At 43.4% G+C, this 72,089-nt stretch overlaps 1 protein-coding gene across 1 annotated transcript; it reads right to left on the reverse strand.

The window, feature by feature from the left end:
* Positions 1–2,566: 2,566 nt before the first annotated feature.
* On the reverse strand, positions 2,567–58,541 carry LOC121184955 (voltage-dependent N-type calcium channel subunit alpha-1B-like). The gene is given in 38 exon segments (XM_041042888.1): positions 2,567–3,216; positions 4,284–4,492; positions 6,548–6,776; positions 7,852–7,890; positions 10,738–10,857; positions 11,218–11,332; positions 14,082–14,263; positions 14,872–14,993; positions 17,371–17,478; positions 18,230–18,335; positions 21,520–21,616; positions 21,853–21,980; positions 22,542–22,692; positions 24,346–24,437; positions 24,595–24,660; positions 24,888–25,004; positions 26,893–26,898; positions 27,499–27,582; positions 27,667–27,777; positions 28,277–28,441; positions 28,648–28,849; positions 30,601–30,738; positions 30,880–31,040; positions 32,417–32,513; positions 42,754–42,860; positions 45,002–45,061; positions 45,190–45,319; positions 45,949–46,069; positions 47,173–47,366; positions 48,410–49,167; positions 54,520–54,630; positions 55,741–55,808; positions 55,979–56,096; positions 56,198–56,270; positions 57,324–57,455; positions 57,541–57,653; positions 57,825–57,937; positions 58,481–58,541. Coding segments are annotated over 38 exon segments (5,559 nt in total). The 3' UTR covers positions 2,567–2,661.
* Between the last annotated feature and the right edge of the window lie 13,548 nt (positions 58,542–72,089).

A 72,089-nucleotide genomic window follows, 5' to 3' on the forward strand; every position in this document is an offset into this window, starting at 1 on the left:
AGTATCTGTTGTCAGATAGTTTAAACTTAAATAGAGATAAATGGTCTCAGCTACAAAATCCAGCATTCAGTAATATATTGCTTAGCAGATAATATACAAATAATCAATCTATTTTACCATTTTCTACTAATAACAAATGATATAAGACGATCATCAACAGATGTCACTCAAAATGCAAATTTGGAATGAAACTGATAATTAAACTTAACAAAAGGAAAGTAAAGTATGCCTGAGCAAAAAATGTATATGTATATAAAAGGTACATTTTGTTTTTAAAACGTTTACTGATATTATTTGCAGTCCTAGTACAATAACTTTTGTTATTGTGTGCAATCCCTTCCTCTAAAAGTTTCTCTTTGCATTTCATTGTCCACCAAAAAGCCAAGCAGATTCACAGAATGACATCTTTGAGTATACTTTTTTTTTTTTTTTCTTCAGTGTGAACACTCCACTGTGCATTCAACAAACCTGCTTAGAGTTAGTATGTGGTATGGAACTGGGACAGTGAATGATGCAGTTGTGTTGTGGTTTGTTTTCTGTTGATGTGGGTGGAGATGTTAGTCACTCCAGCTCCTTCACCGGCTCTAGAGAAAGAAAACTTTTTCATTCTGACACCAAAGCCTGATCTTTAATATGAATGAGTTAGATTGCTGTAACATTTCCTGCTGTCAGACTCCATGGTACAGTAAGTGCTGGAAATATCTTGGCATGACAGGATACAGGATCAGTTTTTTTTTTCTTTTTTTTTTGCCAGTTATACATGAGAGTATGAAAAAAATAAATAATTAAAGGAAGAAACAGCACGAAACAACAAACTGGATCCAGATATGTAAAATGTATCCACCAAAGCTGATGCTTACCAACGTTAATTTGAATCCACATACACATACACAGCGCCTGGTTTGACCCAAATACCCATCAAGAGTCAGACTACGTTACCCTTTGCTACTTTGGGTCCCAAATCAGACAATGCAGACTCTGTCACACCTCCCCACCACTCAGTCCCATCAGACCTCAGCTGACCAACGCACTCAGCAGCTCAAATAAGACGGGAGCTCACACTGGGACACCCTTTCAAAAAACAAATAAATAAATAAATCGAAAAGAAACTCTACACGGTGGTCATAGCAGGTAGCTGGCCAGGTCTACCATCTAAACATGCACAATGTGTTACTGGCATTAACGTAGCTGGACAAATATATTTATGCAGTTTTCATAGTGTTTCCACAACGTTTTTCATGGTTTATCAAAAACAAGAAAAATAATCAACTTTCATAAGGTCATTTTTTGATTCCTGTCGTTTAAGCGTACTGTAGGTATCGTTTCTCTCCTTGCAGATAAGGCTTTCTGTACAACATGTTTTCCAGCAGAGCTACATACAGAATGAACCAAACACCTACTCCAAGTGTGGATGCATTAGAAAACAGTTGACATTGCATCTTTTTCTACAGTATATCTAAAAGGATAGGCACTTTGTCTTAAAACATCGCAAAGAAGTCTGTAAGAAACATTAGACCTGAAACGATGGCAAACCAGAAGCAGTTCACGTAAAACACACTGTGGTCTTTTTTTTTTTTTTTAACGTCATACAAAAAAAAAAAAAAAAGACAAAGAAAAGAAAACATCTACAAGGACATTTTAATAGAAAACAAATCAGTCAGTCAGGTACTTCTCACTACCACGGGCTGCTTCTCTCTTCAAGTTTGCAAGAAACATTTAACAGGTAAACAATCACCGCTGCCTGCGTGACAGCACTTCATCTGTTCGACTGACACAAAGGGAATGTCATAAAGGATTAGGCATAATCATAGAAGGGTAGAGTCCTAAACTAAAGAACATCACAGCTATTTGTACAGTGTCATAATGTCTTTGAGGTTTTCCAACGTTTTAAACTATCATTTCACTGAACTACTGAGCTGCTTTTTGTCCTGCTTCTATGACGTGCAGTGCCATCACTTTCTTTTGAAACTGCCATACTGACTCTCAAACGCACTTTCAGCTACTGTTTGATCCAATAACTGACTTCACGTACAGCTTAAAAATTAAACGGTCTGTTAGACTTTATGTTGCCCTGTTGGGTGTAATAATAATGTGGAAGAAGCAAGAGCGGCTGATAAAGAGAGCACGACTCATCTTGAGTCTGAAAAAAAACCTGATTTTGCATATGTGCCTCATCGAGATTTGACGGTACACAGAGTGGAGCGCTGTTAAACTCGTTTTATCATGTAGATCTTTGCAAAAGTAATTTTCCCTGGTAAACAGATAGTTAGAATCTAACTTTAAAGCAGCACTAATCAATATTTTTATACTCGTGTATAGTCTGTGTTTCTGATGTAATGCAGTTTGAGGGTCGATATGGTGGTGTCAACAAAACACTGGTCAAAGCAAATCAAGGATAGCTACGGTAAGATATCTGATGTTGGCAAAAAGTCTACTTCATAACGCTATGTGCCCTTACAATTTGTTGTTCACATTCAAATATTACCCACTTCAAGTGTTCTCCCTGTTTAGATGTTCTCCCTAAACTTAGCTCTCGAAGTTAGGATTAAAATACAGCATTAAACACACACAGTGACAATGTAAACTAAAGCCTTCAAAGAAGATGATAAAACTCATCACAGTTCCTCAAAAATGCATTAAAAAGGTTGGTTTAAAGCCATGCTAGCACCATTCGTCCTCCTCTGCCTCCTGGTAATACCTGGGTGCCCTGACGCCAGAGCCTGGGCTGGTGTTGCCCCCGTAGCTGAAGTGGTACCCATTGGGCACCCCAAGGTTCTGCTGTGGAGCCGGAAGCAGGGCTCCCATCATGCGAGGCAGTGCGGTCCAAGATGAGCGTCCGGCACGGGGGCTGGGCGACAGTGACGCCACATCCTGGAAGACGTCTAGCTGGTCCCGGAGGCTGCCGTAGGGGCTGCCCAGGGCATCGCCATGGCCCCGGCCCAAGAAGGGCTCGGAGCTGATACGAGTGACAGGGCAGGGGAAGTGGCGGGAGCCGCTGTGCCGGAGGGCGTTGTGCTCCGACAGGCCGCGGCTCAGCCGGCCAGGACTCAGAGAGGCCTGGCTGGACACAAAGTGCACGGGGGAAGAATTGGCAGTCTTGTAGGCCACCCCTGGCCGTGGGGTGAGGGGGGTCTGGGGGAGCTGCCGACGTCCGCGGCTTGGCGTGCTAGAACTGGAACTCAGTGCCACTGGGCTGCCTTTAACCCAACCACTGCCCTAGATGAAAATTGAACAAGCAATTTGAAATGAGAGAACGATGAGCAAAATATATAAGAGAGGAAAGGTAAAGGGAAGGAAACAGGGACAGGGCCACCAGAGGGAGGAGAGGAGAGGAAAGGAAAGACATCAAAATGTGATATGTGATGACACAGAACAAGTGAGGGACAGAACAAAGACAGGATGAAAGAACAAACACTAACGGAAATGTAACGACAGACAGACAAAATGGATGGAAAATGATGAAAAGAGAAAGTGGGAAAAGAAGTGAAAGGCCATGAGAGGCTGCACTGAAGGCAGACAGAGGAGAAAGCAGTAATACGAGCATGCAGAGGGATCATCAGCCTTCAGTTTCCCTGCTTCTTCTCACTTTTTCCTGAACTGCCTCTCCTACACTCAACACGCTACCTGCACCATGCTGGTCTAAGGCCACGCTGCTGCGTCAGTCATCATCAACATGCAGATGTATAGCAGACTGACAACGAGCTTGTATTAAGAAACACATCTGGTCAAAGCAGTTCACCTCTAGGACACATTTATGATGGAACTGATCCATTTACACACAGAGGCCTCTGAGGCCTCTAGTTTCACAGAGGTAAAACTACTATGAAGTGGAAAGGTGGTGTGTGTCTTAATGGAGCTGCTCTTTAAGCTGGTTTACTTAAGCTGAAATCTCACATGGGTCATTAATATTCACAACAAAACGTACACACTGCAACATGTTTTGAAGGGGACCCTACCACACACCAACAAACAAACACACACACCCACATGCCGTGTGTTAGCAATACAACATAGGCTGTGCCTGTGTAGCGGCTGGCCAGTTCACTACATGGACATCTGCAGCCTGCAGGTAGATTTTAGCTGGTCTGGAGGTGGATGAACTGTAACAGTCACACTTCACACATCAGATATAACAGCATTAGTTTTAATCAGCCATCAAAACTGCTGTGAAAAGTATAAAGTATCATTTTGAGCAATGGCTGAAACCACAGACCCTTTAGAAATCCTCTTCACCTGGTCTTAAGTCTCATCTGGCCCTACTCTACACGCCTGTGCCCTCCCACCTGCTTGTTGCTGGTTTCCTGCCCCTCGCTGGGGGAGGCGGCGCAGCTAGCGGTGGCAGATTTGGTGTGGCAGTGTTCCCGGCTGCAGAAGCGGTCGCAGGAGTAGTAGCGCTGCTTGTCCGCTGAGGAGTGGTGGTGTTTCCTCTCGTGGGAGCGTCCGCGGTCGTGGGCTCGCTCTCTGGAGGCAGCTGGGTCAGACCCTGGCTCTCCTGGTGCAACCGGGGATTAGGAAAATATTACAGGGTGAAAGTGTACGTTTCTCTATTCTAGATAAAATCTAGATAAAAAGTTTTTGATGGATTTACTTTGGTTCTGGAGTGCCTGTCTACTTGTCATGGCATTTATTTCTGTTCAGTAAGAAATAAGAAGTTATTATTCTCAGCAGATATTTGTCACAGTAGGAAAAGCACAGGTTTCACTACTAACATGAACGATGGCTCTGTTCTGTTCCAGTGTCCCACTAAATCATGACAGTGTACCAGTATGGACAATACCAGGACCCTGAAACTGAAGCAGCTACATGGAATTCAGCCATTGTGCATTTGATCATTCACACACGTGCTTTTCCTGAGGTCACATGTCAAAATGAAAATGCAGCTGTGTGCTCTTGCAGGTGACGCAGGTGTATATTTGGGAAATCACTTACAAGACTGAGGCCCTGTTCAGACCTGGTATTAGCAAGAGTCTCAGGTGATCCGATCACAAGTGGACAGCTCTAAGTACAGGTGTGAATGCACCCAAGACACATTGAGATCCAATCAGTCAGACCATGTTTGGAGGCCACATTTGGTCTCATTCTTTTAGCGTTGCGTATATGAATGTGTCCTGTATGTAATCATTCATGTTCTCAAATCTCATAAGCTAACTTTGTCCACAACGTCTGAAATTTTCAAAAAAATTTGTCTGGAACATGCCAAGGAACAGATCCAGTCTGTAAAAACAACAACAGTCCATGTTCTTACTTTTTCAGATGTTCGTCCACCCTCACAAGAACAAAATTCTTTGTAAATACTTAAAATCTAATATAAAAAGAACCTAAAATGATAGAATACCAGATAAGAGGATCTTCACACTGTCTACACTCAGTGAGCAGCTGGTCCTTTGGACACTCTGTCCTCAGCTGAAGCAGAGAACTCTGCAGCAGCCTTAAGACAGACTGACTGTTTTCCGTTCTCCACAGCTTCACCCTGCAGAGCAGCTACCTATTAATCAATGGGTCGTGGGGTCATGTCTTTCAGTCTCTGTGTGTCTGGAGCTGCCGTCTCACAGTCAGACCCAGAGAGACCACTGCTGATCTCTATCACAGCTGAGACCCTGCAGGGTCTCCACTCCTTCTTTAACACCCTTACACATTTTTATAGATGGCTTATTACATGTGATCACATGTCGCGTTGAATTTCATTTCTGAAACGCACCATAAACTGTGACTGTTAACAAAGGTTTAAACCAAAATGTACATTGCAGCAAACTGCACTGTGTAGTCAAAGTCAAGGACACTTATATAAAATGATTCATTTTGTCCAAAGGAAACATTTTGGGGAAATACACTTATTAACTTTCTGGCAGAGAGATGACAAGATTAATACCACTCTCATATCTATTCATTAAATTTAGAGCCACAGCCAGCAGCCGGTTAGCTTAGCATTAATACTGGAAAGAGCTAGCCTGGCTCTGTCCATAGGGGACAAACTCTGTCTCCCACCACTAAATAACATCTCCTTTACTTAACCTGTATAAAATCTTAAAAATGACAATTTACTGTTTGATGGGGATCATGTGCTGGACACTTGTTGCTTAGTAGTTGCCAGGCAACCAGCAGAGGCTCTCCACCAAAATGAGAGGGAGTGAATTTCCCAAAAAAGATCTTTGATAAAGTCTCTCAGGACTGACAACTGTTTCTCAACAACAAACAATAATGTAGGATTTGTCCAAGTATATTTGAATTCAGTACTAAATGCAGTATAACAGTTTATCAGCCCTGCTCACCTGTATAGTTACTTTACTATTTGACATTTTAGCATTTTCTTTTTTTATTGTATTTTAAGACTGGACTTTGGTTACAGGGCAGCCAGTGTGACTGTCCACTGACATTATTTCTGTTTCTTTTGTTTCTTCTATTTTGTAACAACTGAACGATCAGCCACAACATTAAAACCAGTTACTGAGGAGACAGTCCTGAGGGTGTTTTGGAAGAAATATCCAACAAATGCGACTTTTGAATACACAGTGTGTTTGTGTGTTTGTGTGTGTGTGTGCTGACTAACCAGCAGAGGCTGGAGGTTGTCCACCTAGAGGTGTATCCAAAGACCTCTGCCTCTTCTCTCTGTCTTTATCCCTGTCTCTGCGGTGGTGGCAGCGGTGGTGGTGGTGATGGTGGTGGGGCCGCTCCTGGCTGGGTTTCTCCAGGGTGTAGTCCCTCAGGTTGACCTCCTGGGGTCGCTGTGGGGCCGCAGTGGAGGCTGAGCGCCTCATGGGACTGGCATCAGGGACAGACTGAAGGGGGGATAGAGGGACAGAGAGGGTCACTGAGCACTTGTAGTTTTCATATAGCTCCAGTTTATTAAGACTACACCTGATTCTTCTGAGTGCTCATTTGTTGACTCACTTACTGAACCCTCTGACACGCTCCACTGAGCAGGATCTGACTGTTCCCACTGCAGATGGTATGAATCCACATTAAAACACCAGAATTTTATTCACGATACCACGTGATTAAAGACAATTAAGGCGTGAAATGATGTGAAAATATACATAAGGTTTTAAACAAATTGACTGTGCTGCCATATAGAAGAGTAAAGCTTTTAATAGCTTTATATAAGGACTGCAGCAGTGGGAACACCTGGTGCTCCTGCACCTACAGCTCTGACTTAACCACATTTCCACTGTACCGCTGAAGAATAAAGGAGCAGGTGTTTCATCCAAAGTGGAAGTTCCTTCATTAGCTAAAACAGACTCCCTTTGTTTACAAGGACTCGTTAGGAAACCATCTGAACTTGTTAATGTGTGATGAGATATATATACTGCACATACACATATAACATGTTTTTTAAGCTAAATAATAAGGAATTTGACATTAGATCCTCAACCAGAATTACATACCTGGTCAGAAATGTCGTAGGTAAGACTTAGATAAGAGTTCTGCTGGAGCAGTAACTCATGACCTCAGGGTTTCAAAGATCCAGACTACAGCCCTGTCTGGATCCTATGTATTTTTGTGTCATGTTAGTAGACACACAGAATCAACTACATCAACAATGACAAGACCTATACAAATAGCTTAACATACGCTGGTAACAACAGATGAAGTGGCAAAAATGTCCTCTCAAATCCTGCCACTGGGGGGCGTCAAAGTTGGAAGTTTTCACATGCCACACAGACGGGCTTTAACGCTACGGGGCCATACACGATTCAGGCTCATGATCCAGAATAATAGTGATTCTGGTTGTATGCTGGTGTTGGTCCATGTGAGTCCATGTGATCATCTGACATCACCATCTCAATACAATACACTCAATACAGAAACCATAAACAGGTATATACTGTAGGCTGTGTGACAGCGTGTACGTACAGGTAGATGGATCCCTGGAGAGTGTCGTGAGTGGCCCCGCTGTTTCACAGGAGAGGAAGCAGAAAAAAAAAAGAACAGCAGAGAAAGAGAGGAGGGACATTAAGCAACATCAGCAGCAGCTACAGTTTTGTTCTGATGAAAGCGATCAAATCTTTCACTGACAGCCAACTTCTGTGCAGTTCTTATGTCATTAAAGTCGTTTTGTTTGTAGAAAAATGACACAATCCTGTTGAAAACTGATGCTTTACAGTTATTTAGGACAGAGGGGGGTAGTGGCAAGTATTACTGTCTGTCTTTTGTGATAGCAAGTGGTTTAGTTACTTTACATATTTACATCTGGCATGTAAAATATGTAAAGTAACTAAAAAATCATGGAGAAAAAACAAATAGGTATCAAGCTGCATGACACAGAAACACTCAGGTACCTCAACACTGTATTTCAGTCAGCTACTTTACTGAACCATGTGCTGTTCTGTGATGTCTGCTGCAGGTTTCATCAGCTGCCAGAGAGAAAAAAAAAAAAAATAACACACTGCACAGGATGAAACACAGACATTTTTCTGTGGGTTTCTGTCCAGTGCTCACTCTGTCTGCTTCTTTCAGCACATCCTGGACTCTGCCTCCGTGACTCTGTCAGATAACTCGGAGAACATACCAGTATCGATTCCCTCTGTTCTTGCCTGCCAGGCTTGTTATTTGGAGAGAAGCCGACCGGAGCATATCCTACAGATTAAAATGAGGGTTCGGCACATACTGTATTAAAAGGTGATGAAACTGCAAAAATCAGGATTGAATGTCCAGTATCACCTGGATTAGAGGAACAGAGAGTGGGGCTTTGCTTTCTCAGCGACCTCACTGTGAACAGACAGGCCAGACTGACTGAGTCACTCAGGTTTCCCATGTCACCACAGCACAAAGAAGGATCTTAAAGAGCAGAACACGTCTTAACACATGTCACCTCCTGATCCTCAGCTCAAATTAAGCAAAAGAAATGCAATAGCAAGAATGACAGATAAACTCCTGCAACTGAGGAGCGGAGGCCCCAGAGTTCAGACTGCACGGTACAGTTCCCAGCACACTCCAGCAGCCGCAGGCAACTTCCAAAAGGCCAGCATTAATTGAATTGGCTAAAGGATTTCCTGCCCTCTGTTCCAAAAGGTGAGAAAAATAAGACAGCAAGTCAACAAGGCAACCTCCCGCCCCTGTTCTTTACATCCTTTCATTATTACTCTAGATTCTCTCACTTCTACAGTAACCCAATTACCGTCTTCCTCTCCCATGCATCTTGTGCCCAAAGCCATTTGGAGCCACTACCATCTTTTCAGTTGGCAGCAGGAGAAAAACAATAGTGGACAAACAGCTGGCGACCGGCCAGGATCTAATCAGATTACTGTAGACTTCTCCTCTGCAGCGAAAGTAGGATCAACAACAGCTCTTTCCAAATGGGCTGTGAGAGGAATGCACTTTAAATGCATGAATCGATCAATATCAACATCACTCAGGAAATGAGGGGCTTATTATATTTCTTAGGTTCTAGTGAAAGATTCATTTAGAGTTTTTCAGCCTTAACCGGATGAATAGTGAGTCCATGCTTCCATGCTGTTACAGAAGAAACGTTCTATGTGATGGTTCACTACACTGTTACAAAAAAAGCACTGACTGACTGTTGTTCTGGGTTATTTTCAGTAATGTAAGCACAGCACACTTTTCCTTCACTCACTGAAAATGTAGAGCTATGATATGATGTGTTTAACAGCCCTCTCGCTAAAGAAAGAAAGTTCCAAACACTCTGGTGGTGTTAGAAGTTAACAGAAAGTTGTAGGTGTGGTACAGTGTTTCTTCAGTCAACAAAAACTGTGACAAAAAAAAGCAAATCGATTGACAACACTTTTTAAAAAGACAAACAAAGCAATAAACTGAAAAAAGTGATCTTTTCAACAAAAACTATGAGGAATTTTATTACAGATTCTGTCTACAAATAAAACTGTGGGAGCAGATGAATGGACAAATGAACTAATCTATCAGTCATCATTCAATAAGCCATAACTGGCATTTCCCTTTGGAAATTAGCTTCAGCTTTATACACATGAACAGTACATCGGACACTGCTTCTGCAACTGAACCTGTTCCTAACAAATAAACTAAATACACTTAAAGACATAAATACATAATGAAGAACACATGAAGCTGCTGCAGACACTCCTGTGTAATAAAGATGTGTAATATAACAGAAATATCACAATTGTACAGACTAAATGAATCTTTAGTCCCATTTAAAATTAGATAAAACATCTGAGGAAAAGGACGAGAAAAAAAAGGATTGAGTGCTGGATTTAAGCAGGATGTTAAACATTTAAAACTTACTGCAGCTTTTCTCTAAAGGTATATTACTGCAAAAATGTTATCTGGCCGGCTTAAGTTGCTCATCTGAAGCTAAACCCAGACACTGAACAGTGCTTTAGTGAATATGTGAGTGAATCCAGCCTCTGCTCTGCAGACGAGAGGACAGGAGTGACTGGGCGACTCTGTTCAAGCAGCCAGAGTCTGGGAACGACAGGTGGATTTACTGAGGAGAGTCGATCTGTTGTATCACTGCAGAGCAGGATGACATGAGCACTGTGTGTGTGAGCCATTACATTCTGCTATGAAGAGGCACAGTGTTTTCTCTCCTAATCTCCCAACAGGCTAGAAAAACACAACATCAGAATTAAAAATGCAGAACAAAGATCTGACTAAAACTCTATAAAGATCTTTAGTTTTAGTTATTGACTGAAACAACTAAGATGTGACTATAAATAATATGCATCCTTGTCAGATGACTAAGACTAAAACTGAGTCTAATTCAGGTTTGAAATGAACACAGATGTGGAGCAGATGAGATGTTACCTGCAGCTCAGCAGTAAGGCGAGGCATAGAAGCAGCTCTGCCCTGGTTCTCCAGACCCGTGCCAGGGACTGGGATCGTACTGCTGGCACTGGTCTCCATCCTCCTCATCTCCACTGACTCCTGGACACACACACACACACAAACACAAGGCCATTAGCATCACTGGTGTGTGTAGGGGTAGGGTGGACTGAGAGTTACTTTTCCTCTTTACTTCTCCTTAAGCAGCAGATGTTAAACAGCCTGAACCCTGTGCTGATCAATGTTACTGTAATGTTCACACAAACTCTGAATCCTGCAAACTGCTGCACTTACACACAGGTAGGCTGGACTTAATATAATGACTCACTCAGTTAATTTACTATAGTGTACATTTCCACAGTACTAATTGCATCAGTACAACAACTAAGTCCTGTCACATTCAACAGGAGCAGATCAGAACATGTGTACAGGTTCACATACACACCACGTGTTGGACGGTACCTGAATGACGGCAGTGTCTGGTGTGTCCTCTGACGGGCCCCTGGATATGGTTCTCTTAGCCATTTTCTCCATCACCAAGGAAGGTGATGGCTTGATGTTGTGATCATGACCTGGCCTGTGTGTTATATCAGTCACAGCTCAGCATAATAATAATAATAATAATAATAATAATCATCATCATCATCATCATCATACAGTGTAAATCAGGTTACAGAGTAACAGGTTAACATTTTCACACTTAGAGCTGTATTCATTCAGTGTGTGAGCACAGTTCAGTGGTTTGAGTGAAACCTTTAATTGGATTTGAACCATCTATATAGCTATTATCCAATATTTGATACACACGGTTCTGTGAATATTATTTTGAATGAAAATGTGAGTGAAACAGTAAAAGCAAACCCACTCTTTGTTTAAGAAGCTCCTCTAGCATGGTAGGTTTTTCTGAGACCATGTTACATTGTGTTGTATCATTATTACATTATTACATTATCTTTTATATTCTCCGTAATGTAGAATATTCTCGGACACAAATACCAAGTGGCCTAATGACCCACGTTACCTCAACCACTCTCACTGGTTGTGTCCAACATCCCCTCCTTGTTTACTCACTCATTGTTCTCCATGTAGCAGACACTCAGATACTACTACTGCATACTACTTTTTGGTTTCATTGTGGGGAAAAATACATTTTATTTATAAAGCACTTTTCAAAACATAGTTACAAAGTGCTTTACTTAACAACAATAAGATAAGTAACATAAAATCTGATAATCTAGTGCATAGGGGGAGAGCAGCCAAAGCATGAACATCCCCACAGAGATTAAAGGCCTGGGACTCACCACCAGTCAGTCAGACCTGAAGCTTTTCAGATGAGAGGTGAAACGTCTCAGAGAATCTAAAGCAGCTGCTTCTGACTTAGCTCTCTTCCCCCGTTATACAGTACGCTCATTTATTTCTCTGAATGAAAAACACGTGAGCACTGCCAGAGAGAAAATACATAGAGTACAGCAGACAAACTTGGATTCACATCCCCTGCAGTAAACCTTCTCATCTGAGCAGACGTAAGATCAGGGTGGAAAAATTAGCCTGAGCTGCTGGTTAAGAGCAGATCTGCTTCTCTCTCAAGGTTCAGTGGCCTTTAACACTCAGACTGATTTAAAGTTCAGAGTAGGAGTTACCCATCAACTCAACACTAAACACTGTGTGGATGAGTCATGAATTATCTGACAGTGTAGATTATAATCCTAAAGTAATCATGAGTCATTGACTTTGTACAGTGGCCCCTAAGGACAAAGCACATACAAATACAAAAAAAAAACAAAAACGCTCCAGATATGAAAACACAGACAAAAGTGAAAACACAAACACTCAGGGAAACACGCTACAAATCCAGAAATGTGACAAATACAACAACACATGCAACACAGATCTGCTGCACCAGGAGTGCTCTGGAGTGATGGGCTTGATTTGGATAAGCAGCGACAGATTTATTTGCTTATGTCAATAACCTAACCCTTTACTAAAGTGGGATATTTTTTCCAGGAGAGGAAGTAACCATTTAGATTTCAAACATGCGGTCAGTTTATCCAAGTAATGTCCGTGTGATCTGACATTTTCAGACATTCGAGGAAAGGCCTTCTGGGTGAGACTAGCAAGACAGTCAGTGTCCTGTCTTATCTCTGCAAGTCCTCTGGTAATTTACAGCTGGCTCTGTTGTCCATAGCTTTTTGAAATACAATTGAATTCCTTTAGGATGATAAAATGTGGCCTCAGATTTAAATATAATATTTGTTGATGTCAGTTTATCTGAAGGTAAAGCTGAATACATAATAAATACATGTGTTATTTGGCAGTTTAACAACATCTCTGTGGACTTTGGGGTTTTTATACAAACAAAATGAATAGAGGCAGTGTTTTCACTCATGGATGTCCTTTGTTCATAGGGGCCACAGTTACTGGAGAAGAGAATTTTACTGAGCCTTTACTGAGAGGTATCACAGTGGTCTCAGTGCAGCGGCCCTGACACGTACTGTAACAGGTTTAAGGAGGTGCACATTAGCTGCCTCTATGTAGCTAAGGAGTCTAAGCACAGCCGAGCAGAGAAGCATCAATCTGCATGTAGCACCCATCATACTTTCAAAAAGATCCAGTGGTAAATTGAACCTTACACCTGACCATGTACTTATGCTATATACTCCTGGTACACCAGGTTAAAGCAGTTGCAGGTTACAGTAGGTGCATAGTACCTTGTCTTAACTGTCAGTCTTGACACAGTAAATGTGAACGTAGGTTTTAGTTTTTATGTAGTAAATCCAGCTTAAATGTGTTGTATTCCTGTGCTAAATTACATCATACTGTTTGGTCTCCATGTGATAAACCTGATCTTAGATTTTTGTCTTGGTGTATTAAACACAAGACAAAAATCTACTTCAGTTCTCAGCCTCTGTAGATCAGGCACAAACAGTGCAGAGAGGATTTACAAGAGCCACGTGTCAGGATGGAGCAGCAGAAATATATATATATATATATGCATTAAATATAGAATTTGCTGGACCTGCACCCCCCCCCCCCCCCCCCCCCCCCTCGATGGCTGCAGTTTTTGTGTCTTTCCCATGAACATGCTTATCATTATGTCATCTGAATACACTCAGACTGTGACCCAAAAGTAAATATGTCCCTCAGTCTTTACATTTATATGGTAAATAAGAAGTTAATTTTCAGCCTGGATGCAGTATTCTACACCAAAATCTAGTATTAATCTAAACGCTGGTACTTGGTTTGTACTCTGGATGCAGTGAACCCAACTGTAGGTTTTAAAATTCATGTGGAAAATGAAGTTTTAGTTCCTGAAGCGTTGAACTTACAGCGTGCCTCCATTGTTGAGGGAGTTGGAGCTAGGTCTGGTCTGTGGCTGGGACTTGACATTGGATTTGGGCTGGGACTGAAGCATGCTGGGAGGCTCCACACTGTTTAACATCATAGGCAGGCCTTTCTCCTGCATGTGAGTCAGAGGCAGCAATGGCTTAAACAGAGCCCCGACCTTGCACTGTGGAGGAGAGATGGATGGCAACATGCTGAAGACATTCAGAGGCAGCAGGCAGAATATTGTCGGACCCAGATCTGACAGCGGGGGGCTCAGTGCCACCCAGATGTAGAGACTGGGGCCAGAATATTCATTTCTCGCAGTCATGCTTGTATGTAGCACTGTACAACTGTGTGCGTCTGTGTGAGTGTTTGTGTATGCAGAAACAAACGTACACCTGTACAGTAGATGTGCAAGGTTGCAAATAACTACCGACCAGCAGCCAAACGCAGATTCATCTTTGGCTGTGGCTTGTGAGTGCGCCTTCAATGCAAACTGGATCAATAGTAATAGGTAACCGATCACTGGGTGCTTTTACAGTGGAAATATTAAATTGGGGAAGCAGCTGATTGATTTTGTCATCCACCGCTGAACGGCTGGTGGATACAAAAGCATCTTCTTTGCATGTGTGTATGCATGCAGGCATACCGTCAAAGTGTGGGTCAGTGTGTGTGCATACACAGTGTAAGTGGGCGCATGCATACGGGTTTGCACTACTGCATCCAATGTGGGTGTGCTTCAGTGCATGTGTGTGTGTGTAGCTGCGGGTACGTGTGGTGTGCATGTTGTACCTGGGAGCCTGACGCGTTCTGCTGCTGCTGCTGCTGCAGCTGTAGCCTCCTCGCTCGATTCTGCTTGTAGTAGTCGAAGATCATCAGGGCTGCGTAAACCTTCCCTACCGTCAGTTCATTGGCTGGTGAGGAGAGAGATGAGAGAAGAAATGATGTGAGGAAGGAGGACAGTACAGGAAAGAAAGGAGGGAGCGGAGGAGGAAATTCTGCTGACTCATTCATCCCTCCCTCCTCAATTCATCTCTATTTGCCTGCTCGTCTCCCTAATGGTTTAGTTTTAAGAAAAGAAACTTCTTAATGAGTGTGATTTAATGAATTCACAGCAGGTAATTAAAATAGATTTTTAATGTAAACAAAAAGAGCATCATGAAAGAGCTGACTGAAAATGCCTCTGTGTAGATAGGTGGTGAACACTTCTTACCAACAGGTGGCAGCAAAAGCAAAGCTCACAGCTGCACAGGAAGGTTCGTCTTTTAATGCACTCATGTGGAGGGACACATGCACAGGTACTCACTCACTGCACTGACCAAACTGTACTTTATCAAACCCTTTACTTTCACCTGTACTCTTAATTTAAACTTAATTTACCAGAATTATCAACATGGTACTAAACATATTATTTATCTAATGCTCATCATCTGTAAGCAGCAGAATTTCTTTCCTGCTCCACTTTTGTTTTCTTTTTCTTTCCACTTCATACAGTCAGTTTACAGGTGTTGTGGTGTACTACCACATAATGTAAAAGAGGTTGTATAAAGCTTTTTGTGTCTCCAGCTGTGTGAAGTCTGATTAATGTCCTCAAGTGATGTCACGTGAGTCTACAAGTTAGCATAACACACCCAAACCCTCCAACCCAGCAGTCAGCAGTCAAATTGTCTTGTGGGTAATGAAAATATCAGGTTTTAACAACGAGTTTTTGCATTGAGATGAACTCTAGTAAACCTGGGCCTGGTGTCTGTGGTGTGTAGGTTTCTGAAAGGACGTGGGTCTTTGGCTCTGAGTGCAACCCAGGAGAGCTGATTTGGCAGTGACATGGTACAAGACACAAAACAGGCTTGTGTTTAAGAATTTGTAACTTCTTAGTCAGTAAACAAATGGCAAACAATTGACAAAAAGAATCTGTGGCATCACTTGGAGTAAGAAACTTTAAGCTGTGTCCAAAATCCTTTCCTCACTCACTCCTCTGTAAATAAAAGACACTTGTAGTTGCTTTTTCAGTCGTGAGAGGCAACCTGAGATTTTGGACACTTGATAATCATCATCATTTTGTCATCACTGACAGTTCCCACACAGCGTTTTGTCGTTTTGGACGTTTTGGTTGGACAATCGCTGATGTTGATCTCATAAGGAGAAATCAGTCAATCATCAGTGGTCTTCCAGGATTAATCCATTATTTTGGGCAGTGGAAGGGACAGACTACCAGTGAAAGCATTCACTACCTAATGGAGACTTATTTTATTCAACGTTCACTGTACATTTACTGAACATTTACCCAAAGTAACTGACACGTTAACTAATCCCAGCTTATCATTTTTACTATTTTTACTAGCTCATTCAGGTTAATAAGGCTGCCAGCTAGAGTGCACTCAGAACACTGTGGCTGATTTAGTTAATCTTGAGCTCATGTGCAGATTTTTTTTTTCCCTGAGACCAACTGAGTGGTTGAAGAGTAGGTACATTTTCAGGCAGCCAAGATTTTTTTTGGTTGACTGCATCTCTCCTCTACAGTAAACAGGGAGTGATTTTAGACTCAGCTCTGGAATTTGTTCTGATGTTTGTTCTGAAACTTAATAAAGTTTTTCTAATTCTGATTAGTGCTGTACTGGATCTAATTTGTCTGAACATATGGAAAGTAAATCTCAGGAACATGCTTAAGCTTTCAGAGCAACCGATTAAAGAAAAGCTGAGTGAGAGTTTGCAGTGAGTTACAGCAGAGCAGAGACCACCTGCTGGAACAATACATCATGACTTCAACTCTCTATTGTATCTTGGCATCTCTGGGTTGGCTTCAGCCCTGAAGAGTGGAGACTGTCACAGTCATTTGATATGAAATATATATATAAAAAAAAAAAAAAACATGAAAAAAATGTATAGGCGTGAGTATTTTTTTCCTGATTATCCATCAGGGGCTCTGACTGATGGTGAAGAGGACAAATCCAAAGCACGTCGTGCAGAATAAAAACATCCACAACGCCTCATTACATACTGTCACCATGGTAATAACCCTGAGACATCCAGGCTAATTACTTAATGATGAACTGTCCTTTATGAATGTGAGAAAAAAGATTAGATAAGGTGTGAAAAGTTACAGTTGAACTTTCACATAAAGACAGTTTTGTTTAATTAGTAAGTTAGTGCTCAGTGAAGAAAAGACATCATTTGTAGAGAAGTAAATGTCTCCCCAGATATAATTTATGTTACTCTACATTACAGAGAACGTCTTTTTAGGAGATCCAGATATTTAGGTGACTGTGATGGTGCTGATGGTGAAATGCTTACGTTTATGTGGCGTCACCAACAGGTCCATGGTCTTTTGTGAGAGGTTGGGCCACACTGTGGACAACTCCTTCTTTAACTCAGCGTCAGATAATCGCTGGGCTACCATACCTAAAAATCCAAAGAGAGAGAGAAAGAGAGAGAGACAGACCTTTAACCCCCTTTATCAAAACACATAGTTGTGAAGGAATTGTTCCTGAGACGAGGCATGAAGAGAAGTCAGTAAAAAAAAAAGCTGAGGCTTCAGAGGCAGTGAAGCCAGGAGAGAGAATCCAGCAGACACACCCAGCACAGCACAAAGACGTGTAATGAGCCCAAATGGGAGATTTGCAGCTCTGAGAACAATAAATAGCAGCTGGTTCTTGCACACATCTGTCACTGTGGTTGGGACTGGCTGGCTGCTAAAGGTGGCATTTCACATAACATCGCAGTGAGGCGCATTTTGGAGTTTGAGACATTTTAAGTCATTTGTTTTTTGCTATGACTTTATCAGTTATTTGGGAACATTTTAGGTGAACTGCAAAAAAACGGCATATTTAATAAAGTAGTTTAACTGGTGACTAACTATATATTCAACCTAAATAATATGAACATCATATTTACTTAGTTTAGTTCATCAGACATTAGAAGAAGACTGACTGTTCAGTCCACAGTCCATTGGTCTGAAATGAAGCTGTCAGGCTCCCATGGCTTCAAGAATACAGTTAATCAGTAATCACTCCTAAAGTACAATAGATTGGCTCCAAGCTACGTTTCTCACCTGCTACACCCTTAAGTACAGGGGTTTACACGCCATAGAGAATGCCTTTACATATGTCTATTCTACTCATTTTTATTATCTTCTGTGTTGCGTTTCTCTGACCTGAGGCCAGTTTGATCTCCAGGGCGGTGCGGATCAGGGCCATCAGGGTGGAGGTGAAGTGGACGGTGTTGTCATCAGCGATGGGCATGTTCATTTTGACGAGACGCTGAGAAGAGGAGACAAGTGGTGACAGACTGACATTAGACCACCACAACCAAGTTCTAACAAACAGCCCAGTCAGAACATACAGTCCACCCAGAGAAATCAATCTGTGTGCTGCTGTGATCAAATACCCTCCATGGATTCATTCTCTGAGCATAAAGGCGCTTTGCTAAGTTTTGTTTCATGTTTGAACTATGGCCGTATTGACAGAATGTTACTGTGACTCAGTTCAGCACACAAAAAGCCTTCTCTACAAGTACGTACAGAGGAGACAAACTGGACATTCACATTCACTGCTACTGGCTACAGTATGAAATACGCTGCAAGTCAAAGTGCACTGGTGCAAGACTGACATCGACCGAAAAAAAAGGTGAGAGAAGGCATGTAACGCATAACCATGAAGGTGCCTCGGCAGTCGCAGGAGCTCGACTCTGTGGTTGCCATCCTAACAATCGTCAACTTGGAGTTGAGGAGGTTGAGTGTGTGAGCTAACAATAAAAAAAAGTGTCCATTCCACCAAGCTTGGGCAGCCGTAGCAGGAAGACTTGGTTCATATAGGACTGATAGCAAGCACTAAGATGCATCAGAATGATGTGGGATTGTTGCTGAAAGAGTTGAGCTCCCCTGAACACAAAAAGCATTCATATACATGTGCTCTCAGTGGCAGTGCAGAGAGTAAGAAAGACCAGAGTCAGAATGAGACGGAGATGGAGAGCTGAGGGGCAAACACACACACACACACGCATACACACACCTTCACATATACACTATACAACCATGTTAATTTGCATATGATCACACACACACCCACACATACGTACACACAACCACAGGCTGCACAACCAGTTAGAGAGAAAGCAATACTGGCAACTAGAAACTAAAGACTAAATAACTGAGATCATAGATTGTACTTAAAGACAATCTTAACCAGGTCTTATCTGCAAAGCTTTTTTACAGCATACGTGAAAAATTGTGGATATGGATCATTGGGTCCGTGTGGACTTAATACAACCTCCACCTGGTAACAACATGCAACCTGTATCTGGCTTTGTTATCTCATCATGGGCCTTTGCCTTTACACCTGGTATCATCATCTGGATTCAGCTTGTGAGTAGATCTCAACACACATTATAAGGTACTCAGAGCTGGTAGGCTTTTTAATAAACACAATGGATCTGTTCAAGAGACTCATTTTCATCTACACCTGTTACAAAAGAAACAGCTGTAAGATGATGAACAGTCCAGTGAGCTTAAACTGGAATGAAATGGGTATATACATAATACGTGTATGGAAGGCAGCCCTGCTAACTAGGCTGATGTTACTGATCATAGCCAGTTGGGATCCTTGCTAACCCTACTGCTAGATCTGATCTGATCCCAATATGACCACTGCTAATGATGATCACGCCTGATCCCCTGCAACATGTGGCTTTCCTGACTCAGATAAGACATCCAGATACTGATCACACATTAATATCAGGTGGAAATGGAGGCTTTTCTCATTTATATCAGTCAATGTTCAGCAATAAATAAATAAAATCTAAATCACAGTGATGTATTTTGTGGATGTTGTGCAGCAGTAACATTCTAACACGCAAACACACACACACACACACAACTTTTCCAACAGTGGATAGACTGAGATGAAATGCGAGAAAGAATGAGAGGGTCGGGTAGCAAAGACAGAACCACACAGTGAAAATCGTATATAGAAAGAAGATCTTCCACAGAAAAGCAACAGAAGCTACGCACACATACACACACACACACAGGCACACACACACACAGGCACACACACACTGCTCCACAAAATAAAACCCCAACTAGGGCGTACCACTCAAAGGAAATACTGACATAGGAGCAAGTTTCCTCCATAAACATAATATATCTTAGTTAACACGTCTTAAAGTTTTTTTCATTGAGCTCTATGCTGTTATCATAAGTGATGGGTCTTAGCCCCACACAAGCAGCTATGCTCAAAGAAACAGTAAAGACAGTAAAGATGAGGTGGGGGCTTACACCAAAAATATCAGAGCGCTAGCAAAAACAAAGTGAATAAACGAGGGAACACTGCAGAGCACAGACACTGGCTTTGAGTTCACGCCAGTGGAAGAAAGGTTGTCGAGCACAGGGAAGAAGGTAGAGGAAGAAGTGGGTCTACCTTGTAGGCGACTCTTGGCGGACATTTCTTTCCCAAACCTAATGGTGGGGACATGTGGAGCAGCATCTGATACATATCGAGGTACTTGATACGGCCACTTCACAGGGAAGGAAATCAAAAACAAACAAAACCCAAAACAGAGAAGGATGGGGAGTTAGAGAAGGAGGAGAGGAACAAAGGGAGGAAATCAACAAAACAAGAGAATAATGGAAAGGAAAAACAGAAATCTGTTGTTAATAGATTTCCTAAAGTGTGATGTTAGGTGGATGCCATCCTCGGCCACTGCGTGGGGGCACGGGGATGCATCGCTGTGGACCTCAGGATCCCTGAGAGGAGACATGGGATGGTGAAGAGTGAGTTTGGTGGGAGAGGGGAGGAGGGGAGAGAAGAAAGGACGATGGGTTGACCCAACACACAGGATGCTGATGGGAGGGAAGAGAAATGACAGCATTGTAACAGGGATGTCTGCCTCAGCATGCTTGCAAACATCCCACTGGTACTTCAACCAGGGAACACAGAGACAAAGGTTTCAATGCCAGCCCAAGCTCTGGTTTGGGGCTTTCACTCATAGCCTGACTTTCCTCTAGAATACGTCTTCATGTAAAGATCAAATCATACTCTTCATAAGGCTTTTGATCTGATTCAGCTGTGTAGCAATCGGGTCCTTCAAGACTTTCAAGGGTGATTTTCTTTCAAAGTCTTGAAGACTTTTCAAGACTTTTTCTTTCAATACTTTTTTTTTTTTTTTTTTACATTTGAATCTGATAGAAATGTGAGGTAAAACATTTCTGCCATCTAAACATTACAGACAGGAGAAAGTAGGCATGGCAGGCGGCATGTTGGGACAATGCCGTGGCTTTGAAAGCTTTGTTTCCACTCCGGCATCATCAACCAAAGCCAGTCAGTTTGGAGGGGCAGGTGCTAGACTAAAGGCGATTTCATTGGTGCACAGCCATTCAGTTCAAAGTTTCTTGGTATAGAGGTACACAAAGCACCCTTGTGACGGAAATGTCTGGTATTTGCAAACCTTGTATGCTACCCTATTAGGGCAGTTCTTCCCTAAGCCAAGGGGGGGTGAGATAACGCGTAACAAATTGTACATATCCTTATAGGAAATCCGTCCGCTGTGGAAAAGAACAAGCACATAAATAAACAAACGTTCAGGACAGCTTAAAATAAAACAATGATCATCAGTGGGCTGACTGCATACAACAAGGTACAGGACTGAGGCCTGTGTATGAGGCCTCATTAAGTCACCTTAATCACAAACGGGGAAGAGAGGAGCAAGGTTAGGCTGTCTATTCCCTCCACTTTACTTTGTATTTTATCCTCTGGGGCTCAGAGGGAGCTTTGAACATACCACGCAGCTGGGTCGTACTCGGCCCAAACCCGGATGAACTCATCGAGGTGATGAGGCCCCAGGATGGAGGAATCTCTGGTTAGGTACTCAAAGTTATCCATGATGACAGCCACAAACAGGTTCAGCATCTGGAACACAGACATTAGGTTGGGTTTACACCTCTGTTCTGGTTTAGTGTTTAAAACAGTACTTTTGGAGCCAGATCAGTTCATCTCAGTGGCACCGGCATGATGAGCCGAGACGCTTGTGGAGGCAAAGAAAATCCACACATATCTTATGTCTTATCTTACAAACTTTGACGTGTCAATCTGTACGGCTGAACAATACCAACATCTTGACAGTGCTGACCACTGAGGGAACTCAGGTCCTGAGTGTCCATAGCTATAGTATCATAGGGTGGCTAGCTTGTTAGTGGTTAGATGGCTGTATGATTATATGTATGATTATAACAATGGAACATTAATATTGTGTATTTTGTTGTAAAATACACAATATTATTTGTGTATTATTATTAATTTTTTATACTTTGCTGTAAAAAATATGATTGGACATATACAATAAGTCAAATTACATTTGTTTACACTCACTACAACCAAACCACAAGCTTTTGTCACTGTGACCTGAGACAGAATGAATCAGAGGCCACAGCTGTTACAGTGGCTACAGTGCTGGTGTATTTCAGTACTGACCAGGAAGGAGCACAGGAAGATAAAGGAGACAAAGTAGAAGTAGGCAAAATCACTGCCGCACTCTTTCCCATGGGTCCCTGATCGCTCGTCACAGGGTCGGCGACTCAGACATGATAACATGATCTCGTGCCAGGCCTCACCAGTTGCACTCCTGATACACAGAATATCACAGACACACACACACACACAGAAGACACATAAAAGGACTGGCAGCATGTGACAGGTCTGTTACTGTTCAGCTTCAACAAATGAGAATTTAATTAGAGCTGAGTGATGTTAAATTAACGCCTCTTACAGAAAAAGTCAGATAATGCAGATGCTGCAGGAGCTGAATTAAAAATGTGCAGTTTGCTTGAAGCTAAAGTGAACCTGGCTGGCAGATTGCGTTTTACTGTGTGTTGCTGTAACAATGTTTTACTTAAAGATCCTATAAACCTGGTTTCAAATCTTAACACAACAAGCAACAAAAAACATCCTTAAAGACCCGGCTTCTGTGCTTCAGCAGCACTGTGCGTCTGTGGTTTGATCACATTTGACTGACGGGACAGAATTCTGATTAGATCTCAAAGTGTTCCTTCTTCCAACAGAGCAACAGAGGCCCAGCTCAGCAAACTCCATCCACTGAGGAAGAGCGGTGCAGTGTAAACGTTGGAAATGAACCTTTTTTTGTCACATTACTGTTTCTAGGGTTAAGAATGAACTCAGTGCTCTGTGTCTTCCACTGTTCTCACAAATTACAGTTTCAGTGGGGATGTATTGACTCGTTCTTAGTATACAACTTCTTAAAACTTCAGAATCTGCTGCCACCTGAGATCCCTCCTGGCAAGGGACCATCCAGCCCACTGAGTTTGATGATTTGCTGTTTCTCAGTGTATTCACCTCATGGCTGATATCCAAGTATTTGCAGAAATTCAAATGAAATGGATAATTTGTTTCAGAAGAAAAAAGGCCGCAAGTAAACAAGAAGCCACGGCCAAATCACAAACCCGAACACTGACTGTTCCAATCATGGACGGTCATTTTAAATTCCCCATCAGCTTTAAAATGCAGCATCTATGTAACAGAGATGTACTCAGAGTTTGAGGATGTTTATCCGAGTATTACTACTCCTATGATTTTAGTGGTAGCAGTATTAGTAAAAAATATCGCATTTGCATTTCACCTCGACAAGCCGCAAAAATGGTATGTTTCTTATACATTAATACATAAGTACTAACAATCCAAGAATACTAATACTGTAATTATTTAACCCTGTAGTTGTTTTGGGTGATACACTTTGTTAATTAAGCAGGTCATTACCTTTAATGGATATGTAAGTCAAAGATCTGATTGTGCTGCTGCAGGTTAGGACCATAGACTAGTTTGTAGTTTCCTAAAGAATGACAATGGATCTCCCTCCTCTCCTGCCTCACTTTATAAGAGTCTCACAGATAGGATGGATTGTCTGACTGTGTCTTCAGGTCCAGAGTGTTTCCCCTCCAAGTTCTTGTTCTTGTATAATGAGTCATTATACCCAGTGGACTAATTCTAGGTTTCTGTCCATGTTTGCTGAACACACACTACTGTACCTTGTTTATGCCTTTCTCTATAACTGCCATTGTAGCTGTGATATCATCAAATATAGATGAGGTACAATTTCATGTTTAAATAACACTATGGTTTTGGTTCAGCTGCTCATTACCTACTGGGCTGTTTGCCCAACTGGAAGTGATGACTCTTTCATGGAAAACAGTCTGTGTTTGGTCAAAGTGCTCTAACGTGCTCATGTGATGTATTTAAGTTTATATAATAAGGCTTCTTATACCTGAACAGCAGCATGAGAGCCTGGAGGAATGTGCGGAAGTTGTTGTGGTGATTGATAGCTGTGTCCTCATTCAGGTCAATGTTTCCAAACACCTGCAGACACAGAGACACAGAGAGGGAAATGGATTTGTCCTGTCTTAGCAAGGTGCAATTAATATTTCTCATGTTTAAGCCACAACAATTTAATGATGTGGCTTAAACTGTATGAGTATCATGACCTCTGTGACCACAGCGGAGCAGCATCACGCACCTGCATCCCAATGATGGCATAGATGAAGAACAGCATAGCAATCAGCAGGCAAACATAAGGCAGGGCCTAAAGGGAACAATGGGAAACCAAAACACACTTAATTATTAATATCCACTCTGAATTATTCCAGGATGTTTGAGTTTGCGTGTGCAGGGAGATACTGTACATGGCTGTGAAGCGAGTTTGTGCAAGTAAACTAGTCTGTGTGCACGCCAATGTGGATGCTAACATACACACACGCCATGTGTGTGTGTGCGTGTGTGAAGTGAGCGTGTGACACAGTGTGTGAGCACCTTGAAGGACTGGACGAAGGTCCACAGCAGGATGCGGATGGTGTATCCCTGCCTCAGCAGCTTGATGAGCCGAGCGGCTCTGAACAGCCTCAGGAAGCTCAGGTTCAGCAGTCTGTCCTGTGAGACATACGTGGGACATCAAGCACTTACCAACCAAATACCCCTCTCACCTCTCTGATTAAAACACACCCTTATCAGGGTTTCATTATTTTAAAAGTCACTTCAGCTGGTTACAGATTATCAGCTGGTGACGGGCACTCTGTGTTGAAGGCATCATTCAGCAAAGAAACTGTGTAGACTGTTGGCCCATCACTAAACATGACAGCCTGTCCCTGCTGTGAATCATTCCACACACCCCCAGAAGAAGAACGTTCTCATGCGACGAGCTGAGCTCACTGAAACACGCTGTGATGGCCCACTAGAGACAAACCCATCTCCTGCCACAGAGGAGCACTCCAATGATTCAATATTTCAACATATTATACAATTTTAACCATCGCGGTTAGTGCGACTGAGTTTGAGGAAACGGTTGTGTGTGGTGCTGGAGGAGCTCGGTCAGGTTTGAGGAAGCAACCCTGATGATGGCAGAGTCATCTCAGAGTAAGGAAGAAGGCTACAAATATAGAACAGATAAACAGATAAACTGTGTTTATGCAATATTTGATGTCTGCATAAGAAGCAGCCATGTGAAGATGTGAAGGAAGACGCCTGCTCTCTCTTCTCTCACAGGCTTCATCTGTGAAGCATTTTAAACCTTGTTCTATTGGACCAATGACCATCAGGACACTTTTCAAATGAACCCACTAATAAATGTGCTAATCATCTTCATGGTTTATCAGAATTCTGCTTCCAGTTTTACAGAACATAAAATGACAAGACATTAAGTGGAGACTCGTTTAATACCCATACAAATACCCATTTGTATGTAAAGGGTTTGCTCATAAAATCATTCAGGCTGCTCCCATTGATGGAACGAGGAAAAGCTTAGAGAGCAGTGCAGGTTTGATCATTGTAACTGTGTCAGACTGATTTGATTTTCTTTGTGCAAATGAAGTGACAGTTAAGTGATTGATTATATTATTGATATGTACATTTAATTTCTCTCTGAGTGTAATAAACCTTGTGCTGCTGCAGCTTTTCTGTTAGTTTTTTTTTGGTTTTTGTTTTTTACAGTAGGTAAAATACATTTCTCTGCACTGACGTCAGTTTTTCAAAAATCTTCCCACACTCCTCTTTACCAACAAGCAGCCTGATCCATCTTTTTGCAGCCTGATCCATCCTGACAATGTTGTGGCTGACGATCCTAAACTTTCCCACTTCCTCTATGAGGTTCAGGAATGGAGAGTAAGGTGGAGGGGAAAGTGGCACTGTCCTGAGACTGGCTGTAAACCACTCAGACTGGAAGAGAATGGTGAAACAGCACAGTGTCCCATATGATTACAAAATGTTCTGGCCTCTTTCCTCACCTGGCACAGGTCTTTGATAGAGGCCATCAAGGAATGAAACGAGGTGCTCAGTATTTTAAGGCCCAATTTGGAGTAAATGCATTTAAAAAAAATTTCTTTTCAGGTGTAAATGAAGCAGAACGCAGGAAATTACAGACTCATTCACATTAATTTTGTGTTATGTCTGGTTTAGAATTTGAACTGAACAACTTTGAGAACAGCAAATGGACTGTGAACACAGAGTTAAGGTGGTGGATGAGTTTGAGTCAGAAAACAGTTCTGATCTACAGTCTGTCTGCTGTTGTACTGATCGTGTGAAGAGTTTTGAAAACATCTGTCAGCTCATTCACTGTGTGTAACAAGAACCATGTTTGAAAAGGGCTAAAGTCGGGATATCTGAGCCTGTGTGACATCAGCTCTGACCATTCTTCTTAGTGCCTCTCTCATGACCTCCCCACATTCATGGCAGTACAATACTAAATAGCTGGAGTAACATTTTATATGTTAAAGAAAACACTATGCAAGCTAAGAGCAGAAGATGGCAACAGAATGTCACTCACCGTAGTCTAGTGATGTTTGGGACCAGGGCATGGCAACACCAGGGACGACAATCAACAAGATGAAAATGTAAAGGGAGAGAGAGAAGGACAGAAAAATACAGAGATATAAAGAGAGAGAGAGAGAGAGGCAGAGTAAGGACAACAGAAAGGAAGAGGGAGAAGCAAGAGAACAGGAACAGTCATATTGCACAACATAAACTGATACAGGTCAACAAATACACACATGTAAATCTGTCAAAGAAACTGTCAAACACAGAAAACACAGCTGGGTATTTGTCCAGTGTAAAGCACGCATTAAAGATTAGTCTCTGAGCTGGATTCAGAGAAGCCCTCAGCTCCTGTATCAGCCCTGTATGATAAATCCTGCCTATTAACAACAGACTCCCTCACAATCCTCCCCTCTCCCTGCGTCTAAAGCGATCAGGCTCCCTGGACCACTGCCATGTGATTGTCTTTGCTGATATGGCTGGTTAACTTGTTTGCTGAAAGCTTGCTGTACAGACTGTCCCTGCCCAAGCTCATTACCATGAGAGCAGTGCTGTATGGAGACAGTGCATTCAGCCTTGTTGAGGTGAGGGTGCAGTGGGTGGGGAAGGGTGCTCTTACATTGATTTCAGTCACCAGGATGTCAGTGATGCTGCCCAGCACTGTCACAAAGTCAAACACGTTCCAGGCGTCCTTCAGGTAGTTCTGAGAGACAGCAGTTGAAAATCATTAGTTTTTGTTTTTTTTTTAATTCAGGACATGAAGCTGTGCTCGGTAAACGTTACTCACCAGAGGACCAAAAGCAATGATCTTGAGGATACACTCCAGAGAGAAGAGAGTGGTGAAGACTATATTGAGGTTCTTCAGCATCGCTTCATAGAACTCTGGAGCTCCGTGGAACTGAAAGACAGAGGTGAGGGATGATACAGGGCACACTTCTGCTCATCAGGTTTTCCTTGCTGACTTGTAGCTGTAAGACTATTAAAGGAACAGTTCAACATTTTAAAAAATACTCGCTTTCTTGCTGAGAAGATCAGCACCAGCGATGAAATACATGACACACAACCTGTTATTTAGTGTGTTTATGAGGTGCTAGTTTGCAGACTGTGTTTCCTTTGGACAGACACAGGCCGGCTGTGTCCCCTCTGTGTCTATTCTTTAGTCTTCTAAGCTAAACAGCTGCTAGCTGTAGCTTCATGTTCACTGCACTGACCTGAGAGCAGTATCCGTCTGAACATCTAACCCTCAGGGAGAAAGGGACTGTGTCTCAAAATGTCTTTTCTTTCCTCAAGCTAATGAATCCAGGACTGACTTCATAAAAGATCTGAACACATCTGAACAAGCTTAACCCACTATATCAAATCTGCATTTAATAATTAACATCTTCAATAGTTCTTACCTTCATCATGAGTACCACAGTGTTGAGAGCGATCATGATCATGATGGAGTACTCAAACGGAGCTGAGACCACAAACTTCCACATCCTGTACTGGAAGGACTGCGTGTTCTCTGGCATGTAGCGTGTCAGAGGTTTGGCGTTTATGGCAAAGTCTATGCATGCCCTCTGTAACAAAGACAGACACCACACCTCTGCTTCACTGTCTCCATTCAAAGAACACATGTGTTACTGATCATTCAGATTCCGCACTGATGTGAGCAGAGGGAATCGTCTGTGACCCACGGTCTGTGGCTGGCTGTGCTCAAACGTCTCAGACACTGGCAGCCAAAACAACATAAAGCTCTGAGCTGTCTGTCATGTCTGTGCTTTACCTCGTTCTTCTCCAAGCTGCACTCAGACAGGGCCTTGTCTCCCTGCTCCTGGAAGGTAATGATGATCAGAGCGACGAAGATGTTGACAAAGAAGAAAGGGAAGACCACAAAGTAGACCACATAGAAGATGGACATTTCTATCCGGTAGCCTGGACTGGGACCCTGGTCTTCAAAGGTGGCATCCACAGAGTGCTTCAGTACACTGCAGGGAGAGAGGAGCACAACATGAAGTCAGGAGGTGAGATACAGTAACACGTCCACTCTGTAACGTTATGCTCCAATGTGGCAATACTTACTTTTTCTAATAAAACAAGATAAATAGAGAACCTTTTTACCCAGCTCCACAGACTGAGCTAAAATTCATATGTTCTAAAAAACTTTACCAAAAAGAAGAATCTAAAAGTCTTTTGTGAATGTGTCATAGACATGAATTAATTTTCAGCATTTGTTATATGAAGGAGTATTTTGCCTAACAGTGTTAAAATTCAACTTTCAGGTTATTAGCAGTGAGGTGTATATCATTGACAACTGCAAACAGACCAGGAGGTCTTCAATAATAAGGTCCCAATGGACAAGTGACCACCCCAACACTGTCTTATGACTGAAAGGTAACAGGTCAGTGTGTTCCTGTTGACAACACCATTCTCTCCTCCAGCTCAATCTTTTCCCAAAAATAACTCCGTAATATTTCAGCTGCACCTGCAAACAAAACCCTCCAGCACTTTCTGCAACATCTGAAAAGCAACATCAGAGAAAGAACAAAACGATTCCCTCCTTTCACTGTAGGATACTGCCAGTGAAAGAATGTGTATCTGCATCTATGGGAAATGTGTGGAAATATGGTTACCTGATGAAAAACAGAATGGGAAAGGAGGTGTAATACCACTGCTCTTTCATTTCGGCACAGTGTTTATGAGATTTTTAAAATCTCAAACCCAGTTTGATGTCACTTTGACATTATCAGAGTGATTTTTCTCAGATTTGACAAAAGTTCTCCAGAGACACAGAGGACATTTCTACAGGCTGAGTAGTTCTCCATAAGACAATGAAACAGAACTGTCATGTGTAAAATTACTGCTTCCTGTAGGAGGAGGAGGAGGAGGCAGCTGTTTTCAGAGAGGAAGCTCTGCCATGTTTCTCTGGAGCTGGAGCTGGAGACCAAACCGGATCTAGTTAGACTTACAAGTTTATTTAGACAGCACTTTTCAGAAGCAGTGGGCACAGTTTGTTTCCCCAAAAAAAGTGGCCAAAAAAAAAAATGAATGCAGCTTCAGTATTTCAGTGTTGGGAAAAATCATCCAATTCCACACTGTCTGCCAAGCTCAGGCTCTTAACTGAAGCTACATGCTGTTGAAATATTTAAACCAAAGATTCCATGTGCTTTTTCTTAATGGCTGCATCATTTAAGCAGATGGAGATATTCGAGATGACGTGACCTTAATTCTAAACACACGATCCAAAATTCAGCCTCAGATTTTGTGAATCTTTGGAAATTTGGGGATCTCCACTAGAATTCAAAATAAAGCTCTGTGGGACTGAACCATGTTTGGCTGCGCAGAGGGACTTAGTAAAGACTGGCCTACTGCTGGATGAGTGGGACCGAACAGGTTAGATCTGTGTGAAATGATCCTTCAGTCTGAGCCCAAAGGAAAATGAAGGCAAATCCATGTCAGTTACATACAGATGGATCCACTCTGTACAGTACGTTATCAGTATTTTAAGTTGAATATCTTCCCTTTATTGTATTTAGATTAAGTTTTTGTAGTCTTCTGTTCCTACTTGCATTTTCAATGATCCAATTTTCCCACAGGAACCGTTAAAGTAACATTTATGAATCCTGGGTGAATCCTATTTTTTAAGGCGTCACATTCACCTCAGGTGAGTGTCATTTCCACTCTGACAGCATCACACACGTCTTTAACTCAAAGAGGGAGTCACATCAACTGCACTTACGTTGGCCAGCCCTCCCCAGTGGAAACAGTGAAGAGCGTCAGGAAGGCCCACAGCACATTGTCATAATGGAAATCATATTTTTTCCACTCTCGGGTCATGGCAGCTACCTCGTCTTTGTCGTAGTCCAAGAACTGTCCTCTGGAAGATATGAAGGCATAAATACAGCTGAGTGGGGATAGACAGGCATGAGGTCGGGTTTTGACCACACCGACGTTCGATGGTTCACAGTTAAAAAGTTGCTAAAATAAGAAATGAGGAAGTTGGGGATCTTAGACCAACTTGCAGTCCTTCTCCAGGCCCTTGGACTCGTCTGTGCAGAAGAAGAATTTTCCTTTGAAGAGCTGAACTGCAATGACGGCAAAGATGAACATGAAGAGGATGTAAACGATGAGGATGTTCAGCACGTTCTTCAAAGAGTTGACCACACAGTCGAACACTGCCTGAGGACACACACAAACACACACACACGTTTCATTTGGGGAATAAGTGGAAAATTATTTCAGAACATGACAAAACATGAAAACTATTACCTGTTCCATCTGTTAATGGCATTTTTCATCTGAATTTGATTCTATATTAATCTCAGTGATACAAACATGCACCTTGTCCCAATAATGGGACAATTGCTGCATTAGCATGTCATTTATAAGGCGTGCAGCTAATAATCAATTCACGTGTGTAAGATCACTTTGCAACAACTCAAACACAGGGAGGATGGAAAAAAACAAAATGGAGCTGAGAGGAACAAACAAAGAGCAGAAAGGCTCAGCTTTCTGAGAGAAGCAGCTTAACAGTGTAAGTTACTCATACCCTATGCTCAACAAGATACCAGGGGCCTCATGTAAGAAGGACTGCACAGCTTTCAGATTTCATCATAGCACTATCTTCTAGTTGTGCCTAAGCTGCCATTCTTGCGCAATTACGCCTGACTTCACGCAGCCATTTATAGGGAAAATTATAGGGAAAATTTGGGGGAACATATTCTGTGTATAAAGAGAGTTTCTCGACTTTGTATTTTGGCACTATCAAATGACAGAGTTTGCGTGGCGGTACGCACACTCTCACGGCAGCTCGAAAATTTGAAAAAAATCCCCGCAGAGTTGATTTTTGTACATCCCGACGTGTGCGTGGAACATTGGCAACATTTTGATGCGTACGCACCGTTAGTACATGAGGCCCCACATGTATTGTGTGTAGGGTACAGGTACAGCTGGGGTCCGGTTTTCACAATGAGACAGATAAACTCTCATCTGATTTAAAACCTTGTTTTGTTTTGTTTTTTGCTTTTTTTTTTTTTTTTTTGTTAATATACATGTAACAGATTTCTGCATTTTGCAGTTCAAACAAGCATGAATGAAAACAGCTGCTGTGGTTTCTGCTGAGCTCATCCAAAGTGATGGACTTAGTTTCTAAGTTTTTTTGTTGCCTCATGAAACAGAGCAGTACTGATGCCAATTACCACTTCTACATTATTATATTTATAATCCAAAGGTAATAAACAAATAAATAGTCCCTCACAAATGAACTATTTTCTGTTTTTTTGAAAATGAAGCTGTATATTTGAACTGAAGTGGGAACCAATGGGCTTGGAACTGAGAACCACAGGGAAGATGGAGTAACACTGTTCGTCTGTTGAATTTTACAGATGAGGTGGTTATGGTGTATGGTGTAATCAGCATTTTCCATGTATGTCACAGATAATTCAAACTGAAAACAGTATTGTGGCAGTAAGATTGCCTGCCTTGATCACAGCTGAGACCTGCTAACCTGGTTAAATGAACCAAAAACAAACCAGAGAACAGTAAAGGAGCAGAACCTTGAGCTTCGGCAGACGTTTGATGGTCTTGAGAGGCCTGAGTACTCGGAGAACCCTCAGTGACTTGATAGTGCTGATGTCTTTGCCTTTGGTCCCCCTGTGGAAAGCAGCCACTGTTACACCACACACATAATTATCCACACACAGCCTGCAGTAATCAGATCTGTCAGTATTACTAATACTGATAAACAGCACATGTAGCAGAAATTGGTTTTCAGACTTTAACATCGTAGTCAGAATTCATTTGTAACTACTTTTCAAATGTGGCAGGATATGAATCAGGTGTGTTTAGATCAGCTGGGTTAATGAGACACACAACAACAACAGGTTTTTCTGGGTATCAACAAAAACATCAATGAGAAAAATGGAAAGTCTGGGGGAAACACTGTTATGTAAGGTATCCTGGTTCATGCATAATGCTCCTAATGCACAGTGCTCAGGGCATCAGTACTAGTGTTAGGCTGGGCAGAGAGGAGGCCAATCTTTGCAGCCAGTGTAACCCTGTGACTGGCTTCCTATCCGTTGTCCTGTCGCATTACCTCGGTAACTACACCACTGATGTTAACCATTTGATATTAAGAAATGTAGCTGGCACTACTCTAATTTACTTTACCAAGACACATTTTCTTCTTCATACATGGATGAAAATGTCTAGTATTTCTAGGATACCATGGTGGAGAGAGATTTTATACTTAAAGGAACAGTTCAACCTTCTTTCAGAGACTGAGATGAGAAGATTGATACCAGTGTTATGTCTGCGTGTTAAGTGCAGAGCTGTAATCATCACCTCAACACCTGTCTCACTGCCTGTCTTATGTTCAGCAACATTTTTTTTCAAGAGAATGAAGTGCTGCATTTAAGTACCATGCTAGAGGGAGGTGGTCAGGGTGGGTGGTAGATATACAAAGTGCAGGACTGGTCCACCTATGTGTGCTCACTTCCAGAGTCCTGCATGCAGCCATAGAGCAGTCTGGTTTCTCCCTGTATGGAGCTGACCATTCTGCCATTGTCTGATTCCATGTTAACAACTGCTGGTGCCTGGATGGTCACCAGCTATCACAATCCTGCTCTCTGGACCATGAGACCCCCATGTTTCAGATCCAGACCTTAGTGCCATGTCCAGGAGTTCTCATCAGCTAAAATAGTACAAGTACAGACTCCAGCGTAAGCAAAGTAATGAGATCATGGTCAGATGTGACAAACAGCAGGTTAATGGACAGCCTGGACTGCATCATCTGGGACGTTTGTACAGACTCTTGTTCTTTTACTGGTGAACACAGTGACGTCTTATTTCAGTTACAGTGAAGATGTTGCGGCCTCTCATCTAAGCCAGTGACTTTCTATAGTAACAGCAAACCCTGGTTTAACACGGGTCTTAAAGCAGTGTATGAGAACAAAATGCTGCTTTTCAAAGTGGAGATAAAATTCTGTATAAAGCTGCCAAATACTGTATGAAACAGAAAGAGCAGAGCAACAAGCAAGAAGGTAACACAAAGAGAAACTGAAGGATAGAATTCATAGTGGGGACGGTGGAGGGATGAGGAAATGTTTGCAGGAGATAACAGATTTGAAGAAGGGAAGGGACGAGTTCTAGGATAATTTAAAATTAGCCAGTAAATGAAATGAGTTTTAACATATTTTAACCTCTATTTTTAATGGGTTCAGGTCTGTCGGTCATCTCAAGGATCCAGCTGTGGTGCCTGGGCCTAAAAAACAGGTTTCCTCATCTGTATGTATATTGTTAACTGATTACAGTTATGAATACAGTTAATCCCAGAGAAACTCTTTTGAAGCTTCTGGATTCTTGACTTGTTGCAGGAAGGAAAACTTCCAACTTTCTGCTGAACCCACATACAATTAACTCTGAGCCTCCACAGAACTGGTGCCTTTCTCCACTGCTTTACACAAATGACTGGACAACCTGTGATGACTCAGTTAAAATATTTCAGTTTGCTGATGATGCCACAGTGAGGAAATACCCTCTGGGAAGAGGGTCAATGGTAAACCTGTGGCACTTAAAGGTACATTTTGATTTGAGTTGTCTTTGTAATTATTTATGGTTTATGTATTTTTATTATGTTCAGGTTCTTCAACCTCCGAACTTTAGGTTGTCTTCTGTGTCTATTTTACTTTACAAATATGCCACAAGGCTGCAGGTGCATGAAGCAACAAAGTGCACAGGGAGAGAGGGAGAGAGGGAGAGAGAGAGTAGAGAAAGTAGCAGAAGCTTCAGTATAAGTAAAGGACTGGTATTGGTCTTTACATCTAACTCTCAGAAAGAAAGGAGAATAAGCCTGTTTCCAAGAAACTGTTCCTTTCACAGCCACTTTAGAATCATTATGCACATTTTAGCCATATCTTATACCACAGAGTGGCCTGCAAAAACATAATCACTTTTTTTCTTTTCACTTTTTTCTTTTTTGTGTTTCCACTGTTTTCCACTGTGAGTAGAATATTCACACAGCAGCCCAGAGAATCACTGACTTTACCCTCTATTATAATCTACTATAAAGCAATATGTTGTAGAAAGGCCGAAACAGCTGATTCTATCAAAAACAAAACATCCAAAGAAACAATAAATGGTAAAATATGTATTTTACTATATTTATAATACATGACTGTATGGGGTTGGAGGGAATACGTTTAAAGCACACTAACTGGGGTATGTGAGACTAGTTGTGATGTTATTCCTGAGCACTAAACACTCCACTATACAGGCAGCCTCACACAGGGACATGCACCCCCCCCCCCCCCCCCCCCCACAACCATTCAGCTGTGTGTATCATGTAATCCTGGTTTACATGAACAAGTCAGTGTGAAATCTGTGTGTGAACATGCAGTCAGTCAGGTAATTCACAGGAAGGCTTCCTTTGTCCTTTAGTTAAAGGAGGACTCCATTGTTCTCCATGCAAATCTGATCATACTTGAGACTGTGCATCAGGGATCTTAATCAACAACATGTCCAGTGGACACCTCAGTGATTAAGATCTTAAACTAATCTGCTACTGAAAAGGAAAAAAAAACAAAAAACTAAACATTTTTTTTTAATTTATCATGTCACTGTCTGGGGTGAGATGTTTGAATAAACCTCTGTGAGTTTCATCTTTGCAGTTTCTATTTCTTTTCTTCTGTTTATTCAGCGATTTTATGACTTTGTCAGAAACACACGATGAGCACAGAGTCTGATAGAAACTGATCAACTTACCACTGCACAGCAAGTAACAACAGATGCTTCTCTCATGTGTCTGAGGTGGATTTTCTAGGACTAGGACAAGCTAACACCAGAGTTTGTCTATACTGGAGACTGATGGAAAATGAATACACGTATGTCAAAGTGACAACAATACCCAGAGCTCATTAGAGAATAGTATAAAACAGTATATCAGACTGACTCTCAACAACTCTCCCTGCCACATTCTTATGACACTAAAGCCTTTAAAGCCTTTCTTTTTTTTTTTTTTAACCAGTTTCAGCCTCTTACCATGAACGATGGGCTCATACATGACCACAACATTCTCGGCCAAGGTTTGAAGAGTTGACATATTGATGTCATTGTGTTTTTGCTGGTGCTATTTTTACTGATCTGAAGTGGGCGGAGCTCAGTTGGACACCAAAAAGGATCCAAATGAGGATTTGCACTATTTGAATCAACATCCCATTACAGTTGTAGGGTTGTTACGTTTTTTTTTTTTTGTGTTAAAGTATTATTAAATAACTATTATATTTGGTGTGACACTAGATCCACTGTAGTTTCCTCCAGTGGAAGCTGCAAGGTCATCAACAGAGGAATTTGAAAACAGCTAAGTCTTTATCAATACAACACCCTTCGTGTCCTTCTCTGTACTCACAACACGGCAGAAGGCATTGGCTCCCAACACTACTGCAGTGTAATTCCAAGATAATAGTCCTAACCCGTCAGTTGTGGGGCATCAGGTACAAAAATAAACATCGGGCTAGTTTCCTCCCGTGTGGTGAGTCATCATGGAGGACAGTGACACAGCATCTGTGACACCTCACACCATGTCTTGACAAAAAGACGTGACATCCTTTTGGTTCCTGCTCTTGGTTAGTTTGCTCAGTAGTACATCGTGTTTCTATAGCTTTTCTGAATGGCCACACTCAGTGGCAGGGTAAAGTTCCTGCTGTCATAGAAAGACATGATAAACCATAGAAATGGGAATAAGTTAATGGATGCACGTTTAGCTTAAAGGTTCACATGATGCCGCAGTCATTTGTAAACATGTAAAGTGATGGTGGAAGCTGTGTGAAGAATAATAAAAAATAAAAAAAAAGCTTGAGATCAAGGTTCAAACCCTGTCTACTTCCTCATCCCATCACACCTGACCAATCAGATGCTAACTGACAGATTCAATTTCCATTCTCATTCTTTAGGTCACTGCCTAAATATCTTGACTGCAGATGAGGGCGGGAACACAGACAGACTGCCCAGCTCCTCCTCAGCCCAGGGGTCCACTACCACACCCACATTACTGCAGAGGCCACACCAATTCATCTGTTGACCTCACGGCCCATTTTACCCTCATTTGTGAACAAGACAGAGAGGTACTTGAACTGGCAGACCAGGGTGGTTTTAAAAAAGGGAGCTGATGGTATGTTCCAATTATTACTGTAGCATATTAGACTGCTCAGCCTCCATGGGAAAGCTTATCAGTTATGGTGCCACAGGCTCTGTAGAAGCCCTAAAATGACCCTGGACTCCACAGCAATTAGCTCTGGTGTAACAAACAGCGTGGCATCCATGTGATACGATGACAGGGCTTCTGTCTTCCTCTGTGGCCTTATGAGGCCCCTTTACTCCAATCACAACCACATGCAACAACTTCCATGCTCTGATGCACATTAGTCTAGCATGCCTTTACAGTGACCAGGGGGCCAGAGTGGTTTTAGACCAGACACTCACACATTTACAAAGAGGACTAAGGGAACAACCACATAAGATATTCTGATAGCTTTCAAAGAATACCCCTCAACACCCAGATACAGCCAGGAAACAGGAGAGAAAGTGAGATTGGACTAGTTTCAGTGGCTAAAATGTGACGCTTATGGGGATGTGAAGGTTCAAATGATAATGAGGACATCTGGCTCAGATGAGGCTGAGGCCACAACTGTTCATCATCATATTCCTGGACTGAGAACAGAGAGCTGGACCCTGAAAACAAAATCCCTCTTGCAACTCTCTCAACACTGCTCTGTTTTCACTTCCATTACAGTCCAGAGTCTGTTTGTCTCAATTTCTCCCTTTCACTCTCACTCCATCCTGCAGAGTATGGCCTGTAATATTCAGCAGGCCATCTGCATTCAAAAATAATTTAAAGGACAGGTTCAGATTTCATTCATTGCACACTAGATATGAAGCATTTACACTCATAGAAGCGGTAAAGTAAAGTAAATATGTGTTAATGTACAGAAGCCAGTGGGCGAGACAACTGAGGCAAAGACACATGCATGTGAGCTGAAAAAGTTTCACATTGATTGTGTGTTCAACACCCATTGGCCATGTTCCTTAGTGTCCCATTATTTGACATTAGCCAGAGCTAATAGTGGGGTTCAGAAGTCGTTACTATCTATCTTCACTGTGGTGGTCATATGTAGCTTTCATTGTTGGCACTGTGTCGCAGCAACAAAATCAAACTACATGAAACTACCAGTGATTTTCCTCAGCTGTGTCTCACACAGTGAAATTTGTACTAAAAGCACTTTGTGAGATGAACAGGCTTCAGCTGAACTTCAGAAAAGCATTTCTGCACAGAACAAGAACTGGACTTTGATCGCCATCGTTTTCATTGTTTCATTTCAGTTACGTAGGAAGGAATCACTTCATGGTCAGTGTGGAGAGAAAGAACAATTACAGTAACCAGTAACCCTCTAAAACTACATATGACATGTGAGTATGAGAAAATCTGAACCAATCCTTTAAAATGTTTGTTCTTAATTTTTTCAGGTTGAGTAAAAAGATAAAATAATAAAAGAACAGATTTATTATCTATTGTAAACACATTATTTTGGTTACATTATTGTATCCTATAGGGGGAGACCGTAGTGTTAGAAATACCAAACTGATCTCGCTCTTGTATTATTGTATTAATAATGGAATGTGAGGTAAATAATCTTTAGCCACTCACATTTTCAACAGTAAAAATGTCCATATTTACACTCTTGGTGTCTTAAACAGCAGGAAGTAGCCCAGTTATCACACATTCCCCAAACAAGTGAAGGATTTCCTTCTATTCAGTACAGTGCTACTCTTCATAGGATTCCCTACAATGTATTCACTTTGCTTTTCTCAACCAACAATTATAAACACAAACCTATATTTTTTTTCTGTTTTGTGTGATTCATCATTCATTCACCTCCTAACAACCTTCCACTGGCTACCTGTTCTCCGTGCTGGCAAACACTGGCTGTATGTGCACTGTGGGAGGTGGGAGGTGTTATAATGCTGTTACTGTGGTACTTGATGTTACTCAGGTTGGAAGAAGGGAAATTCTGTGTGAACAGACCTGAGTTTGCTGACAGTGGATGTTGTGAACAAAGACACAAAAATATTGCTTTTTAAAGACACTGACCTCAAAATGACAGGTTTCATTCCAAGATGCATTATAAAGAATTTCTTTAAACTATTTACTACCACACTGATTATCACTGGCTATTACTGAAACTGGATACTATTAAAATAATTATCAAGTTCATTTAAAGAACTCTTCTTTATTGTTTATTGAAGTCATGATTTCTACTTAATAGAAAATAAATACAGGAAAATATTTCCACCCCAAAAAAGGGCAAAATAGCATTTTGGAATGAAATGGCCAAAACCATGGATGGTGTTGGGAGGCAGAGGCAGGTTTCAGTTGAAAGCTGTCAGACAGAGGTTACTGATGTGTTAAAACGGCATTTGATTCACTGTATGTATGGGTTTAATATATTATACATGGAGCTGATCTAAGCATAGGAAGAATGGTACTTAGAGAGGGTTGGATTTAAGGGAGGAGTGTTGGGGTAAGGTATGGGTACAGGGTGAGGAGTCAAGGAGGAGGTCGAGGTGGCATAGGAGGGTTCCCCACCTGGTCACACCTTGTTGCGATCTACTTGGGGGAAAACAGTGGTAAAACAAGGTACAGCACATTTATGGATGCTTCACACATACAAACAAAATAAAGCATATGTTTGCATCAGATGACAACACCATAGTTTCCATTAATGAAAACAGATGTAAAACTGTTCATATTTTGGTTGGTAGCAGACAACTGTGTGAGGAAATCCCAGTAAAGAATAGGCCCCACAGTGGATCCAGCTACAGGCCACGTGAGGCCACGTGAGGAGAAAACAGCAGCTGTGCTTGGATGCTGAATGTGCCTGTTAGTTTTGGAGGTAGCCTATCACTGAAGTCAAACACAAATCGGGACTGTTGGTTGTTGAAACAGGCATTTGTTCAGCCCTTGTTCTGTAATTGTACGCTGCTACAACTTCTCAGTCTCAACCAAAACATCACATAATAAAAAGCAAATGCCAACAAAGGGCTAAACATGAGATAATCTAAATAATAATACTAATAATTCTAAGAAAACAAATAGAAATATCATCCCAGCCCTGAAAAACAGGTTATCTCTAGCACCTGAAGCTGACATTAAATGGCAGTATTGCACTTTGCAGCATCAAACGTGAAATGCACCAAAAAGCTGCAGACTAAGCTCAACACTTTCGAGGTTCCAGTAGGTGAGATGACACATTCACAGATACAGCTCTGATGGAGATGCTATGGTTTGTTGTCCTTGCCACAGGCAGTCGATCAAATGGAAATCAGGCAGCCCGAGCTCCGGAGACATGCATGGTGAGTGAATGGCAGCTGTCAATCAAACAAGGCTTTCTATTTGTAACTGCCAATGTGGAAGTGACCTGGTGCCAAACAGCCTTTGCAAATAATTTGTCTGAGTTTGATTTAACCTGCTGAAGAATCTGAGTGGGACGAAGAACAAGGCAGAATCACAGCCAAGGTGATCCTAAGTGTTCTATAGTAAATAAATCAATGAGCCATATATTATGAAACTGAATTTCATCCTGTTTCTTTTTCCAACCACAGAGATTACTGCAGATTAATATCACCCAAGGCATTTATTTTAAACTTTTAACATCCTGGGATAATGTCTCCTGATTTTTTGATCACAAATTTTAAAAGAAATTATCTTAAATATGCCAAATCCATTATATTGTCCTAAAACACCCAGGATAAAGCTGCATGTCCGGGTAAAAATTAAATGTAGAGCTCATCAGTACTAAGCATGGCAGGAAAAAACGTACTGTTCTAACATAACATCGTCTGGCAGCCTAGCTCATGTACTTGCTCATATATTTAAACAGTATGTTTTGACTTTTAACATCACATCAAAGGGCTTTTAGGATTAGGATGAAATAAAGTATCTAGGAAACAGCTGTCTGTGGTTGCTGGAATGTAAAAGGTAAAAGGAGCTGCTGATATGTGGTAACATCCAGGACCAGCTTCCACATACCATGGATGTGTCAGTCCTGAATAACCATTAACCCCACAAACCAATGTAGTTAGTTAATGATATGCTAACTCTTTTCCCTGTAACTAGTGCTAGGTTACCATGTAGATAGTTAAGAAGTTAGCATCATTTCATAAGGTCTTACTTATTTAATATTGAACCCTTAGACAGGCTGTCAGTCCCTGAAAAGTTCTGTATATGAAAAAAAAAAAGTATTCACAAATGCTATTCAGCACAGGTTTGGATCCAAACCATATGAATATATCTCCATCTGCAGCAGGATGCTGAGTCACTCGGATACAGGCTAAGTAGGAAAGTATAGAATAAACTGAATGGAAATGGAAATGACGGGGCAATATGGTCATAGGGCGGTCATTAAAAACCTACAGCTAACAGCATACATGTCATAAGTCCATCTGATGTGCATGCTAAGATCACAGAGAAGGCTGATACTCCCTGAGTCGTACTCATGCCCTGCGACAGCAGCCTCGGGTGAATTAATAACAGGGAATGTGAAATTGATGGTATCATTCCAGCCTAAGCAGAGCCGTGTCGAGGCAAAGTGCTGATGAAAATACTTCCCATCAGAGGCTCGAGGAAGATAAGGATGATGAACGCGCAGGTCACATGCCCCTCTATAACAGAGGAGAGCATGGAGGAAGGACCTTTAGCCAAGCACATGAGGGTCAAGTACAGGAAGGTCTTAGGTGGACGACGAGATGGGAATGTGTCCCAGGCGCAACCGTGAACACTGCAAAATACACACCCGTCCACACAAGCAATTTCACTCCACATACTGCATTGCCTTACAGTCGTTTCAAGGGAAAATACACCTGCTGAACACCACAGCTGATAGTGATGCATCTTGTAATGCTTTAGGTTCAGGTTGAACTAAACCAATTCATATTTACTTTTCTGAAACAAACTCTGTTTTTTTAAAAATGTTTTTTACTCTTTTCTGTGAAAGACGTAAGACTGAATATGTGAGGAAATGACTTGGTTTTGCAGTGGGAGTCATGTATGTTTTCTCTCGCACATACATACACACAGAGAATGACACAGACGAGCAAGGTGAGAGAGATAGAGGAGGCATTACCCCATGAAGCTCCTTCACAACGATCCCAGCACAGAAACAGGGAGAGGATCATGTCAATAAACACACAGCACAGCACAACACCACAACACACACACATAGACACTACTGACTCACAAATATAACGCAACAATAGAACTGTCACATAAAAGACTGTCACCTAAAAACACCATACTGATGATTATATTTTAGTCTTCTGACTGGGCTCTGTGGGTTGACAGTATCAGCCTTGTGGATCCATACGATGACGTTTACATAACGCAAGCTCAGCCATCCAACCTGGGATGAGTCCATCAATATGACTCTCATAAAAAAGGGATGTTCACTAATTACTGGATCCACTTACGTTCAGCATCTGGCTGAACTGGCAGGGTAGCAGACGGACAGGGTCCCACATGTTTACAGAACTTGACTTGTAAGACATAATCACTTTGAACAAGCTTTTGCTCTGTAGCAGGGCTTTGCCAAAAGATGAGCTCACCTTCCTCTACTGTTTAATTACCTTCTGGTTTACAGTTTAAACACACTGGTCCTTTTTCCTCTATTGAACATGTGGCAGACTAAAAGCTGCACCACAGGTTTCTGCCCCCCCCCCCCCGCCCCCCACCGTCCAAACATACTCCAACATTTCTCACTGAGGTTTGGTTTAAGATTTGGATTAACAACTTACAAACTGGAGACGACTCATTTTATGACAAAAAGGTAGGAGTTTTTGAACTTACGAAAATGCAAAAGCCACCAGCGCCCCACTGACCACTATGAAGTCCAGAATGTTCCACAGGTCTCTGAAGTAGGATCCAGGATGAAGCAGCAGGCCCAAGTCCACCATCTAAACCAAAAACACCACTGTTATGTCGTTTTATTCATTGTTTAATTCATTTTATTTTAGGATGTTTAATAGGATTAAATTTCAAATGATTTAAATCACCTTAATTCTGATATGGAACTATGTTATTAGACCTGTACTGGGTGAGTCTGCTATACTACTATAGTGGTTGATGATCACTGATTAGACTTAATTAATAATAATTAAAAAAAGTCATAAAGCATTTTAATATTAATCACATCAGACTTTTAAAGTCTGCTGTAATTAAAGTAAAGGGAGTGGAAGAAGCGAGGCCTAAAGGTGCTGTGGGACGGGGTGAAGCAGAGGCTGTCAGCCTGCAGAGGGCAGAGAACAGGCGCAGAGGGAGAACGAAAGGAGCAACTTTCCTTGTGAGAATCCTTTCAAGCACACTGGAGGACAAGAGGTGCGGGAAGCTGGAAATTACCCGAAGCCGAGCTTGAAAAACTCAAAGTGCCGTACAGCAAAGGCAGTCCCATTAGGATCACCCAGCTGGTTCCTGTGAGGTGACAGAGGTCATCAGAATGGATGAACGTAGAGGGGAAAATTTTCTTTTCTATTATGGCCAAGAGGATGAACAGATCCAGAGGGCCAAGAGAGAGAAAGGCGAGCTGCATGTCGTGTGGCTGGATTTTAAAAATGCATATGGCTCTGTTCCCCAGCAACGTTGCTCTGGAATTTTTCAACATGCCTGTTTGAATCAGAGGCTTGGTAGTGAAATGCTTCAAGGATGTTTGAATGTGCTGTTCCCTCCAAGATTTCACCACAAGCTGGCCACAGCCAGAAGTAGGCATCACAGGCAGATTGTTGGAGGAGCGAAACTACCATCAGGACAAAGGCTTCTGCCACTGAGACGCTATATGGACAACATCACAAGCGTACTCCAGAAATCAGGATGCACATCATGACTGCTGAAGAGGCTAGATAAGCTTGTGATGCGCTGGAAAGAAGATCAAGCCCTTCAAGACGCAAAGTCTGTTTATCCGAAAAGGGATCAGAAGAGATGACATATTTTGCAGGTGGGGAAGAGATTCTCGGACAGGGAGACGGGGAGAGTAGCTCAGAGACAGATTTCAGATGGCCTTTCAAGTATCAACCAGAGCCAGCACCCTGGCAAGTATAAAGTATGGTGTTACCAATTCAATGTGCATTTCATTTTAAAATGAAAGAGGTCAAGGAGGTTAGAGGATGCTGTGAGGAATGATGGACAGCCCAGCTGTCTCCAGCACATCCTGTCAGGTTGTATGACGGCAGTATGTTGAGGAAACTGGCTGAAGTGATTGAGACATGCAGGCAGAACCAAACAGCAGACCTTCCTCTTCAGCCAAGCATCTCATTCAGTTCATCAGGTCTGGTGAGAGTGCCAAAGGCCTCTGCCTAAGAGAATCAGCAAGACTCCTCACACCTGGGAAAGCAGCTCCAGTTACTGAGGGAGACAACTGGCCCAACACAGAAGTCATGATACCATGGGAGGAGGGGTTAGAGGCTGCCGATGAGCGAAAGCACTCAAAGTACTCTGGCCTGGCAACCGAGTGTAGAGAGGCTGGATGTTGGGCCTTCCTTCACCCTGAGGAGGCGGGATGCTGGGATTTGTCAACTTCTCAACATCTAGAGTTCTCAGTGAAATGGGAGTGACAGGGAAAAAGCACTGACAAGCTATTCAAGATCTGGCGGAAGAGGCCGTGAAGGGCAGCTTTTGGGTGTAGCTCAGGCAGAAGCATAGGAGTAGGGGCCCAGGAAACACTGTGGGTATCAGCAGGGGGGTGGCAGGGAGATGTACTGAGGTTAAAGGAGAGAAACATTTAACATTTGTAAAGTGTTAATTTTGAACTACCAATGGGTTTAAACACCACTGTGTTAGAGTAATCAGTGACACACAGTAAATGATGATGATTTTAGATGAAAATACAGTGGATTATCAATAAAAAAAGGTAATGCATCCTGATCCCCTGAGTGCACTATAATGGTCACAGTGAGGTAAGGTCCTGGCACTGACTGCCTCCCCGTCCTCTCCTCATTCATCACTTCAGTCTGTAGACAGTTTAACTCAAGAGGAAGAAAAGTGCAGTGAAAGACAAAGAGACACTGAGGTTATTTCTCTTTTAATGGTGCATGTACATGCTTACCTTTATCACCATTTCAAAAGTGAAAACACCAGTGAAGGCGTAGTCCAGATATTTGAGCACCTGCAGAAACAGAGACTGCATTAGCACTGCATAATGTATATGTACATATGTATAGGTGTGGAATAATCAAGTGTATAATATGCATGTAGTGTGCATTTGAGTGTATGTTTATGTGCACTGTGTCTCACATTGTTGCGAGGGGCATTTGTCCAGACAGGGTCCTCTGCTGCTAAAGCGATGCTGCTCATAGCTATGACAACCAGGATGGACATCTCAAAATAACGCAGGGTCACAATGTAGTGACACAACCGCCTCACCCTGCGGAGAAGAAGGCAGGGAAAGACAGACGGGAGACAGGGAGACCAACAGTCAACAGGAGACACAGATTTAACAAAGGTTGAACTGTGGCAGCAGCTTCTGTTTCCTCACCATTTATTATTAAAGTCTAAAGTTATTAAGTCTAAATCTTAGGCTTTAAATAAAGCCAGGATCTCAGTCACTTCATCAAGGACAATGTTTAACAAAGACAAAACCAAGTTCTCATAATGACACCAAACTGAGCACATCCTTGCTTTTTCATTCACTTGTCAAACAAGTGAAGAAATACCAGGATATTTACTATACACAAGCACTGGAGGAATATACGATGGAAATCATGATGCAGATTAATCATTTAAATGTTTCAACAATACCGTATGAATGAAATGAATTGAAACACTGGCTTACAAGAGGCCACAGCCATGAATATAACCTCTCATCTGACTGTGTCGATATAACTAGATGCTGTCACTCTGACTTCATAAATAAAGGTCATCTAAATCAGCAGAGAGCAAGTTTATAGATATGAAATAAAAGAGCTGCCCAGTCTCTGAAGGATCCGACTTCCATCACATACTGGAGGTTCTACAACAAAAAGTGAGTGGACAAACAAGGCTGAGGGGACTCACGGATTGGTCTGTCCAAAGATGAACATAGAACTGTAAGGCAGGATGGGTTTGGGACCACTTTGACCGAGGTCCTCCAGGGTCTTCTCATTCATGGGCATTGTCTCACAGTCAATACTGTTCACTGGGAAGACAGACAGTTCAATTGCAGCAACAATCTGAGAACATGGTGGTATTGAACAGAGTGGAACAGAAATTAGATCTCTTCTTTGTCCTCTTCTAGAGCCCGTACACAGCCCGTAGACTCTTTACCATTAACATTTAACCAAACACAGACTGTCACAGATACATGAGCAAATCAAAATTCTTTGCGATGGGAGTTGTCAGTCTCCAGTGACCTGCTGTCACATGTTTTGGTCATGTATCAGGATCAAGGTGCCAACCACAGACAATAATGTTCCCAGTTCACATCCAGTCCTGTGTTGCATGTTGCTCCCCATTTTTCTTTCCCTCATTTCCTGCTATCTCTATACTGGCTGATAAAAATTTATTTAATATAAAGATCCTATGCTTTTCTATGGGGACCATTTTTCATATAAGCAAGAAACTGGTCATCTGAAATGGATAAACTCAACTTTTTGTGGTTTATTTCCAGTCCAATTTAATTTTACTATTATTACTATACTAGTTTTATTCATTTAATCTTTTTTGTCAACTCGCCATATACATTTTTATTTTTGCCTTTTAGAATTTCAGTGTACAGAGAGCTGTACACCACACAGTTTAACACCTGAATGGCAATGCAATATGATTTATTGAGGATAGTTTTGGCGCAGACACCAACTCCAGGTCTGTTACAGTCCGAGGCTGGAGCAGATCCTGTCAGTGTGTGAGCTGCATGAGGGCGTCTCAACCTTCCCAGGTGTACAAACACATGAGTAATTAAGCCCTCTGTTTGGTCTCAGCATGCTGGTATCCCCGACATGGTGTTCCTTTGGCTCAGAGGAGTATTTCTTTTTGTTTTTCTTTTTTTGCAATTTTCTTTTCCCATTTTATTTCTCATGTCTTTAAAACTTGAATTGATTCGATAGAAATCAGAAAAAATAATTTCCTAAGGCCAAATATTCAATCACTATTCAATCTCTATGAAAGGGAAAAGACCTGATGAATATCTACATCTGTCTAATCTGTATTTGAATTCTCTGTGAACTGTTCTTGTTTTAACTGTGGCTATGAATAAACCTTCGAGTATTCTGAGTCACATTATATGTGCGGCTTGATACTGACTTTGTATGAGGGTGGTCTCTCCAGGTGGGGAGGTGATAGTCACAGGAGGAATTTGGATGGAGCTTCGGCCAGTTCGTTGGACATTCCGCTGGTTGTCTGAGTCCTCTGGTCCGTCAGGAGGCCAGTTGGCCCCCTTAGAGTCCTGCTGAGGGGAGATGGCTAGGGACTCCCCCTCTGAGTCACCAAACCTGTCCCTAGAACAGAGACAGGAGTTTAGATATTAATATACAGAATATTCTCAAATAACATCCCATTCTTAAGTCCCTTCAGGGAAGAAATGACTGTGCTACTTGTCACCACTGTCAGTGACATTTAGTTTGGCTGAATAAAAGCTGTTGGATCTGGATAAACATTTACAGAGCAGGAGCAACACCATTTTGTCACCCCCCCCCCGCCAAGCCTGCAGTCTCCCTTTCCCTGTATGTCTGTGTGAGAGTCTGAGTGGAGACAGGTCTGCTGGACTCAGAGCAGAACCCACCACCAGCTGCATCCCATCCTGCAATCAAGACTTCCACAAAGACCCAGCTCTGCCACTACCACCATGGTACCACTCTAATATATATTTTGCTTGTTGCCTTGTTGCCTTGTTGCTTAATCTGTTCTCCTCTTCCTGCAGTCCTGTCTGCCCCTGTCTCCAGCGGCCCAGCTTCCCATTGTCTGGACACTCTGGTGGGTTCAGCCCTGGCTTTTCCCCTAAGCCACCAGCCCAGTCCCACACGCTCCCAGCCATCCCCTCTGGCTCAAATCCCATCCCTTTAACCCTGCAATAAATACTCTTCTATTCCGCTCCAGTCTCCTCTCCTCCCTGTGTTGTGCACTTGGCTGGAAATTGTCCATAACTCATTCACGATCTGTCCAATCATCATAAATCTTGGTAGATATTTTCAGACTGGATTTGGGAGTAGGCCTACCAAAGCATCCTGAGCCTCACTGATAGTGGACGCCACAGATACCAAAAACATGTATCTCAAAACCTGGAGGACAGGTAGTAACAAAAATCAGGAGTAACATGTTGTGTGGTGCATGTGGGCGTGGTCCGTGACTGTTACCAAAGAAAAAAAACAAAACAAAAACAGATATTAAATGAATATTGAATGAATTCTTCACCACTAATCAGCTACAGCATGACAGAAACTACAACTGGCTTAAATGAGCTTAGAGCCCTCAAAGTCCCAAAGTCTGTTCAGAGGAAAGAGTGCTGACTGTGCGGCAGCTTTGATTTTTCAATCCTTTTTACCTGTGACCATGAGTCTTCTCTCTTTCGTTGGACTCCTCTCCCTCAACTGTGGATTGGCCCCTGGATCCATGAGTCCGATGTCTCCTCCTCTCTCCATTGGCGCCGCTGTCTCCCCTGGAACTCCTGTCCCCATCCCTGTGAGAAGAACGTCCATCTTTGTGCCGGGATCTTCGCTCTCCCCTCCCTCCACTGTTCACTGTCCCGTTGCCCCCTCGGGACTGCCGGTGTGAATGATGATGGCGATGCTCTCTCTCGCTCGTGACTCCTCCACCTCCGCTGTCATCCACCGAGCTCTGATGGTGATGCCTCCTGCCTCCCTCTCGGCTGCGGGACCTCTCGCTCTTCCCCTCTTTGCCCCGACTGCCATCATAATCTTTGGAGCGACTGTGATGGACGTGGTGTCTCCCACCAGTGTCACCGTTATCATTTGTCTCCTCTTTATTTCTGGTGCGGTCCCTGTCTCTGTGGCGGTGGTGGCGGCGAGGCTGGTGAGGCACAGGAGGGTCGGCGGCAGTTTCACCCTCCTCTGGCATGCAGGGCTTATGATGGTGGTGCTGGTGGCCGCCCAGCATAGGCCCGTCGCAGGGCTCGACAAGCAGTGGCCGGTCGTGGTGGGTCTTGTGGGGGGCCGAGGACAGACGGAGGCGCTCCTCAGGCTCCAGTTCACTGTACAGGGCCTCACAGCTCGCCCGGTTCTGCCTCCTCAGCTGGTTGGCCCTCTGCTCCCACACCGACATTGTCTTCATTGACTTCTGCTGCTCCTTACTAAGGGAGGGGCAGAAGAAACAGACAAATCACAACCACTGAAAACATTGACACCACAATACAAAATCCCATGCAAATTATTTACCAATCCCTCTACTTTGATATCGGTGACAGAGTTTTTTCACAACACTTGTCTTTTCTACAAAGGATTTAAGCATTTCCAATGGATACACTGGCAGGCACGGTTTTCTATTGAGTTGTGACACATTCAGTATGTATGTACTTTATACTTCATGGCACATAAAACCTGCAGTATATTTCATTTTACATCCCACGATGGCACACATAGTCCCTACATGCTTGAATGATTTACAGTATGAACAAGGTGCAATGGAGCTTTCAACACAGCAAACCACTGCGTTCACTTATCACAGTTGTACTGTGGAGAGGGCTCATCCATGGATATGTCTGAACAAAGGCCAAGCATGGCCACATAACCATGCTGTGACATGCAGCACCTTTTTTTTTCTGTCAATGTCTGTGTAATACAGCACTGTGAAATGGCTGAATGCATGCACTGTTGACTCTGTGTGAACTTTTAACAGTGCTATCTCTTCACATTATTTTACAGTTGGAAAATGACATGTAACCATGCCATCTCCGAACGTGGCATTGGGTCAAATAAGTCAGATTATAAGGACAGAATGTAACTTTAGTCCATGCTTTCAATGCTCCATCATCCTGCCCTTACATTCTTCATACTCACCTTCTACATATGTAAAACTATGTAACACACTGCACTGTGATCCTGCTAAGAGCGTAGATGGACAACATGGGACTGGACTCACTGAATGAACGGGAAAGCCCGTAACATGGTGTGTATGACAGCAATGCAGGGCAGGTCTGTTTTATTTATGTGGTCTTGCTTTCAAAGGATGTAAATAATGAGAAAATGATTATGTATGTTTTTACGTATGTAATCATCATCATCATCATCACCATCATCCACCACCTTGCTAGCAGGCGGCTGGGTTTACCTCAGGAAGTGATGGACTGGGGTGCAGACATAACTCCTACAAACACATAAAGGGAGCAACATTGAAACAAACAGAGGGAGAGAAGGAATTTCAAAGGGACAGAAACAAGTTACAGACAAAAGCACAGAGGGAGCAAATAAGCTTCAGGAATCTGACGAGGGGAGAAACGTGTACAGTAGAGATGCAAAATTATACAAAAACTCCAACAGAAATTGTTTGTGCTGAGAGGGAGCAGGGTAATAATGGGGGGCAGGAGATAAAAAATACTGAACTCTGAATGCAAACTTGTGCCGTTACAGTGGAAAAGAGCTGTGTAATGTTTGGCTTGACTGATCTGATTGACCGTTCATAGCATTATTTCACTATGGGATCTGCCTCCATTGCACTGAAGTAAACTATAGTTTTGCATAGTCTTTGTCGCAATGCAAGAGGTGCATGAGAGCATATCCCACACTGAGACATCGCACTCAAACTACTCATAGAACCAGGGTTGCACAAGTAACTGAAGAATGTGTATATATGTGCTACTAGCTGTCATTATTTATACAAATGAAATTACAGAACAAACAAATACTGAAAATAGTACAAAAATGACAGTTTTATGGCCAATTACAACACTAATTCTGTCTTTCAGCTGTTAGACCCTCAGTATCTGCCAGACCTAAAGCTGCTTTATAATTACAGAGTGAAGATGTGTGATCTGATCTGAGATTAGGGGGGCAAACCCTTTCTTGCTTGCTGGCAACAAATATTGGATATCACAGAATCTGCAGCCTAAAGAAGGAAACTCTTAGTTGCTTATCTCAGTATCACTTACTGAAAGTGCTACAACAATTTTGGAGATAGTCTGGTAAAGTGTATGCAATCTAGTAACGAATTATTGTTACAGTGTAATCTATGTATTTACACATGACCACAGTAGGCGTAAAGACACCTTAGTTGATGGCCAAGTGAAAGGTCACTTGAGAGCTTTCTACCAAATCTTCATGGTTATAAGGTTAATGAGGTTTCATTTAGTGCTTTTGTTGCTTTGAAGATTGTTGCATTTAACAATACAGAATATGGGAAACAACTCAATTTTTTAAAAATTGTTTTCTTATTGTCAACAAATCCAATGAAAAGATTAAAACCAACAGTATGCTAGCTTGTCTCGGTGGCTTTAAGCCTCTAGCTCATTGCTTACTGAAGACGTAAACCTTTAAACCTCACACCTCACAAATATATAATTTCATTTTTTAAAAAGTTTCAGTAATTTCCTCAAATAGCTGGTCACTGTGGTTTTTAGCAAACGTTACTCAATAGTTCATTTGTTGGAGACTGTTTTGGTGCACTAATCTGTATCCGAGGCAGCAGGATGGTGCATGTGGGATTGAGACAAAATAAAAACATTCGTATGAATGTGTGTGTGACCGGGTGAATGTGGCCTGTAGAGTAAAGTGCTCTGAGTGGTCGATAAGATCAAACAAGACAAGAGAAGTGCTACATAAATACTCTCCATTCATTTTCATGGGAATTGTTGACAATATGAAAATTCTATAAAATTTCCCCAGCAGCGTGAGTCCACTAGTGTCACTGTCAGCCGTCAAAGTCCCACATCGTTCTGACTCACCACAAATCACTGTACAAATAAGAATGATAGTAACTGCTATCAAAAGCTGCTGTGTTTCTACTGAGCAGTCCCATTCTTTATCTGTAAAACACAAGCATACAGCTGACACTGCAGTTATAACGTACAACACATATTTACAACCAGCTTGGGAAATGAATCATATCACATACAGAATGAACAGTGATATGTAGCATCTTGAGATTTACAGAAGAAGAAGTGCAGTCAGTGAGAAATCGCTCTGAGACAGAAGGATGTGGATCACAGACAGTCAGATACTACCATCACTGACAAAGACACTTGTGACCCTTGTTGTCCACAGGGAAATAATGAAAACACAACACGTGCATGGAAATACTGAAACACACACACACACACAGCTCTGTGAGCACAGAAGAGCTGCCACGTTCTTTTGGACAACTCACACAGAAGAAAGACATGATGACACCAGAAGAAGAAAGGGTTTAGCAGCAGAAGAGAAGGAATGAGAGAAGGATCATGAGAGGACTTTAAAAAGTGTATCAGAGAGGTAATAACTCACAGTGAGTTAACGCTGCAGATGGATGAGCTGCTAGAATGCGCGTTACCTCGACTGCGTGTTAGAAAACTGCACATGCACAAAACAAAAATGGGGGAGGGGGGAGGGGACATCATTTAGGATGAAGTCAGGGAAACAGCCAGACACCATTCGACATTTCTCTGCTTGTCCGTTAGCCCCTCCCATCACATTTCAATGTAATGAACAGTCAAAGCTCAGAAACACAAAACTGAGACTGAACCAGAAAGGAAATGTCACACAAATGGGCCATCAGGGACATTTTGACTTATATGCTACAATGAGGAAGGGAAATACTTGTACAGCCCAGTCATGACAGAGTGGAGTTACACTGAAATCTATAAACACGCACAATTTCACTGAGTGGTGCAAAGGCAAACTGAATTGAATTATAGATGTGTAGACACAGAGTGGTGTGGATACAGGAATAATTTCATGGGTGGAGCTGAAAAAAAAAAATTCTTTATTTAACAAAAATTCTGACATTAGTATTAAATCCATAACTGATGCCAATGTCTCACTGTGTTTCTGTAAATAAGATTTCATTTAACTGGGCACACTGAAAATGCATCTGGTTTCAGTTGTGGGCCAGAACCTCCACTCACACTGACACAGTCTGTTTTCCAAACCAGTTCTCAAGTAGCCCTTGCATTAGGTTTGGAGTCAGGACCTACAGTCTCAAAGCTGCTTTTTGTTGTTGATATACTATCTGATATATTATCCCCTTGTAAAATTGTTATGGTGAACATGGAGCAGTGGCTTATTTACACATCCAGCAGACAGTGCTTCCAGATTAAAGGTGTACTGTTCCTTTTCCCAAACCTTCTTCGTTGCCGTGGAGAACTCAGGACAGCTGCCATGTTCTCCAAAAAAAAAAAAAAGCTCAAGAATTCTGTTTGAGGTTCAGCTCCACCAGTGAAATTATTTATGCCTGAGGAGCAGCAATCTTATGTTTGTGTTACACAACCTTTATGTTCACAAATGAGCCTTAACAGCTAATGCAATAATAACAGTTTGTTACAGAATACAGAGCAGTGCACAGACTATGTTGTCATTCTTCTACAGAAACACAACAGTATCTTAAGAAGAATGGACAGTTCACAACAATGCAATGTAAATGCTTCTGTACATCTTATGTTGACTGCTGTAAACCAAAATAATGAAACAAGGATAAATTAAACTGACAAGAACTAAAACAATACAATGACTACACCAATAAATGTATGAAATATCACTTAACATTATAATACGCATCATGTACTGCCTGGAGAATCTACAGTTAGTCCATAATTAGCCTTGTGAATGGTTATAATTAAAATTGCACAACAGCTTCAGTATCTTTGCTTCCTCTGAAAAGCTTTTTGTTAAATATCTGTCCATCCCAGTATCATATATGCTGTATGTCTGTGCCCATGGTTGGTTGTCAGAAATATAATGGGATCTCATGGGCGTACTGGTTGTTTAAGAGTGTAAAACATTTCTCATTTCACTTGTGAGTAGTATTTTGTCTGCTGATGTTATGATTCTTCTCCGGGACCCTGCAGAACTCTACAGCAGAGGCCATTTGGGAGGCAGAGAGCGGGGGATCTGCTTTGTGAAGAAAAGACTGTGTGGGTGAGCAGAGTAGCACTGACTTTCACTGGGACATTGACTCTGAGAATGTTAATCAACATCATGCTTCAACATGTGGCTGTCATCTGGGAAAAGCAGCCCCGAGAGCTAAATCAAACAGGGACCAAGTACGAAGATATCAAAAGAAAATTCTGACTATGCTGTCTGTTTGTCTAAATATTCTGCTTCCCTGAAATAAACAGGAAAAATAACGACCTAGAGATGTTAACATTCTGCTATATTTATACTGAATTATTGGAGGATTCTGTATACATAGCTGTTTTATATTTTTGCCTTTCATCTTTATTTTTTGCTCCCATTTTTTAGGCTAGGGTTAAGGGTTTGTGCCCTAAGCTAAACGCTAACCTGAGAATTGAATCACCGAGCAGGATGGACGTGTGCCCTGCAGAGTCATGAGTGCTGACATATTGGTGAACTGCTCTTTAGCATGGGTAGCTGTAGAACTAAAATTCCCAGAATTCCCATGTGTCTTTTTTTTTTTTTTTTTTTTTTTTGTGGGTGAGAGCTGAGCAATAAAAGAGAAGAACAGAGATTTCAGAAAGGCTGGAACGAACATTAGATAACAGAGGTTGACTTACGCTGTGATGGAAATGTTAGCGGCTGACATGGGGCTGACCTCCTTTACCTCCTTGGCCTTCTGGAGGGTGAGTTTCTTATTGATGGCCTCCTCCTGCTCTTCCTCATCCTGGACAGTATTGGCAAAATACATACATACCATACATACAGTACAAATAGCACAAGTTTACCTGCTATTTTGATCAATTCAGTATAATAGTATATACGTTTTCGATTCACTCATTTCACCTACTCGCTTCCACTTTCCTGTTTGGAAGGCTGTTAAACTACTGTCAGTGAAACTCAACACTGCACAGATTCATGCAGTTTCACATCAGAACAAGAGTCTTAGAGTCTGACAGCTGGTCAGTGGACCTAGTTTTACCCTTTCCTGGTGCTTTTTAATGTTAAAAACCTGTGGAAAGTTTCACGGAGAGCAGCTGAACAGCAATCAATTTAAAAAGAAAGAAAGAAGTGAAATGAGTGAGTGATTAAAAACAATATTTTTATTAGAGCACAGAAAGTGAGAGCAGCAGAGGGCTGAGAATGGCATGACTCTGATGTTATATGATGCAATTAGTGCTGAAATAAATGTTAATTATACTAAAATTATTGTGAATTATTATAGAACAGGTGATTCTACAACCCTCCCCCCAGTTTTTCACCCAGCCCTGAACAACCACCGGTCTTTATCACTACTGGCCTACAATTCCAGACTGTCATTATTTTAGGAGCCACTTTTATGGAGTCATTTCATTGATTTTCTTCCGTTTTTATGAATAAGATCTGATTTGTTCTTACTCAGTATGATTTGTAACTGGACACGACGTGTACACAGAGATGCTGCAGGATTAATCAATAAGACTACAGCCTCTTAAGAAGTCAGTGACACAGTGGATAACAGCTTCTTCCTCAGTGTGAGGTGTTAACAGCTGCCGATTATGTTGAGTTACAGAGGCAGCATTACATCAGTCATACTACAGTAGCCCCCCCCCCCACCACACACACACACACACACACACACACACACCTCCAAAGGGAACAGTCTTGCGAAACCAGTTACCCAAGTTACCCTCATATCCTATGAATATTTACTATGTTGTAAAGAAAGGGGATAAAAAAAGCAAGTAACTGTGGGATATGATTTAAGCTATATGACTTCTGCTGACGGCTGCTGTTGGGTAAGACAGTGCTACTGCCTCATCCCAAACCCCTATAAAGCCATAAAGAATCACTGTACCTTAGTGAGCTCCTGGGCATTTGCAAGGTTATCAACAGCGATGGCCAAGAACACGTTGAGGAGTGTGTCTGGTTATTTGTGGGTTCAGGAAAAGATTATAAATGTCTGATAAACACAGAAGCAGCGTTTATAATTGCAGCTGTTCTTCAAATCAATGATAAATTCGTTCACTGTGCTATAAGGCTGCCTGACAGCCACAAGGCCCAGTCGATCTGGATCGATCAATGGGGCAGGATACAGTTTCCAAAGAGAGTGAGAACGATGAAATAAATGGAGGAGAACATTCCCCCATGAACGCCCCCCTGCGACTCGATGCCGTGGTACATGACTGCGTTCCAGTCTTCCCCAGTTAGGATCTGCAGGAGAGACACAGGGCTGGTTTCTGAGTCTAGCTCAGAGGAACAAGCAGAGCAGGATGAAAAAAAAAAAAAACATGCATGATGGAGTTGACCTTTACCTGGAAGACGGTGAGAATGGCTGCTGGGAACGTGTCAAAGTTAGTTGTCGGCGTTTCGTCTTCAAAATTAAACCTGCAGGGAGAAAATTAACAGTCTCTGAATGTAATCAAACTCCAAAGCCATGACACAGTCACATTCACTCCTCCACCTACAGCTGGATCGGGCACTTTATTATCCTCTCCATTAGCCTGTTGCACATTATTCCAGTGCAATATATGCCCATTACATTTGTGTCATCTGAGTGCCTGGTCTGTGTGACCTTATGGATGATGTCTGAGTGTTTATTCTTCTCAAATGGATGAGTTTGTGCTAATGCTGACATTTTGTATCTCTGTCTGTCTACTGGGACCTAATTACATCTCCCCCCAAAACCGAGGGATGCAAACAGAGAAGGCTGGGATGGCAGCAGAATCTGTCTTGTGCCTTCTGAAAATCTGAGAAAGCTTCTTTCTGTCTGAGTCTCATTAAAAGACAGCCACAGAGAGGAGAGAGGGAAAACTGCATTTGTTCCAGAGGCCTGCTCTGAAATGTGTTTTTATTTTCATCATATTCTGCTGGGAGTTTTTACTCCTTTAATTATTCCAAGATTCTTTTTAAGATTCAAGTATTCACTGTTATATTTTAAGACTTAATTTCTAACTTGTGTATATGTCCCATTATTTCAAAGTGCAGAGAGATGCTGACAGCAGCTGAGGGCTGAATCATGATGCTCTGTCCATGTTTCTAGAATAAGTGACAAAATATTATATTCTTCTTTAACCCTTTGACCTCTGGGCTGTTTTTGCTGAGTTTTTTTTTTTGAGTTTGTAGTTATAACGTTGCTTTTTTTTTTGTTTTGTTAGCCCACTTTAACCTGCAGGAGTTAAAGTGGGCTAACGAGTGAGAGAATCTGTCAAACAGCCAAGAAGTACAGCTGTCACAGATGATGCTAACAGATAAGTAGCCAGATGCTGTTACACTGTCAAAGGATGGAAGGACGAGAAACTCACGATCCATTCAAATCAAATCCATTAAGCCTTGTTTTACCAGAGTCATTCTGTATGGAGTCAGTGTAAAGTCCCTCAAGATGGCTGTGTTTTATTTCTTCACTACGAGCAGCAGCAACATTAGAAATAAATTACTCACTGGCCACCAAACAGCTGCATGCCCAGCAGAGCGAAGACCACGATGAAGAGGAAGAGGAGGAACAACAGGCTGATGATAGACTTCATGGAGTTGAGCAGAGATACCACCAGGTTCCTCAAAGAGTTCCAGTACCTACACACACGGAGATACACTGTATGAACATATATGACGTAATCAGTGATCCCCAGCACATAAACAGATATATGCGCTGACTCACTTGGTGACTTTGAAGATCCTGAGCAGTCTCAGAGCTCGCAGGACACTAATCCCAAATGAGGCCCCAGGTTTGATGGCAGCCCAGATCACCTCAAAAATACTGCCAATAATCACCTGTGAACACATTCTGATAAATACAGCTGGCAAGCACTTTATCCCAAACACTTTACTCTGCCAATAATCAAACACATTTTTCTTCTGAAGCAGCAGCAGCCCTGAATTACATGAATTACACTACACATGCTCATGCATTGATTGAACTCCCAGCCGAACAGGAAGACTCACCCCAAAGTCAAAACAGTTGAACGAGGAGTGGAAGTAGTTCTGGGGTCCGAGGCCGTACATTTTCATGGACATCTCTGCCAGAAACAGGCCCAGGAATACAAACTCAGCCAAGTCTGTCCAGGGAGAAGAAGAAAACATACAGATCAATGAGCAGGTTAAAAAGAGCTCTGCTGCTGATCTTCACTATTCAATAGAGCTGAGCTTCTGCTGCCTGTTCAGCTGTGCCCACAGCGAATAAGACGCTCAGATGAGTCCCACAACGTCAATGAGGAAACACACACACCTCAAAGGGGGGATGCCAGTGGGAATGACCTGAATCAGCCACATGCTGATTACTGAGTTAGGAACTTGCTCTGGTGGTGGTAGGTCTAACATTATGCTCCTTTTAAATTGATAAGTATTTATTGCATCCTTTAATATCATACATATTGTATAGCTGCTGTGCTGTGTATGTATATATTGTATGTTGTATATTGTAAGTCTTTACTGTACTGTATACTATAACAATTCATCAACAAGTGAGCCCAAATAGTGTATAGCTAATTTTTTAATTAGCTGAATAAACTGAAGAAGTTTTTTTTTTTTTTGCTGAGGGTGATGTTGTTGCTCATCAGCATTTTGGACCCATATAGGGAAAACACATTTTGGGGACTGACAGCCGTTCATGCAGCACTTTCCGACTTCCGGATTTGTCAGGAAACATCCCAGCACTCTCATGCTACCACACATATATGTAACTATAGTTGTCAGATGATTTGCATATAAGTCTCTCATACAGATCCTTGACAACCCTAAACAAAAGTACCACTCTCCCAACTCACTTATATGGGGGAACTTCAAATGCTCATAACTCTGGAACCGTAAGTCCTAGAGACTTAAGGGTGGTACCATTGGACTCGGGGTACACACAAATGGGGGGGGGGGGGGTAGGACAAGGTCTCATGTCTCTATCTTGCTCCCTGAGGATGGGTCAAAACTGACCCTTGTTAAAACCCCAAATTTTGACTCTCCCAACTCACTTATATGGGGGAACTTCAAATGCTCATAACTCCGGAACCCTATGTGCTAGAGACTCAAGGGTGGTACCGTTGGACTCGGGGTAAACACAAATGGGGGGGTAGGACAAGGTCCCATGTCTCTATCTTACCCCCATGAGGATCGGTCAAAACTGACCCTGATTAAAACTTCAAGCCCTGTACACTCTTGACAACCCTAAACACCAACTTCACCTTGAAAAAAAGTACCACAAAAAGGGGGGTCCAAACCACTCCTAAGGTTCTGAAACGTGCTCCTAGACACTTTCTGGGGGAACACTTTTGGCATCTCACACTTAGGAAAATTTTGACTCTCCCAACTCACTTATATGGGGGAACTTCAAATGCTGATAACTCTGGAACCCTAAGTCCTAGAGACTTAAGGGTGGGACCGTTGGACTCGGGGTACCCACAAATGGGGGGATAGGACAAGGTCTCATGTCTCTATCTTGCTCCCTGAGGATGGGTCAAAACTGACCCTTGTTAAAACCCCAAATTTTGACTCTCCCAACTCACTTATATGGGGGAACTTCAAATGCTCATAACTCCGGAACCCTATGTGCTAGAGACTCAAGGGTGGTACTGTTGGACTCGGGGTACCCACAAATGGGGGGGTAGGACAAGGTCTCATGTCTCTATCTTGCGCCCTGAGGATGGGTCAAAACTGACCCTTGTTAAAACCTCAAATTTTGACTCTCCCAACTCACTTATATGGGGGAACTTCAAATGCTCATAACTCTGGAACCCTAAGTCCTAGAGACTTAAGGGTGGGACCGTTGGACTCGGGGTACCCACAAATGGGGGTGTAGGACAAGGTCTCATGTCTCTATCTTGCTCCCTGAGGATGGGTCAAAACTGACCCTTGTTAAAACCTCAAATTTTGACTCTCCCAACTCACTTATATGGGGGAACTTCAAATGCTCATAACTCCGGAACCCTATGTGCTAGAGACTTAAGGCTGGTACCGTTGGACTCGGGGTACACACAAATAGGGGGGTAGGACAAGGTCCCATGTCTCTATCTTACCCCCCTGAGGATCGGTCAAAACGGACCCTGGTTAAAACCCCAGATTTTGACTCTCCCAATTCACTTATATGGGGGAACTTCAAATGCTCATAACTCCGGAACCCTATGTGCTAGAGACTCAAGGCTGGTACCGTTGGACTCGGGGTACACACGAATGGGGGGGTAGGACAAGGTCCCATGTCTCTATCTTACCCCCCTATGGATCGGTGAAAACTGACCCTGATTAAAACTCCAAGCCCTGTACACTCTTGACAACCCTAAACACCAACTTCACCTTGACAAAAAGTACCACAAAAAGGGGGATCCAAACCACTCCTAAGGCTCTGAAACGTGCTCCTAGACACTTTCTGGGGGAACACTTTTGGCATTTCACACTTAGGAAAATTTTCACTCTCCCAACTCACTTATATGGGGGAACTTCAAATGCTCATAACTCTGGAACCCTAAGTCCTAGAGACTCAAGGGTGGGACCGTTGGACTCGGGGTACCCACAAATGGGGGTGTAGGACAAGGTCTCATGTCTCTATCTTGCTCCCTGAGGATGGGTCAAAACTGACCCTTGTTAAAACCTCAAATTTTGACTCTCCCAACTCACTTATATGGGGGAACTTCAAATGCTCATAACTCTGGAACCCTATGTGCTAGAGACTCAAGGCTGGTACCGTTGGACTCGGGGTACACACAAATGGGGGGGTAGGACAAGGTCCCATGTCTCTATCTTACCCCCCTGAGGATCGGTCAAAACTGACCCTGGTTAAAACTCCAAGCCCTGTACACTCTTGACAACCCTAAACACCTACTTAACCTTGAAAAAAAGTACCACAAAAAGGGGGTCCAAACCACTCCTAAGGCTCTGAAACGTGCTCCTAGACACTTTCTGGGGGAACACTTTTGGCATTTCACACAGGAAAATTTTCACTCTCCCAACTCACTTATATGGGGGAACTTAAAATGCTCATAACTCAGTTAAAACTGACCCTTGTTAAAACCTCAAATTTTGACTCTCCCAACTCACTTATGTGGGGGAACTTCAAATGCTCATAACTCTGGAACCCTATGTGCTAGAGACTCCAGGCTGGTACCGTTGGACTCGGGGTACACACAAATGGTGGGGTAGGACAAGGTCTCATGTCTCTATCTTACCCCCCTGAGGATTGGTCAAAACTGACCCTGGTTAAAACTCCAAGCCCTGTACACTCTTGACAACCCTAAACACCTACTTAACCTTGAAAAAAAGTACCACAAAAAGGGGGTCCAAACCACTCGTAAGGCTCTGAAACGTGCTCCTAGACACTTTCTGGGGGAACACTTTTGGCATTTCACAGGAAAATTTTCACTCTCCCAACTCACTTATATGGGGGAACTTCAAATGCTCATAACTCTGGAACCCTAAGTCCTAGAGACTTAAGGGTGGGACCGTTGGACCCGGGGTACCCACAAATGGGGGTGTAGGACAAGGTCTCATGTCTCTATCTTGCTCCCTGAGGATGGGTCAAAACTGACCCTTGTTAAAACCTCAAATTTTGACTCTCCCAACTCACTTATATGGGGGAACTTCAAATGCTCATAACTCCGGAACCCTATGTGCTAGAGACTCAAGGCTGGTACCGTTGGACTCGGGGTACACACGAATGGGGGGGTAGGACAAGGTCCCATGTCTCTATCTTACCCCCCTATGGATAGGTGAAAACTGACCCTGATTAAAACTCCAAGCCCTGTACACTCTTGACAACCCTAAACACCAACTTCACCTTGACAAAAAGTACCAGAAAAAGGGGGGTCCAAACCACTCCTAAGGCTCTGAAACGTGCTCCTAGACACTTTCTGGGGGAACACTTTTGGCATCTCACAGGAAAATTTTCACTCTCCCAACTCACTTATATGGGGGAACTTCAAATGCTGATAACTCTGGAACCCTAAGTCCTAGAGACTTAAGGGTGGGACCGTTGGACTCGGGGGTACCCACAAATGGGGGTGTAGGACAAGGTCTCATGTCTCTATATTGCTCCCTGAGGATGGGTCAAAACTGACCCTTGTTAAAACCCCAAATTTTGACTCTCCCAACTCACTTATATGGGGGAACTTCAAATGCTCATAACTCCGGAACCCTATGTGCTAGAGACTCAAGGGTGGTACCGTTGGACTCGGGGTAAACACAAATGGGGGGGGGGGTAGGACAAGGTCCCATGTCTCTATCTTACCCCCCTGAGGATCGGTCAAAACTGACCCTGATTAAAACTCCAAGCCCTGTACACTCTTGACAACCCTAAACACCAACTTCACCTTGACAAAAAGTACCACAAAAAGGGGGGTCCAAACCACTCCTAAGGCTCTGAAACGTGCTCCTAGACACTTTCTGGGGGAACACTTTTGGCATTTCACACTTAGGAAAATTTTCACTCTCCCAACTCACTTATATGGGGGAACTTCAAATGCTCATAACTCTGGAACCCTAAGTCCTAGAGACTTAAGGGTGGGACCGTTGGACTCGGGGTACCCACAAATGGGGGTGTAGGACAAGGTCTCATGTCTCTATCTTGCTCCCTGAGGATGGGTCAAAACTGACCCTTGTTAAAACCTCAAATTTTGACTCTCCCAACTCACTTATATGGGGGAACTTCAAATGCTCATAACTCCGGAACCCTATGTGCTAGAGACTCAAGGCTGGTACCGTTGGACTCGGGGTACCCACAAATGGGGGGGGTAGGACAAGGTCTCATGTCTCTATCTTGCTCCCTGAGGATGGGTCAAAACTGACCCTTGTTAAAACCTCAAATTTTGACTCTCCCAACTCACTTATATGGGGGAACTTCAAATGCTCATAACTCTGGAACCCTAAGTCCTAGAGACTTAAGGGTGGGACCGTTGGACTCGGGGTACCCACAAATGGGGGGGTAGGACAAGGTCTCATGTCTCTACCTTGCTCCCTGAGGATGGGTCAAAACTGACCCTTGCTAAAACCCCAAATATTGACTCTCCCAACTCACTTATATGGGGGAACTTCAAATGCTCATAACTCCGGAACCCTATGTGCTAGAGACTCAAGGGTGGTACCGTTGGACTCGGGGTACACACAAATGGGGGGGTAGGACAAGGTCCCATGTCTCTATCTTACCCCCCTGAGGATCGGTCAAAACTGACCCTGATTAAAACTCCAAGCCCTGTACACTCTTGACAACCCTAAACACCAACTTCACCTTGACAAAAAGTACCACAAAAAGGGGGGTCCAAACCACTCCTAAGGCTCTGAAACGTGCTCCTAGACACTTTCTGGGGGAACACTTTTGGCATTTCACACTCAGGAAAATTTTGACTCTCCCAACTCACTTATATGGGGGAACTTCAAATGCTCATAACTCTGGAACCCTAAGTCCTAGAGACTTAAGGGTGGGACCGTTGGACTCGGGGTACCCACAAATGGGGGGGTAGGACAAGGTCCCATGTCTCTATCTTACCCCCGAGGATCGGTCAAAACGGACCCTGGTTAAAACCCCAGATTTTGACTCTCCCAACTCACTTATATGGGGGAACTTCAAATGCTCATAACTCCGGAACCCTATGTGCTAGAGACTCAAGTCTGGTACCCTTGGTCTCGGGGTACACACAAATGGGGGGGTAGGACAAGGTCCCATGTCTCTATCTTACCCCCCTGAGGATCGGTCAAAACGGACCCTCGTTAAAACCCCAGATTTTGACTCTCCCAACTCACTTATATGGGGGAACTTCAAATGCTCATAACTCCGGAACCCTATGTGCTAGAGACTCAAGGCTGGTACCGTTGGACTCGGGGTACACACAAATGGGGGGGTAGGACAAGGTCCTATGTCTCTATCTTACCCCCCTGAGGATCGGTCAAAACTGACCCTGATTAAAAGTCCAAGCCCTGTACACTCTTGACAACCCTAAACACCAACTTCACCTTGACAAAAAGTACCACAAAAAGGGGGGTCCAAACCACTCCTAAGGCTCTGAAACGTGCTCCTAGACACTTTCTGGGGGAACACTTTTGGCATTTCACACTTAGGAAAATGTTGACTCTCCCAACTCACTTATATGGGGGAACTTCAAATGCTCATAACTCTGGAACCCTAAGTCCTAGAGACTTAAGGGTGGGACCGTTGGACTCGGGGTACCCACAAATGGGGGGGTAGGACAAGGTCTCATGTCTCTACCTTGCTCCCTGAGGATGGGTCAAAACTGACCCTTGCTAAAACCCCAAATATTGACTCTCCCAACTCACTTATATGGGGGAACTTCAAATGCTCATAACTCCGGAACCCTATGTGCTAGAGACTCAAGGGTGGTACCGTTGGACTCGGGGTACACACAAATGGGGGGGTAGGACAAGGTCCCATGTCTCTATCTTACCCCCGAGGATCGGTCAAAACGGACCCTGGTTAAAACCCCAGATTTTGACTCTCCCAACTCACTTATATGGGGGAACTTCAAATGCTCATAACTCCGGAACCCTATGTGCTAGAGACTCAAGGCTGGTACCGTTGGACTCGGGGTACACACAAATGGGGGGGTAGGACAAGGTCCCATGTCTCTATCTTACCCCCCTGAGGATCGGTCAAAACGGACCCTGGTTAAAACCCCAGATTTTGACTCTCCCAACTCACTTATATGGGGGAACTTCAAATGCTCATAACTCCGGAACCCTATGTGCTAGAGACTCAAGGCTGGTACCGTTGGACTCGGGGTACACACAAATGGGGGGGGGGGGGGGGGGGGGGGGGGGGGGTAGGCCAAGGTCCCATTTCTCTATCTTACCCCCCTGAGGATCGGTCAAAACGGACCCTGGTTAAAACCCCAGATTTTGACTCTCCCAACTCACTTATATGGGGGAACTTCAAATGCTCATAACTCCGGAACCCTATGTGCTAGAGACTCAAGTCTGGTACCCTTGGACTCGGGGTACACACAAATGGGGGGGTAGGACAAGGTCCCATGTCTCTATCTTACCCCCCTGAGGATCGGTCAAAACGGACCCTGGTTAAAAGTCCAAGCCCTGTACACTCTTGACAACCCTAAACACCAACTTCACCTTGACAAAAAGTACCACAAAAAGGGGGGTCCAAACCACTCCTAAGGCTCTGAAACGTGCTCCTAGACACTTTCTGGGGGAACACTTTTGGCATTTCACACTTAGGAAAATTTTGACTCTCCCAACTCACTTATATGGGGGAACTTCAAATGCTCATAACTCTGGAACCCTAAGTCCTAGAGACTTAAGGGTGGGACCGTTGGACTCGGGGTACCCACAAATGGGGGGGTAGGACAAGGTCTCATGTCTCTACCTTGCTCCCTGAGGATGGGTCAAAACTGACCCTTGTTAAAACCCCAAATATTGACTCTCCCAACTCACTTATATGGGGGAACTTCAAATGCTCATAACTCCGGAACCCTATGTGCTAGAGACTCAAGGGTGGTACCGTTGGACTCGGGGTACACACAAATGGGGGGGGTAGGACAAGGTCCCATGTCTCTATCTTACCCCCCTGAGGATCGGTCAAAACGGACCCTCATTAAAACCCCAGATTTTGACTCTCCCAACTCACTTATATGGGGGAACTTCAAATGCTCATAACTCCGGAACCCTATGTGCTAGAGACTCAAGGCTGGTACCGTTGGACTCGGGGTACACACAAATGGGGGGCTAGGACAAGTTCCCATGTCTCTATCTTACCCCCCTGAGGATCGGTCAAAACTGACCCTGATTAAAAGTCCAAGCCCTGTACACTCTTGACAACCCTAAACACCAACTTCACCTTGACAAAAAGTACCACAAAAAGGGGGGTCCAAACCACTCCTAAGGCTCTGAAACGTGCTCCTAGACACTTTCTGGGGGAACACTTTTGGCATTTCACACTTAGGAAAATTTTGACTCTCCCAACTCACTTATATGGGGGAACTTCAAATGCTCATAACTCTGGAACCCTAAGTCCTAGAGACTTAAGGGTGGGACTGTTGGACTCGGGGTACCCACAAATGGGGGGGTAGGACAAGGTCTCGTGTCTCTACCTTGCTCCCTGAGGATGGGTCAAAACTGACCCTTGTTAAAACCCCAAATATTGACTCTCCCAACTCACTTATATGGGGGAACTTCAAATGCTCATAACTCCGGAACCCTATGTGCTAGAGACTCAAGGGTGGTACCGTTGGACTCGGGGTACACACAAATGGGGGGGTAGGACAAGGTCCCATGTCTCTATCTTACCCCCGAGGATCGGTCAAAACGGACCCTGGTTAAAACCCCAGATTTTGACTCTCCCAACTCACTTATATGGGGGAACTTCAAATGCTCATAACTCCGGAACCCTATGTGCTAGAGACTCAAGGCTGGTACCGTTGGACTCGGGGTACACACAAATGGGGGGTAGGACAAGGTCCCATGTCTCTATCTTACTCCCCTGAGGATCGGTCAAAACGGACCCTGGTTAAAACCCCAGATTTTGACTCTCCCAACTCACTTATATGGGGGAACTTCAAATGCTCATAACTCCGGAACCCTATGTGCTAGAGACTCAAGGCTGGTACCGTTGGACTCGGGGTACACACAAATGAGGGGGTAGGACAAGGTCCCATGTCTCTATCTTACCCCCCTGAGGATCGGTCAAAACTGACCCTGATTAAAAGTCCAAGCCCTGTACACTCTTGACAACCCTAAACACCAACTTCACCTTGAGAAAAAGTACCACAAAAAGGGGGGTCCAAACCACTCCTAAGGCTCTGAAACGTGCTCCTAGACACTTTCTGGGGGAACACTTTTGGCATTTCACACTTAGGAAAATTTTGACTCTCCCAACTCACTTATATGGGGGAACTTCAAATGCTCATAACTCCGGAACCCTATGTGCTAGAGACTCAAGTCTGGTACCCTTGGACTCGGGGTACACACAAATGGGGGGGTAGGACAAGGTCCCATGTCTCTATCTTACCCCCCTGAGGATCGGTCAAAACGGACCCTGGTTAAAACCCCAGATTTTGACTCTCCCAACTCACTTATATGGGGGAACTTCAAATGCTCCTAACTCTGGAACCCTAAGTCCTAGAGACTTAAGGGTGGGACCGTTGGACTCGGGGTACCCACAAATGGGGGGGTAGGACAAGGTCTCATGTCTCTACCTTGCTCCCTGAGGATGGGTCAAAACTGACCCTTGTTAAAACCCAAAATATTGACTCTCCCAACTCACTTATATGGGGGAACTTCAAATGCTCATAACTCCGGAACCCTATGTGCTAGAGACTCAAGGGTGGTACCGTTGGACTCGGGGTACACACAAATGGGGGGGTAGGACAAGGTCCCATGTCTCTATCTTACCCCCGAGGATCGGTCAAAACGGACCCTGGTTAAAACCCCAGATTTTGACTCTCCCAACTCACTTATATGGGGGAACTTCAAATGCTCATAACTCCGGAACCCTATGTGCTAGAGACTCAAGGCTGGTACCGTTGGACTCGGGGTACACACAAATGGGGGGGTAGGACAAGGTCCCATGTCTCTATCTTACCCCCCTGCGGATCGGTCAAAACGGACCCTGGTTAAAACCCCAGATTTTGACTCTCCCAACTCACTTATATGGGGGAACTTCAAATGCTCATAACTCCGGAACCCTATGTGCTAGAGACTCAAGGCTGGTACCGTTGGACTCGGGGTACACACAAATGGGGGGGTAGGACAAGGTCCCATGTCTCGATCTTACCCCCCTGAGGATCGGTCAAAACGGACCCTGGTTAAAACCCCAGATTTTGACTCTCCCAACTCACTTATATGGGGGAATTTCAAATGCTCATAACTCCGGAACCCTATGTGCTAGAGACTCAAGGCTGGTACCGTTGGACTCGGGGTACACACAAATGGGGGGGTAGGACAAGGTCCCATGTCTCTATCTTACCCCCCTGCGGATCGGTCAAAACGGACCCTGGTTAAAACCCCAGATTTTGACTCTCCCAACTCACTTATATGGGGGAACTTCAAATGCTCATAACTCCAGAACCCTATGTTCTAGAGACTCAAGGCTGGTACCGTTGGACTCGGGGTACACACAAATGGGGGGGTAGGACAAGGTCCCATGTCTCTATCTTACCCCCCTGCGGATCGGTCAAAACGGACCCTGGTTAAAACCCCAGATTTTGACTCTCCCAACTCACTTATATGGGGGAACTTCAAATGCTCATAACTCCGGAACCCTATGTGCTAGAGACTCAAGGCTGGTACCGTTGGACTCGGGGTACACACAAATGGGGGGGTAGGACAAGGTCCCATGTCTCTATCTTACCCCCCTGAGGATCGGTCAAAACTGACCCTGATTAAAAGTCCAAGCCCTGTACACTCTTGACAACCCTAAACACCAACTTCACCTTGACAAAAAGTACCACAAAAAGGGGGGTCCAAACCACTCCTAAGGCTCTGAAACGTGCTCCTAGACACTTTCTGGGGGAACACTTTTGGCATTTCACACTTAGGAAAATTTTGACTCTCCCAACTCACTTATATGGGGGAACTTCAAATGCTCATAACTCTGGAACCCTAAGTCCTAGAGACTTAAGGGTGGGACCGTTGGACTCGGGGTACCCACAAATGGGGGGGTAGGACAAGGTCTCATGTCTCTACCTTGCTCCCTGAGGATGGGTCAAAACTGACCCTTGTTAAAACCCCAAATATTGACTCTCCCAACTCACTTATATGGGGGAACTTCAAATGCTCATAACTCCGGAACCCTATGTGCTAGAGACTCAAGGGTGGTACCGTTGGACTCGGGGTACACACAAATGGGGGGGTAGGACAAGGTCCCATGTCTCTATCTTACCCCCGAGGATCGGTCAAAACGGACCCTGGTTAAAACCCCAGATTTTGACTCTCCCAACTCACTTATATGGGGGAACTTCAAATGCTCATAACTCCAGAACCCTATGTGCTAGAGACTCAAGTCTGGTACCCTTGGACTCGGGGTACACACAAATGGGGGGGTAGGACAAGGTCCCATGTCTCTATCTTACTCCCCTGAGGATCGGTCAAAACGGACCCTGGTTAAAACCCCAGATTTTGACTCTCCCAACTCACTTATATGGGGGAACTTCAAATGCTCATAACTCCGGAACCCTATGTGCTAGAGACTCAAGGCTGGTACCGTTGGACTCGGGGTACACACAAATGGGGGGGTAGGACAAGGTCCCATGTCTCTATCTTACCCCCCTGAGGATCGGTCAAAACGGACCCTGGTTAAAACCCCAGATTTTGACTCTCCCAACTCACTTATATGGGGGAACTTCAAATGCTCATAACTCCGGAACCCTATGTACTAGAGACTCAAGGCTGGTACCGTTGGACTCGGGGCACACACAAATGGGGGGGTAGGACAAGGTCCCATGTCTCTATCTTACCCCCCTGAGGATCGGTCAAAACTGACCCTGATTAAAAGTCCAAGCCCTGTACACTCTTGACAACCCTAAACACCAACTTCACCTTGACAAAAAGTACCACAAAAAGGGGGGTCCAAACCACTCCTAAGGCTCTGAAACGTGCTCCTAGACACTTTCTGGGGGAACACTTTTGGCATTTCACAATTAGGAAAATTTTGACTCTCCCAACTCACTTATATGGGGGAACTTCAAATGCTCATAACTCTGGAACCCTAAGTCCTAGAGACTTAAGGGTGGGACCGTTGGACTCGGGGTACCCACAAATGGGGGGGTAGGACAAGGTCTCATGTCTCTACCTTGCTCCCTGAGGATGGGTCAAAACTGACCCTTGTTAAAACCCCAAATATTGACTCTCCCAACTCACTTATATGGGGGAACTTCAAATGCTCATAACTCCGGAACCCTATGTGCTAGATACTCAAGGGTGGTACCGTTAGACTCGGGGTACCCACAAATGGGGGTGTAGGACAAGGTCTCATGTCTCTATCTTGCTCCCTGAGGATGGGTCAAAACTGACCCTTGTTAAAACCCCAAATTTTGACTCTCCCAACTCACTTATATGGGGGAACTTCAAATGCTCATAACTCCGGAACCCTATGTGCTAGAGACTCAAGGCTGGTACCGATGGACTCGGGGCACACACAAATGGGGGGGTAGGACAAGGTCCCATGTCTCTATCTTACCCCCCTGAGGATCGGTCAAAACGGACCCTGGTTAAAACCCCAGATTTTGACTCTCCCAACTCACTTATATGGGGGAACTTCAAATGCTCATAACTCCAGAACCCTATGTGCTAGAGACTCAAGGCTGGTACCGTTGGACTCGGGGTACACACAAATGAGGGGGTAGGACAAGGTCCCATGTCTCTATCTTACCCCCCTGAGGATCGGTCAAAACTGACCCTGATTAAAAGTCCAAGCCCTGTACACTCTTGACAACCCTAAACACCAACTTCACCTTGACAAAAAGTACCACAAAAAGGGGGGTCCAAACCACTCCTAAGGCTCTGAAACGTGCTCCTAGACACTTTCTGGGGGAACACTTTTGGCATTTCACACTTAGGAAAATGTTGACTCTCCCAACTCACTTATATGGGGGAACTTCAAATGCTCATAACTCTGGAACCCTAAGTGCTAGAGACTTAAGGGTGGGACCGTTGGACTCGGGGTACCCACAAATGGGGGGGTAGGACAAGGTCTCATGTCTCTACCTTGCTCCCTGAGGATGGGTCAAAACTGACCCTTGCTAAAACCCCAAATATTGACTCTCCCAACTCACTTATATGGGGGAACTTCAAATGCTCATAACTCCGGAACCCTATGTGCTAGAGACCCAAGGGTGGTACCGTTGGACTCGGGGTACACACAAATGGGGGGGTAGGACAAGGTCCCATGTCTCTATCTTACCCCCGAGGATCGGTCAAAACGGACCCTGGTTAAAACCCCAGATTTTGACTCTCCCAACTCACTTATATGGGGGAACTTCAAATGCTCATAACTCCGGAACCCTATGTGCTAGAGACTCAAGGCTGGTACCGTTGGACTCGGGGTACACACAAATGGGGGGTAGGACAAGGTCCCATGTCTCTATCTTACCCCCCTGAGGATCGGTCAAAACGGACCCTGGTTAAAACCCCAGATTTTGACTCTCCCAACTCACTTATATGGGGGAACTTCAAATGCTCATAACTCCGGAACCCTATGTGCTAGAGACTCAAGTCTGGTACCCTTGGACTCGGGGTACACACAAATGGGGGGGTAGGACAAGGTCCCATGTCTCTATCTTACCCCCCTGAGGATCGGTCAAAACGGACCCTGGTTAAAACCCCAGATTTTGACTCTCCCAACTCACTTATATGGGGGAACTTCAAATGCTCATAACTCCGGAACCCTATGTGCTAGAGACTCAAGGCTGGTACCGTTGGACTCGGGGTACACACAAATGGGGGGGTAGGACAAGGTCCCATGTCTCTATCTTACCCCCCTGAGGATCGGTCAAAACTGACCCTGATTAAAACTCCAAGCCCTGTACACTCTTGACAACCCTAAACACCAACTTCACCTTGACAAAAAGTACCACAAAAAGGGGGGTCCAAACCACTCCTAAGGCTCTGAAACGTGCTCCTAGACACTTTCTGGGGGAACACTTTTGGCATTTCACAATTAGGAAAATTTTGACTCTCCCAACTCACTTATATGGGGGAACTTCAAATGCTCATAACTCTGGAACCCTAAGTCCTAGAGACTTAAGGGTGGGACCGTTGGACTCGGGGTACCCACAAATGGGGGGGGGGTAGGACAAGGTCTCATGTCTCTACCTTGCTCCCTGAGGATGGGTCAAAACTGACCCTTGTTATAACCCCAAATATTGACTCTCCCAACTCACTTATATGGGGGAACTTCAAATGCTCATAACTCTGGAACCCTATGTGCTAGAGACTCAAGGGTGGTACCGTTGGACTCGGGGTACACACAAATGGGGGGGGTAGGACAAGGTCCCATGTCTCTATCTTACCCCCCTGAGGATCGGTCAAAACTGACCCTGATTAAAAGTCCAAGCCCTGTACACTCTTGACAACCCTAAACACCAACTTCACCTTGACAAAAAGTACCACAAAAAGGGGGGTCCAAACCACTCCTAAGGCTCTGAAACGTGCTCCTAGACACTTTCTGGGGGAACACTTTTGGCATTTCACACTTAGGAAAATTTTGACTCTCCCAACTCACTTATATGGGGGAACTTCAAATGCTCATAACTCTGGAACCCTAAGTCCTAGAGA

The sequence above is a fragment of the Toxotes jaculatrix genome, chromosome 7, assembly GCF_017976425.1.
Source record: "Toxotes jaculatrix isolate fToxJac2 chromosome 7, fToxJac2.pri, whole genome shotgun sequence".
Classification (NCBI taxonomy): domain Eukaryota; kingdom Metazoa; phylum Chordata; class Actinopteri; family Toxotidae; genus Toxotes; species Toxotes jaculatrix.